The sequence below is a fragment of the Arachis hypogaea genome, chromosome 13 (assembly GCF_003086295.3).
Source record: "Arachis hypogaea cultivar Tifrunner chromosome 13, arahy.Tifrunner.gnm2.J5K5, whole genome shotgun sequence".
NCBI lineage: Eukaryota > Viridiplantae > Streptophyta > Magnoliopsida > Fabales > Fabaceae > Arachis > Arachis hypogaea.
Window position 1 is genome coordinate 114,112,571 of NC_092048.1, and position 70,973 is coordinate 114,183,543.

A 70,973-nucleotide genomic window follows, 5' to 3' on the forward strand; every position below is an offset into this window, starting at 1 on the left:
CGACAATATTTTTGCTTTACGAGTAGGCTGCTATGAAGAGAACGTTGTCTAATTTGATACGAACTGTTAATAAATTATTAATTTGATACTATTATGCTTATATAATTTGGCTCAAGAAAATGACAAGGATGAGGTTGTTGGTAATATTATGTGATTAAGTTATTTTGTTAATTGAATTAGTTCATAATTTAAATATTAATAACAAAAAAATTTTATTGAATAAAAAAATTTAATTGAACTTAATTATAAAATAATTTATTCACTTAACATTATTTTTAATTTATTATGTTTCGTGATTAAAGTGGGGTTTCTAAAGTATTTGTTTAGATGTTATTAAGTTGATAGAAAAAGATAAATTTTTTTTTAGTGTGTGGCAAAATTTTAATAGTAAAAATAAAAATATTAAAAAAATAAAAAATATCTTTTTTTAAAAGTTATCATTTATATTTTTTTAAATTTTTTTAATTTAAAATGCTTAAAAAATATTTTTAACATAATAAATAAATAAAAATATTTTTATATTTTATACTTAAATATAATTATTAAATAAAAGATATTTTTACATAAAATATTAAATATAAAATTATTTTTATTTTTTTAAAAAAAATTTTAAAAAAATTATTTAAAAATTTTTTCTCATAGAAAACCACCCAAACAAACTCTCTCGACTTGCAGCTAATAATGATATATATCACTTTTGAGATGTTTAGTGCCTTGGTGGCTCAAGAAGAAAGTTTATCAATTGTCATGCATGACATTACTTCCATCAGAATTAATAATGTCGATAGACGATACAAATAGGTTAAAGTTTATCAATTGTCATGCATGACATTACTTCCATCAGAATTAATAATGTCGATACAAATAGGTTATTATATACGTATTACAATTCTGAATAAAATCTAAAGACAATTTGCTCCTTTCACTGTTATAATTAATTATTTTTTAATTTATTTTCTTCTTCCAAGAGTGCGTTTGGCTATGATTAGGAAAATTTAAGAGAAAAAGTTTTTTATTAACACATCATTTGTATCATCAAATGATAATTGTTAGAAGGGGCACTCTACTGTACAGATTGAAGTGGTATAGAGAGAATATAATTCCTTTTATAGTTATTTTTTATTATTTTATTATTATTTAAAATGTGAGTCCTACTTTTATTAATCTCTCTTTCATTCTATTAAAAGAAAAATCTGTAAACTTACATCTTTACTATATAACTCACCTTGTTAGAAAGAAAAGAGAGAGCAATAAGAAAAATATTTGTGAGCCTAATGATATAATATAGAAGAGTATTTATACGCGTGTTAAGAAAATCAAATTAATAAAGATATAATATCCTATAATAAATATTTAGATATGTTAAATAATGCTAATTGATCTAATTGATCCTAATTATACTCTAACATCCTTCCTCAAACTCAAGTGACAACTTGAGTTTGAAACAACTAAATAAAAAAAAAATGCATAAACTGATAGAACGAGTGTAGATGGAATTGCCTGAAGAAAGTGCAGACGGAACTGCCACAAGGAAATGCAGATAGAATTGCTGGAAGAAAGTGTAGACGGAACTGTTGAAAGTAGGGGTGTCCATGGATCGGATCGTATCCGCAGATCCGCGGTAAATATACGCATCCGATCTGAAAATTGCGGATACGACCCGATCCGCAAATTGATCGGATCGGATCCGATCCGATCCGCACCCTTTGCGGATCGGATCGCAGATATCTGCTCTACATCCGCGGATCCGCAGATCCGCACTATAATAATTAATAAATAAATAAATAAATATATGTTTGGTATTATATTTACTTGTTTGTATGTTTTAGTTAGTAATTATTATTCATATATTGTATTATTTTATTTTTGTTATTTAGAGAGAGTTTGATTAAAAATATTTTAGGAATAAATAAGTTTAAAAGTATGAAAGAAATATTTTTATCGAATTCTTTTACATAGAAATATGATTAAAAAGAGAAGGTTTAATTATGCGGATATATCCGATATCCGATATCCGATCCGATCGGATCCGGCACTAAAAAGTGCGGATATCATATCCGATCCGATCCGATAAAAATTGTGTGGATCGGATCGAATTTTCGGCCATATCCGATCCAATCCGATCCGCGGACACCCCTAGTTGAAAGGTAACGCATACGGAATTGTCAGAAGAAAACACAGACGAAACTGCCGAAAGAGTGGTCAACTGCCGAAAAACTGCTGAAAAGATGGCAAACTGTCGAAAACTGTTGAAAAGTGACAAAATGCGAAGAGATGACAAACTATCGGAAGGTGACGAAAAACATATAGTTTCTCCGTGAGAATAAGTAAGTAGTGAATGAGCTAATCGGTGAGGTTAGAAAAGCATCAAAGTATTGACAAAAGATAAGAAAAAAAAAAACACTGAAAAAAAGTATGAAAAGTATGGTGATTTCATCCGAAGAAAATTAACTTATCCTCCTCAAGAATGATATAATAACTCTGATACAAGGAAAAAGAGAATAATAAAAAAATGTTTGTGAGTATTCAAGTTGTATAAAATAATCGTAATTATACTATAAAATTAACTTTTTTTTTTAATTTTCCAATTATCACCATTTAAAATAAAATAACAAATAAATTCCTAAAAATTTAGATTTAGATAGATTAATTTAAAAAAAAACATACTAATAAAATTTTTTAAAATAACAAACATAAATAAATTAATTTAAATTAAGACATTTTATTCTAATTACAAAAATAAATTTAAAAATAATATATTCACATCTATCATTTTAACAAACTTTGTTGATATTTTTTTTTAAAATTAATTTACCCAAAATATAAATTCTCATAAATTTATTTATCGCTCAATCCTACAATTTACAAACAATGGATGATTCCCATATTTATATTTTCGTACACAATAATACTACCTTATATATTTAATTGCTATTTTATCAGTGCAGCTTGTATCAAGTAACAAAACACAAGCTTTTCAGTTCAGAATTCACGAGCTGCAACACACAAAGACCCTTTTTCGCTTATTCCTTTATTCTTCTTCTTCTTCTTCTTCTTCCTCTTCCATTTGCTTCTACTCTGTTTCCACTTTACCACACAACACAAACGCCAATCCACAGAACCCTAATTCCCTTCAAACAATAACATAAAGTAATTACCTCCTTCTCACCTCTGATTTATATGTATTCCATCCATTTCGTAATCCGTTAATTTCCAATTCCGATTCCTATCCTCGCACTCTTTATATTTTTTCTGCTTCAACAGAGGTAGCACAATGGTTTTTGTTTCGCGAGCTGCTACACCGTCATACTGTATTCGCCATGACACCATATTTCGGCACAGCTTCGATGGGTCCAATGTTAGGAGGAGACCTTGCTTTGCTGTCTCTCCTTCTTCCTGGGATTCTGCTAAGAAGGCTTGGCGTGGTCGTAGTATGATTGTTGCAGCTAGCCCTCCCACCGAAGATGCCGTGGTTGCTGCGGAGCCACTCACAAAGAAGGATCTTGTGGATTATCTTGCCTCTGGTTGCAAGACCAAGGATAAATGGAGGTGCCAATTTTTATTTGTATTCATGTGGAATTGAATTTGAATTCATTTTCATTTCTCGAAGATGTTGTGAACAATCATTACTTAATTTTTTCCCGTGTTAGTGTATATTTGTACTTGTTCGGGCTTTTTTTTTTTTTAAATTTAAAATCTTGTTTTGTTTTTTGAGTAGCCATATTAGGTAGTTCTTTTTTTCTCTGTGGACTGTGGTTGTAGAGGGTTAGTGCTATGGTAAGTTTGCCGCATTGTGGCCGGAATGTCGCATGTTCAAATCATGAAAATAGCCTCTTCGCTTGTAGGGATTAGGAGGCTGAGTCCCAACTGGTCATTTTGCAATTTTTATGGCACCTTATTAAGTTTCTTTAGTTCTTGAAGTTACCAAACGTGAACTGTATGTTACAGCCTTATGGGATAAGTGGTTTGTGTTTTTATCGGAGATAATTTATTTGTGTAGTCTTGCAGGATAGGTACTGAACATGAGAAGTTCGGCTTTGAGTTTGGAAACTTGCGTCCAATGAAGTACGAGCAAATAGCAGAGTTGTTGAACGGCATTGCTGAGAGATTTGAGTGGGATAAAATAATGGAAGGTGATAAAATTATTGGACTCAAACAGGTAAGCTATTATTTGAGCGAATGAGAATGTTAAACTTCTATCTTCTTTTTTTTCCTCTTTGGGAGATTTAAAATGTCATTTGTTTGTTAACATGGCTATCCATTCAAGCATCCAACCCAATGTTTTTCTTTACTGTTGGAGACTTGATGCTATGCTTTGGTTTGCTGTTTGTGAATCAGGGGAAGCAGAGCATATCATTGGAGCCAGGTGGTCAGTTTGAGCTTAGTGGAGCCCCTCTTGAAACCTTGCATCAGACTTGTGCTGAAGTTAATTCACACCTCTATCAGGTTAATTGTGCATTCTTGTTATGGGATACATCTAAAGTAATCTGCTGTTATTTTCATTGGAGAAATTGGCCTGATATTTTTTTGGCTGTTGTCATCTTAACTATGCATAGTTTTTATTGTAACATAATTGACAGCCACATGTTTTGTTTAGTTCATTGTGTTTGATTTTCTTGTAATCAGGCAAGTGACCTTGATATTTCTTTCAGGTCTGTTAATTATTTCTGAAAACTTGTATGTCTAGGTTAAAGCTGTTGCGGAGGAAATGGGCATTGGATTTTTGGGGATTGGCTTCCAGCCAAAGTGGGGAATCAAAGACATACCTATAATGCCAAAGGTAGTTTCTCTTTCTCCCCATCTTTTTAAGTGCATGAACTGGCTGAAAATGCAAAACTTTCTCAGCTTTCTCTAGAATGAAAACCTTCCTGTGATGACATTTTTTGAGCACATGAACGACCCAGCTAATTTATGTAATGGAATGGCCTGGGGTCTGTCATAGTCAACTTGTCACTGAGTTTGGTAGGGTTTATTCATTTTAGTAATTAGTATATAATAGCTGTCGTATTTTGCAGCTGCATATATTCATTAGCTTATTGAGCAATGAAATTACTGAAACAACCTTAATTCATGTAGACTCGAATATGTAAACTGCTATTTTTGTTCAGGGGAATTTGCCCACATGGCTTCATAACTTAATTTGCACATGGTTTTTTTTCTTTTTCTTTTTTGTGTGTGTTGAGGGGCAGGGGCCAGAGAGAGGGCGGGGGGGGGGGGGGGGGGGGGGGTTGTTGTTGGTTGGGTGAGTGGATTTGGAAATGTATATACTTGTTCCACCATAACCTCACATTGTGTAACATGCTAGAATGACTTTTACCTTGCTAGTTCAAGTTTCAGGGCATATAAGCTTTTATTCCTGAAATATCTTTATACAAGAGATTACTAATTGATTCCTTAATCACCATTGATAACCAGCCTTTTCTTCATAGCTTAGCAACTCATATTAAGGGAGGCAAAATAGTTGGGCCTATTTGATATAGTAATTGAACAGTGACCATGCTTCTTTCTTATGTTTAGTGCTTTAATTACTTGCTTTTTGACTGGATCTTGATGGCTTAGGGAAGATATGATATCATGAGGAATTACATGCCCAAAGTTGGTTCCCTTGGTCTTGACATGATGTTCAGAACATGTACTGTACAGGTGAGATGTGTGACGATCATTGAGCTGATTTATCCTTGAGCAATGCTGATTTGAACATGGTGAAATGAATATCTTCTGAAAGAAAATTAATCAGTTCAATTCATGACAAATAAAGCTCTTGTATTGGTAGTAATAATTTTGAACTTTTGCTCTTATAGGTCAATCTGGACTTCAGTTCTGAAGCTGATATGATCAGGAAATTTCGCGCTGGCCTAGCTTTGCAGCCCGTAAGAATTAAGAGATATTGACATATAATCTTTTCCCCTTTGGGAAAAAATTCAGTGCTATGGAATATAATATCTTTTCTTGTTACAACAGATAGCAACAGCTCTTTTTGCAAATTCACCCTTCACAGAAGGAAAGCCGAATGGTTTTGTCAGTATGAGAAGGTACTCGAAAGTTGAAACTTTTTGTGAAGTTATCTCTTTTTGCACTTTGCAATGTTAAGGTAACCTATTTGGTTTTCATGTGCTTTCAACAGCCAAATTTGGACCGATACTGATAAGGATCGCACAGGCATGCTCCCCTTTGTTTTTGATGACTCGTTCGGGTAAGAGTGTTTTTGAATTATGAAGGTTTAAGTGATAATCTGTTATACCTGAGTATTCTGACTCTCCCTTTATGGTTTCTTTTAATTCAAAAGGAGGCATTAATATTAAAGTACTGTTATTTCATTCACTGATTTATTTATTTCTCCCACCACTTGTTTCTCTCCTACTCTATGGTTTCAGGTTTGAGCAGTACGTCGATTATGCTCTTGATGTTCCAATGTATTTTGTCTATCGGAAAAAGAAATATGTCGACTGCACTGGAATGACCTTTAGGGTTCCCATCTATCTTTATTTTTCTTGTCATTTATGCCCTGCCATCATTTATTTTGGAACGTGTGTAGAGAATCAATTATTGTATTATTGCAGGACTTTTTGGCTGGAAAACTTCCTTGTCTTCCTGGTGAATTACCAACCCTCAATGATTGGGAGAATCACTTGACGACTATATTTCCTGAGGTTTGTTCTTAACTAATTTTTGATTTCTCTATTTAGTTGGTACTGTTGCTTTTGCAGTGGTTTTAAAGCATTTTCTAGTTATGCTACTGTTTTTACCATTATTCCTTTCAGGTCAGGCTGAAGAGGTATTTGGAGATGAGAGGTGCTGATGGAGGGCCATGGAGAAGGTTATGTGCCTTACCAGCACTTTGGGTGAGTGGCATTAAACATACTACTCCAATTATCTATACAAAAATATTTTAAGCATTAGCTTAGACAAGCAGGAATCATGTTTTTAATATATTGCCATAAAGCTTTTTAACGTGTTTATTTAGATATTCAAGCCTTTTCTGTTTGCCTGCAGAATGTATTTCTTCACTTATAAGTTATAATTTGCTTTTCTGTATCATAAGCTCATTGTAATTTTCCTGATGGTGCCAGGTAGGGCTATTATACGATGAGGTTTCTCTACAAAACATTTTAGATATGACAGCAGATTGGACTCCGGAAGAAAGGCAAATGCTAAGGAACAAGGTAATTATCCTATGTACTATTCAAACCCAAAACTTAAGTTGTTAGATACAGTGTCAAAAATGACGTTTCTTTCCATTTAATTGGCAACTAGCTCCCTCAAGGAGAGAGAGGATTGAATTCAAACCACACTTTCAAAGTGGCTCTGAATTCCTCAAGTAATAGTTCATCATTTCTGCATCTGTTATAAGTTAGGTGCAAACCTTGAACGAAGGATCAAAGAGGGCAATATTTTTTCTTATGTCCTCATGCTCTGCTAGTTGATTCTCGAGACATTATTTGGGATCTGGAAAAAGAAATATCTGTTTCTGTTACACTGGTACCTGCACTTAACTGGAACTTACAGCAGCAATGAATAACAATGAAGTAGATCAGAATGATCTCCCCTGTACTCTATTATTGTAACAGAAACACAAATAGGTAGAAATAGAAAATGACAATGGTTGTTATGGTAGAGTCAGTCTTTCTCCTAAATCCAAATATAGATTCTCACCAATTTTCTACCTCACTCTCTCCCTCTTTGCTACTTATATATCCTCTCCTCTTCTCTCTCCAATCATGTGAAATCACTCCTCTGCACCCCTAGGGTCATGTCCCTCACACTCTGCCGGGTGGAGAGTTAGTTACGAGAATCTTCTTGCAGCTACCCTTTCCCATTCTACCCTCGGCTCTAGTCCTTTTACTATAGTGAAAAGGCAGTGGGTAAATCTTCACCCTCCTAGGAATAGAATTGGAAGTTCCGCACCCTTGTAATGCACAGACAGACATTACACAAGCAAATATACAGTATAATCATGATAGGATTTCAGTCTGTGAGATACTGAGATGTTCTCTTCTGTTTTCCTCCTAAGGATTATACTTATACGTGCCATAGACCCAGTAGGATATGTTAGTTTACTGACTATTATAGGCTCTATTTTGCAGGTTCCCATAACTGGCCTAAAGACACCATTTAGAGACGGTCTGCTGAAGCATGTTGCTGAAGAAGTTCTACAGTTAGCAAGGGTAAGTTGGCTGCTATTATCTTTTCTTTCTAAATTTCTATTGATATTATCATCAAATCAAAGTTGCTTAGAGCATGCTGTCTTGCAGGATGGCTTGGAAAGAAGAGGCTTTAAAGAAACAGGATTTTTGAACGAGGTAGCCGAGGTGGTTAGAACAGGTACTTGATTTATGGGTTCTATCACAAAGCAAATGGCAATAAGTTAATCTAGTAACAAATACAGTACTATCTGAAAATTATGCATGGCTTTTGTAATAATTCATTAATAAATTTCTAATGATTTTTTGTGATGGTAGGTATCACTCCAGCTGAGAAGCTTCTGGAATTGTATCATGGAAAGTGGGGGCAATCTGTAGATCATGTGTTTGAGGAATTGCTTTATTGAGCTGTATTCACATAAATACTTGCTTCTCTTTCACTTTTTAAGTGGAGGTTACTTGTGTGTAAAACCTTTGGTTGTATTCCTGGTAATCTTTGTTGTCCTCTGCTTTTAGATATAGGAAATAATTTCTGATATAATTTTTTTGCCTCGAGGCTTCTCATGTACTCTTCTGTGGAAACGTGATGTGACCAAGCTGGTCTTTAATTCATGTCACAAATTTGAGAATCTCATCTACGTAATCAATTTAACAGAAGAGGCAATCGAGGTTTTTCCCTCTAGTTCTAGGCTCGAAGTGATATAAATTGCTTCATAAGATGAGGATTATTTTTAGAGAGTAAAAATAAAAAATTTTCCCATGTTATCCATGTTATATTAGAAATAGAAAGTAACGTTAATATTTTGGAGAGAGGGGTGACATCTTAACCAACCGAGACATTAACTTCATTTGATTTTTGAGTTAGTTGATATTACAACTCAGTGGTATATTCTTTGTTCAAGCAATTTTTCACTTATTGAAATGTTATAGAGACAGATCGCGAACCATTTCATGTGGATTTTGAATGCGAACGTGAACATCTTTAATGCAACTGGTTGGATAGGCTTGAGAGAGGTGGGTGGTTGCCATGGATAGAACATTCTATCTCAAGCTTGTTCTTACTAAATTAGAATTGATGTTGGACCTTATTTACTCCATACACTGACTTGAAAACTATCATGTAACATGAGTTAATTACCTCCTTAAACCTATGTTCCTCTTCTATAGCTAACACCTAACAAATATCTATCCACCAGCATCACTCATCGTATGGTAGCTAGCTGAAATGAAATTATGTGATATGATATGATATAATACATTTGCAACTGCTTTCATGATTTTTCTACACTTTTATATTTTGTCTCGTTCTATTAAGTATCTAGACATATATTAATATTTTTATGTAGAAACCACATGCGACCAAATCTCTTTGCTACTAAATTAAGACTTGTTCATTTGTGTATACAGCTCTTTTCTTCTGTATAAACACCAACCAAAGAAAATTAAAGTTTTTCATGGGAACAAAGAGATGTTACTAGTTAATTAATTTCTTTGAAGGAACCCGAGGAGGATTCCCTCACCAATAGCCAACTACCGCTTTAGTTAGTATTGTGATAATAGTTGTCTTGAGAAGGATACAGGTTGCAGGGGAACTATGATACCCTTAATAATTGATTCAAATTCGCTAGGGTCTTTGGCCTTACATGAGAAAGTACATAATAACTACTGAATGTTAGTATTTGAGTTTAAGGATAGGGTTGTAATGCTTGTCAAAAACACAAACAAAAAGCGTGTAAACATGTGATATTAACCTCCAAACCATTAAGAATAGTGCCAAAATTTGATTTATTCATTGGCATCTACTCTTTATCCCAAACTATTACAGTATCAGTATGTCCCATGATTCATGGTTGAAACAGCAAAATAAGGTGAAAATTCGTTGTGTTAATGACTGCGTGGTGAGTGGTGACCAAATGAAAAACTAGAAGTGGACAAGTTGGGAAATGGGAACCATATTGACAGATGGGATATCAAGTGGTAGTGGTAGGAAGGACTGATATTCAGATAGCTTTCTATCATATGGCCAAAAAGAACAATCATACATCTCTTCTTGTCACCTTCCATATCCAGCTCATTACTCATTAGTCCCCCCTCTTTGGCTGAGTTTGACATGGCCCCCTCCCCCAACAAACCCACATGAACCTATTAATTGAACACTAACATTAATTTTATATAATATGACTCATTTTATATTTGAGTTTAATTTTGATGCACTAACAGTTGTGCAATCACATACTATTTTACACTTACATTGAAAGTGCATTAAAATAAAATTCTTTTATATTTATTTTTATTTAATCAACATGGGCATTTTTACTAACGTGCCATCGTTTTTAAAACTTCTGGCACAATGTCACACTAATAAACGAAAGTAATAGTAGAATTTTGATAAATTTTTTTAAAAAGATGACACATTGGTAAAAATACTCACTCTTAAGATAGGTTTAATATTTCTCTTCGTTTAATAACACTTGTAATGAAAGTAACTTTTTGTAGTTAGATATTGTCATAAAAATCTGTAAAAAACAAAAATAATTTTACACAGGTTTCTAGTTGATATGGTTTTTTACCTAATAATTATGATTTTATATATGGAGAAAAAGAGAGTGAAATACCAATTTTACAAGTCTTATCATATAATATCCCCTCTGCATTTATTTCTTCTACAAAAGGCCATCCATTTCTCTCCTCCTCTTCAGTGCATCATATACTTGATCTTTCTCAAGTGTTTCAGCAATCCTTTTGAGTATTTTCCCATTGAGAAATCTGTTCTCTCACTTGTTGAAAAATGAGAGAAATCTTGCACATTCAAGCTGGTCAATGTGGGAACCAAATTGGAGGAAAGTTTTGGGAGGTTATGTGTGACGAACATGGGATAGATGCCACTGGAAATTATGTTGGAAAGTCTCATCTTCAACTTGAAAGGGTGAACGTGTACTACAATGAAGCGAGTGGGGGACGCTATGTCCCTCGAGCGGTGCTCATGGACCTTGAGCCAGGAACCATGGACAGCTTGCGTTCTGGTCCTTTTGGAAAGATCTTTAGGCCTGATAACTTCGTGTTTGGTCAGAACGGTGCTGGTAACAACTGGGCTAAAGGCCATTACACAGAGGGAGCAGAGCTTATTGATTCTGTTCTTGATGTTGTTCGCAAAGAAGCTGAGAATTGCGATTGCTTGCAAGGTATGTGTTTATCTGTTGTTGATATATATTGCTTCAATAATTAAACTGAAATTGTTTGACTTTGATGATGATGACAGGGTTCCAAGTGTGTCATTCGCTGGGAGGAGGAACGGGATCAGGAATGGGGACGTTGCTGATATCGAAGATCAGAGAAGAGTACCCTGATCGGATGATGTTGACATTCTCTGTGTTCCCATCTCCAAAGGTTTCAGACACGGTGGTTGAACCCTACAACGCCACACTCTCCGTTCATCAATTGGTTGAGAATGCCGACGAGTGTATGGTCCTTGATAATGAGGCACTCTATGATATCTGCTTCCGCACCCTCAAGCTCACTAACCCTAGCTGTAAGTGTATTCATATTGATTCACTTATTTGTTTATTTATTAATTAAACACGCGTGATATGAATCGGTGCAGTTGGCGATCTGAACCATTTGATCTCAACAACGATGAGCGGAGTGACATGCTGCCTCCGGTTCCCAGGTCAACTCAACTCCGATCTGCGAAAACTGGCGGTGAACCTCATCCCGTTCCCGCGGCTCCACTTCTTCATGGTTGGTTTCGCGCCTTTGACGTCGCGAGGGTCGCAGCAGTACAGAGCACTCACCATACCGGAGTTGACTCAGCAAATGTGGGACGCAAGAAACATGATGTGTGCCGCAGATCCCAGACATGGAAGGTACCTAACGGCGTCCGCCATGTTCCGCGGCAAGATGAGCACTAAAGAAGTGGATGAACAAATGATCAATGTGCAGAACAAGAACTCCTCCTACTTTGTCGAGTGGATACCAAACAATGTCAAGTCCAGTGTGTGTGACATCCCTCCTACTGGTTTGTCAATGTCCTCAACGTTCATGGGGAATTCCACTTCCATTCAAGAGATGTTTAGGCGCGTCTCGGAGCAGTTTACGGTCATGTTCAAGAGGAAGGCTTTCTTGCATTGGTACACTGGTGAGGGCATGGATGAGATGGAGTTCACCGAGGCTGAGAGCAATATGAATGATTTGGTTGCTGAGTATCAGCAGTATCAAGATGCAGCAGCTATGGATGATGAGGAAGAGGAGTTTGATGAAGATGAAGGACTAGCTGCATGAGAAGAATGAGGTCATGAAGGCTCATTAATTTGTCATGGTAATTTATAGTATACTCTCTATATGGTTATGCTTATGGTTATGGCATGGTGAAAATTAGGAGGAAGTGGTGGTGGTGTTATGTGTATTTATTATATCGCTGCTGGGGTTGGCATTCATAAAGTTGAAAGGTACATATGATTTGGACCATGTATTTGTTATAAATGTGAGTGGTTTCCTAGTTTATGTGAATTTCCTTCCCAGGAAGGGTTCAAGTTCAACTCGATGTGGCTTTTTCAGTTTGGTATTTATGCAGATTTCTTGAATTTGCTGTGGGTTTTGTTTGCTTTATAAATTGGTAATGAACACTTGCCTTTTTCCCTCTCCATCTTGCATCTATTTTTTCCACTTTAATTTTTTTTTTTCGTCTTTTTTTCCCCTTACTCGACGTTAATACCCAATAATAGATATAAGCGAAAATTTAAATCTAAATTTTGATCTTTATTGTTGTTACGGTGGGTAACCGGAGATTAATGGGCTGGATGGCGTTGGTTGGCCCAAACGTATGAAGGAGGTGGCTTTCGAGTGAATCCGTTACTCGGTGTTCCTCCGTCCGACTTGTTCGTGTGAATGAATGGGGGTGGTACCTGCAAAGACACTCCGATGCCTAAGTTAGCAAGAGTGTGAGCAGGTTAGAGAGTATTGGAACTTAGAGATACCTGAATGGTGTCAGTGTATTTATAGTGGTGAACCAATAACCACCGCTGAAGTAGTGCCACCTTTTTAGGTGGATAACCGTTCCCATATCTTAGGGAGGTTAAGATATGGCTCTATGAAGTGATTAGAGAGTTTCTAGGGGCAGTTACTCATTCGAATGAGTGTTATCTGCCAGCTAACCCTCGTATCCGACTTCTTTGGAGCAGGTCGTGTTCAGTACCGACTTCTTGGGATGAAGGCTGATACTGGGTGAGGGCCAACCCTTTGAGTTGGGCTTCTTTGCTTGGATCCTGGGCCTTTATTATTGGGTCAGGGTATGAACAGTGCCCCTACTCGAGCCCAATTTCTTTTTAAGATTTGGGTTCGAGTATTCTACTCGGGGTCGTAGCCGATTTGTAAGAGGACCGACGTGATGGTTTGAAACCGACGTGACCTTTCGTGACCTTTTGGTTCTGACAGTTACGTCTAATCAAGCATCGTGTCCGTTAGGGGTGTGCGTAGGGATTCAATAGCCTTGGTAACGGTGCATCTTCATTAATGACTGCCCCTATTTTACCATTATGCCCCTAACGTTCTTATAAATACTTTCCCTCTCTTTCATTGTTTCGTTTCTGCGATCTTTCAAATTTCCCTTGCATTCGTTCGTACTGCATTCTTGTGCTTTCGAAGGCTTTTGCTTCCAACCCTTATTTCCAGATAAAGGTTAGTTCTTTAATATGCATTTGTAGATAAATTTGATTTGCAGACTTTAGTTTCGCATCTCCCTCCCTTTAGAGACCGTGTTGGTGATTTTTCTTTTCCCCTTGTAGGTTTTGTCACCCCTTTTTTAGAAAAAGAAATGGCTTCTGTAGATGCTCTCTCTCACTGGGTTGATGTCACAGTCCTAGGGGAGGAACCCTCAGTCGATTCTGAGTTTATCACCCATCTTCGTACTCGCCACAGAATTTGTTCTTCTGAGGAGGACGAGCCGAAGTATGAGTTAGTGGCCCCGGGTCCAGAAGACCGGATTTGCTTTGGGAGGGTTAATGAGGCGGCCTCCTATTTTTTCTTTATGTATGAGTGTATGATCACTCGTTTGGGTGTTTTTCTTCCTTTTTCAGACTTTGAGATGTCTGTTTTACGTCATTGCCGAGTCGCTCCTACCCAGCTTCACCCCAACTCTTGGGGTTTTTTGAAAATTTATCAATTCATCAGCCAGGCTTTAGAGTTCCCGACTTCTTTAAAGATTTTTTTCCATCTTTTTCATATGACAAAACCCTTTAGTGGGCTAAACAATAAACAACAGTGGGTATCGTTTCGAGCCATACAAGGTAGGAGAATTTTCACCCTTTTTGACGAATCCTTCCACGACTTCAAAAACTATTTTTTCAAAGTGCAAGCTGTAGAGGGTCACCACCCCTTTTTCCTGGATGATAACTCTTCCCCCCACTTTCCTTTATACTGGTTGGAGGCCTCCCCTTGTGAAAAATATGGTCTTGACGACCTGGATGATGTGGAGGCAGCCATTGTGGGGTTCCTCCGAGAAGCTTGGGGGAGGTCTCCATACTTGGACACGAAAAAGTTTCTCCAGGGGTCTCCGAGTTTTATCCAGGCGCAAATAGGTAGCTTTCATTTGGTTTTCCGACTTGTCTGATTAATTCTTCCGACTTGTCTAATCTATCAATTGTTGCTTTTTTCAGAGATGGCAAAAACAAATGCCCAGGAGTCTTACCAAAGAGTTCAGGAGGCCAAGGCGAGGTCTCGTGCCAGGTCTGGTGGTGCTAGGGCGGTTGCCTCTCCTCCTCCTCCTCCTCGGAACGTCGGGACTCCCTCCCAACCTATTGTGATTTCCTCTTCTGCTTCCTCTCTGCCACCCCCCTCCGTCCGACCTACTCCTGAACCAGAGAAGAGGAAGCGTAAGACCTTAGAGTCTGGCGCTTCTGGTGAGGCGGACGCTCTTGCGTTCGTCCGAAAGAACATTTATCCCATGCTCGTATGAGCATGGATGATGTTTCTGTTCGGCACTACCTCACTGCTGTGGTTGAGGAGAGTCTCAAGACGGCGGGAGTTTGTGGCAAACTCTTAGATATATTTGAGAAGACTCCTCTCAGCTCTTTAGGGATGACCTCGAGGGTCGAGGAGCTGGAAGGCAGGCTTCGCATATATCAGGAGCACGAGAGGGAGTTGGAGGGGAAAGTCGCCAAGCTGAAGGAGGAGAGGGATAGCCTCCGGGAGAAGGAGAAGAAGTTGCAAGCCCAATGCAACATGGAGGTGGATTTGAGGAAGGCAGCGCAAGCCAGCTACAACAGTTTATTTGATGATCTTGTGTCTGTAAAGAATGACTTGCTGAATGCCCGGAAGGCCTATACCGAGTTGGAGGATTCTATTGCGGATGGTGCTAATGAGGCTTGGAGGGTTTTTAAGGAGCAGGTCGGAGTCATTGTTCCTGACTTGGACCTTTCTCCTTTAGACCCTGATAAGATTGTTATTGATGGTGCCATCGTGGATCCTCCTGTCCCCGTGGTGGAGTCCGAGTCCGATTTGAAGACTCGGGGGCAGAGGATCATAGAGTCCCCTTCTCGCTCTAAGGACGCTCCGAGCTCTTCTACCGCTCCTCCGGCTTTCTCTCCAACTCCTGGTCCTGGTGGTGGTGATCCTTCTACTCCTCTTGCAAAGAAGTAATTTGTTGGCTATTGGGGGTCCGGCCTGTGGCCCCCCTTTTTTAAACTCTTTATATTTATTTGTTGATGTTTGAACAATTTTTGGCCTTTTAAGGCCGTAAACAAAATAGTTTTATCATACCCTTTTTGATAAGGGTTTAATTTTAACGATTAAATAAATACCCTTTTTTTTTTGGATAAGGGTTTTGAGTTACCTTGTGCGCGCATGCTTTTCTATTCGTAGTTCTTTTTGACTTTTGATCTTTTCTGGAAAAAACCTTTTCTTTGGGCTTGTCTGCTTTTCTGAATCTTTTTAATCTTCAGGGCAGCCTTATAATCTTTTCTTAGTTTTTTCCTATCTTTTTTTGTTATTCCTAGTACTCAATTTCGTTTCATTGAGCTTTTCGTGACTTAGGCTACTTTTGCAATTCATTTTAGTTTTACTCGGTTTCGCATTCCGACTTATGAGTCGGACTGCTCCCGAGTTTATCATGATCGACTTCCATAGCCTCTTTACGCCGACTTATACCTCGTCGTTTTATCCTGACGACCATCTAGGTCGGTTCATGGGATTTTCACGTTTTGTCGAGCTTAAATCGGCGCGTTTCGTAGAAAGAGAATAAAAAAAGGGAATTTTAAAAGAGATATTAAAATGAAAGAGATCTTTATTAATTGAGGAGGTACCTTATTGCTACTAAGGGCTTTTGACAATCTATTTTCCCTTAGCCCCTACTGTGATGCCTCGTTAAAAACCCTTCTCAGAAAAAACCCTTTGATTTTGGGAAAAAATCATGAAGTTAGGAAAAGAGTACATCAGGGAGTAGGGTTCGCTTTTTAGTTGTAGTACCTTTTCATATTACAAGCATGCCATGATCTTGGTAACTCGTTGCCGTCAAAGTCGGTTACCCTATAATAGCCTTTTCCTAAGACCTCGTTGATCTTGTATGGTCCTTTCCAGTTAGCAGCGAGCTTTCCTTCCCCAGATTTGTTGACTCCAATGTCGTTTCTGATTAGGACCAAGTCATCTGGGGTGAAACTCCTTCGAATGACTTTTTTGTTGTATCTTGCGGTCATCCTTTGCTTCAACACTGCTTCTCATATCTGGGCTTCTTCTCGGACTTCGGAGAGCAAGTCGAGCTCCTCTTTGTGCCCCTGTATATTCCCGATCTCGTCGTGGAAGATTACTCTTGGGCTTTGCTCATTGACCTCTATTGGGATCATGACTTCTACGCCATAAACTAGTCGGAAAGGTGTTTCTCCAGTGGCGGATTGGGGGGTTGTTCTGTAAGCCCATAGTACTTGTGGGAGCTCTTCAGCCCAAGCTCCTTTCGCATCTTGTAATCTTTTCTTCAACCCTGCCAGTATGACTTTGTTGGCTGCTTCGGCTTGCCCATTGGCTTGTGGGTGTTCCACCGAGGTGAACTGGTGTTTGATGTTCATACCGGCTACTAGGCTTCTAAAGGTGGAGTCAGTGAACTGGGTTCCATTGTCTGTGGTAATGGAATAAGGTATCCCATACCTTGTGATGATATTTTTGTAAAGGAACCTCCGACTTCTTTGTGCAGTGATAGTGGCCAGTGGTTCTGCTTCTATCCACTTTGTGAAATAATCTATTCCCACTATTAGGTACCTGACTTGTCCTGGCGCCTGAGGGAAAGGACCTAACAAATCCATTCCCCATTTTGCAAAGGGCCACGGAGAAGTGATGCTAATGAGCTCCTCTGGAGGAGCCACGTGGAAATTTGCGTGCATTTGACATGGTTGGCACTTTTTCACAAACTCTGTGGCATCTTTCTGCAAGGTCGGCCAATAGAATCCAGCTCGGATTACTTTCCTAGCTAATGACCTTGCTCCGAGATGGTTTTCGCAGATTCCACTATGTAGTTCCTCTAATACCTCGGTGGTTCTGGAGGTCGGTACACATTTTAATAATGGCGTTGATATCCCTCTTCTGTAGAGGATATTTCTTGCCAAGGTGTAGTATTGTGCTTCCCTTCGAATTTTCTTGGCCTCCTTTTCCTCCTTGGGGAGGATGTCGAATTTCAGGTATTCGACTAAGGGGTTCATCCATCCGAGGTTTAATCCGACCACTTCGAAGACTTCTTGTTTGTCTTCTATTTTTACCACTGAAGGGTCCTGGAGAGTCTCTTGAATCAGGCTTCTATTATTTCCTCCTGGCTTGGTACTTGCTAACTTGGATAGGGCATCTGCTCTGCTGTTTAGATCCCGAGTTATGTGTTTCACCTCGGTTTCTGCAAAGCGCCCAAGGTGCTCCAAAGTTTTTTCCAAGTACCTCTTCATGTTTGGGTCCTTTGCCTGATATTTTCCACTTATTTGGGAGGTCACCACTTGGGAGTCGCTGTATATCATCACCTTTGTAGCACCGACTTCTTCTGCCAGCTTCAGTCCTGCGATCAAGGCTTCATACTCTGCCTGATTATTTGAAGCTGGGAATTCGAACTTAAGGGAAACCTCTATCTGGGTTCCCCTTTCATCTACCAATATTATGCCTGCACCACTTCCTGTTTTGTTGGAGGATCCATCTGCATAGAGTTCCCATGTAGTTGGTTTATCCTCTTGATCTCCTGCGTATTCTGCAATGAAGTCGGTGAGGTACTGGGCTTTAATCGCCGTCCGAGTTTCATACTTCAAGTCGAACTCGGAGAGCTCTATTGCCCATTGAACCATTCTTCCTGCAACATCCGTCTTTTGGAGGATTTGCTTCATGGGTTGGTTCGTGCGGACTCTTATTGTGTGAGCTTGAAAGTAAGGCCGTAATCTTCGTGAGGCTACCACTAAGGAGTAGGCAAATTTCTCTAGTTTGTGGTATCTTAGCTCAGGGCCCTGTAGAACTTTACTGATGAAATAGATTGGGTGTTGACCGTCCTCGTCTTCTCTTATCAAGGCTGCTGAGACAGCCTTGTCTGCCACGGATAGGTATAGGACGAGGTCTTTTCCGGCTACAGGTCGGGTCAAAATAGGAGGTTGGCTCAAAAACTTTTTGAACTCCTTGAACGCCTCCTCGCATTCGGGAGTCCATTCAAACTGGCGTCCCTTTCTCAATAGGGAGAACAGTGGAAAGGATCTTAGTGCTGATCCTCCCAAAAACCTGGAGAGAGCTGCAAGTCGGCCGTTAAGTTGTTGGACTTCTCTTAAACAAGTCGGACTTCTCATTTCCAGGATAGCTCTACACTTATCGGGATTGGCTTCAATCCCCCTTTGCGTTAGCATGAATCCCAGAAATTTTCCTGCCCCCACCGCGAAGGCGCACTTTGCAGGATTTAGTCTCATCCCGTGCGACCTTATGGTGTCAAAGACTTGTGAAAGGTCAGGCAAGAGGTCGACTTCTTTCTTGGTCTTTACCAGCCTATCGTCGACCTACACTTCCATTAAGCTCCCTAGGTGAGAGGCAAACACCTTATTCATCAACCTCTGGTAGGTGGCTCCTGCATTTTTTAATCCGAATGGCATGACCACGTAGCAAAAGTTGGCTCTGGGTGTGATGAATGATGTCTTCTCTTGTTCTGGCTCGTACATCGGGATTTGGTTATACCCCGAGTAGGCGTCCATGAACGACAAGTATTGATACCCCGAGCTAGAGTCTACTAGGGCATCGATGTTTGGTAGTGGATAAGGGTCCTTGGGACATGCCTTATTTAAGTCGGTATAGTCGACGCACATCCTCCATTTGCCATTTTGTTTTTTGACTAGCACTACATTGGCTAGCCATGTTGGGTATTTGACTTCTCTGATGAAGCCAGCTTCCAGGAGCGCCTGTACTTGCTCTTCCACTACTAGGGCTCGCTCTGGGCCGAGCTTGTGTCTTCTTTGTTGCACAGGTCGGGACCCCGAGTAGACCGAGAGTTTGTGGGACATGAGCTCGGGATCTATCCCAGGCATGTCGGAGGCCTTCCAGGCGAAGAGATCGGAATTATCTCTTAGGAGCTTAGTCAACCCTTGTCTTAGGGTTTCCCCTAGGTTGGCTCCTATGTGGGTGGTTTTTCCTTCCTCTTCGCCGACCTGAATCTCCTCGGTTTTTCCCCCGGGCTGTGGTCGCAACTCTTCTTTAATCCTTGCTCCACCGAGCTCTATTGTGTGGATTTCTTTGTTCTTTCCTCTCAGGTTTAGGCTTTCATTGTAGCATTTCCTTGCCAACTTCTGATCTCCCCTCACCGTTGCTATCCCCGCTGAGGTCGGGAATTTCATGCAGAGGTGGGGCGTCGATACCACCGCTCCGAGTCGATTAAGGGTAGCTCTGCCAATCAAAGCATTATAGGCTGACCCCACGTCGATGACTATGAAGTCTACGCTCAGAGTCTTTGATTTTTCCCCTTTTCCAAAGGTGGTGTGGAGGGGCAAAAATCCTAGTGGCTTTATTGGCGTGTCGCCTAATCCGTACAAGGTGTCGGGGTAGGCTCTTAAATCTTTCTCATCCAATCCCAGTTTGTCGAAAGCGGGCTTAAAGAGGATGTCCGCTGAACTTCCTTGGTCTACTAGTGTTTTGTGGAGATGGGCATTTGCCAGGATCATGGTAATTACCACTGGGTCATCGTGCCCCGGGATTATTCCTTGCCCATCCTCCTTTGTGAATGAAATGGTAGGGAGGTCGGATGACTCCTCTCTGACCTGGTAAACTCTCTTGAGATGTCTTTTACGAGAAGATTTTGTGAGTCCCCCTCCCGCAAACCCTCCTGAGATCATATGGATATGTCTCTCCAGAGTTTGTGGTGGTGGGTCTCTTTTATCCATATCATCTCGCTTTCTTTTTCCATGAATGTCCGACCTTTCTATGAGATATCTGTCAAGCCGACCTTCTCTGGCCAGCTTTTCTATCACATTTTTAAGGTCGTAACAGTCGTTTGTGGAGTGCCCATATATCTTATGGTACTCACAGTAATCACCGCGGCTCCCCCCTCTTTTATTTTTAATGGGCCTGGGGGGAGGCAGCCTTTCAGTATTGCAAATTTCTCTGTATACATCCACTACAGGAACTTTTAGAGGAGTATAAGAGTGATATTTTCTTGGCCTATCGAGGCCGAGTTCTTCCTTCTTCTTGGCTTCCCTCTTCCTCTCTTTTGTCGAGGGAGGATGACCAGGTCGCCCACTCAGGTCTCTTAGCTTAGCATTTTCTTCCATATTGATGTACTTTTCAGCTCTTTCCTGTACATCACTTAAAGAGGCGGGGTGTCTTTTTGATATGGACTGTGAGAAGGGACCTTCTCTAAGACCATTGACTAGCCCCATGATGACTGCCTCGGTGGGCAGGTCTTGAATCTCCAAACATGCTTTGTTGAACCTTTCCATATAGGCTCGTAAGGACTCCCCGACCTCCTGTTTTATTCCTAGGAGACTCGGTGCGTGTTTTACTTTGTCTTTCTGGATGGAGAACCTCATCAAGAACTTCCTTGAGAGGTCTTCAAAACTGGTAATCGACCTCGGAGGGAGGCTGTCGAACCACTTCATCGCTGCTTTTGACAAGGTTGTCGGAAAAGCTTTGCATCACGTAGCATCAGAAGCGTCAGCCAGATACATCCGACTTTTAAAGTTGCTCAGATGATGCTTTGGATCAGTGGTTCCGTCGTAGAGGTCCATATCGGGGCTTCTAAAGTTTCTCGGAACTTTTGCCCTCATTATGTCCTCACTAAAAGGATCTTCCTCCCCTAAGGGCGAATCTTCTCTACCGTCGTGGGAGTTCTGACCTTTGAGGGAGGATTCTAACTTTAAGAGTTTTCTTTCTAACTCTTTTCGTCGCTCCATCTCCTCTTTTAGGTTCTTTTCTGTTTTCTTTTGTCGCTCCCGTTCCTGTTCTAGCTGCTCGAGGCGACTGTGGACTAATCCCATGAGCTCAATTGCGTGGGATGGTCCTTCTTTTTCTGATTCGCGCCCCTCCGAAGAATTTACCTTCGGGTTTTTGATTCCGGAGGTGCCTTCCCTGTGTTGATCATTGGCTTCCTGGTGAAGGGTCTGGTCTGCCTCATTGTTTCCAGTGTTCAGATTCTCTTGTTCAGAATCTGTCTCCACATGACCCTCTTCAGGGGATCTATCCGCCATCATTGGTTGATCTCTCGGGTCCCCGGCAACGGCGCCAATGTTACGATGGGTAACCGGAGATTAATGGGCTGGATGGCGTTGGTTGGCCCAAACGTATGAAGGAGGTGGCTTTTGAGTGAATCCGTTACTCGGTGTTCCTCCGTCCGACTTGTTCGTGTGAATGAATGGGGGGTGGTACCTGCAAAGACACTCCGATGCCTAAGTTAGCAAGAGTGTGAGCAGGTTAGAGAGTATTGGAACTTAGAGATACCTGAATGGTGTAAGTGTATTTATAGTGGTGAACCAATAACCACCGTTGAAGTAGTGCCACCTTTTTAGGTGGATAACCGTTCCCATATCTTAGGGAGGTTAAGATATGGCTCTATGAAGTGGTTAGAGAGTTTCTAGGGGCAGTTACTCATTCGAATGAGTGTTATCTGCCAGCTAACCCTCGTATCCGACTTCTTTGGAGCAGGTCGTGTTCAGTACCGACTTCTTGGGATGAAGGCTGATACTGGGTGAGGGCCAACCCTTTGGGTTGAGCTTCTTTGCTTGGATCCTGGGCCTTTATTATTGGGGCAGGGTATGAACAATTGTTATTTTATAAATATTATTTTAATAATATAGTTATAAACTATAGTTAGTCGAAAAAATATTATTCTTTCTCTTCCTTTTAAATAAATAAAAAAGGATTATTACTATGATTTGTTTAATTAGTAACTCAAAATAATTTATGATAGAGTAGCATTTAAAATTATTAGACATTTAATTAAATTTTCAATTTCTTATATATTGAAACATTTAATTGATTACGTTTAATGGTACTCACATAGTAGTGAATTGAAAACATATATCAAAAAACAAGAATTTAAAATAATATGGGTTCTTAGCTCAGTGGTAGAGCATTTGACTGCAGATCAAGAGGTCACCGGTTCGAACCCGGTAGGGCCCTTTTAAATTGCTCACTTTCCGGTTCGAACCCGGTAGGGCCCTTTTAAATTGCTCACTTTCCTTCTACATTTTACGTGGCCCCTATTTTCATTCTCCAGTTAACAGGTGCTACCATAAATAGAAAAGAACTAATGCCTTCAGCACAAGTGTTCCTTCAAAATCAGCCTAATAGATATTGTATCGCTATCATGACGATCCTTTATTCACATTTAATAATGCACGTTCAATAAAATAAGGAAGAAGCAAAGTATGAGATTCTCTAAGATAAGAAAGGTGCTATCATAGAGTTTATAAAGTAGAAACAAAGACAGTACTAATTTCTGATTAAATGTAACCGAATAAAGATTCAAAGAATATCTATATGCATATATTAGATACAAAAAGAGAGCCTATTTCATGTTGACACGATAGCCATGACCAATTGTTCTGTACATTAAATTACAAAAAAGCATATCAAATAGCATTTGCCAGTTACCCAACAAATGCCGACATAACTCACAGAGTTACTTCTAACCATGACTCTTTATAAACACCAAAATAACCCTAAAATGCAAATAGACACTATAATTCTGTGGTGACCCTTAAGCCTGTCTGTGCAAAAGAATGACGAACCAGTCATGTCATGTTGCCCAAACATTGAGAAACCAGCATGTGTACTATATGTAAGGAACCTATCATCAGTCACAGGGAAAACAACGGTTTTTAAGGGAACATTGTAAACTAGTTTGTGTTCTTTTTGGTTTCAATTGAAGAGGCCTCTTTAAGGGCTACTCGAGCCTCCGCTTCCCTGCCCAGCGCAAAGAGACAAGCAGCTTGTAGATAGGATGCTATGTGCCAAACAGGAGATATTGATTGTGCCTGTGATGCATCTTTAAGCGCCTCCTCCGGCATGCTGCTAATGAGATAGCACAGACTACGTCGTGCATAGACCGTTGGGGAAACCATGGTTCCAACATCAATGAACTGCATTACAGAACCAAACCATCAGCTTCTAATCTTAATTGCTCCAATGTGTATACATAGAGAGAATATTTAAAATATCCATACATCAATATATAAAATACATATTCTTCAGTGTAATAAACTTCAGAACCAAGCAACTTACTAACCTGTGTATAGCTATCAATTGCGGTTCTAAAATCCTTTTGCCGAAAAGCAGCATCACCCTTCTTCTTTGAGTTCAATGTTTCCTGCATCTGGTTGGTCCACATTTGAAACGAAAGCTAGTTGATAGAAAAACAAAATTAAGTTAGTGATGGAGAAAGTTGGAAAGTGGGCAACTCAGTCAATCAATCTAGCATCAAAAGTTAGATCAAGCACAATACATACGTGAAAAGCATAATGAAAACCAATACATTTCAAAGACCAGAAATGACGAGAATTGAATATCAAAAGACCAAAAGCTATACCTCAGTTGCTGCACCCTCGTCATCTTTATACCCAAGTTTCTCCAACACCTCATGTATGGCAGTCAGATCCATTCGCTGACATGCTTCACCAAGTGGAGTAAGGGGAAAGGCAGCAGCACCATCTGGTATGCCCATCAGCGCAAGAGAAGAAACCTAAAAAAATAAAAAAAAATCCAGGGCCAATTTCAGCTTACTAGAATAGGATCTCAGTTCTAAGTGCTGGAAAGGGGAAAAAAAGGCTTCTAAGACAATTGTCAACTTACCTCGGAATCTTTCTGTAGAGGTATTAAAGCAGCAACCAATGACTTTGGATTAGGTCGCTCTCGCGGTTCAGCTTGTAAACATCGAGAGGCTAGACGCACTAATTCCGTCCCCTCATCAGTTGAAAATTGTCCCACTAGACAAGAGTCTGTTAGTGTCGTAACATTCCGGTCCCTAATCAGATCAAGAGCCTGCAAAATTTAAAAAAAATTTGATGAACAAAAAATATCATAATCTATACTCACTGCTTCAGACTTTTGCAACATAAGAAACTTACATGGCTTGGAGGAATATGTTTTCCACTAAGAAGGTCAAGTAAAAGGGTCCCAAAGCTATAAGTTACACTCTCTGGAGTAACTCTACCTGTATAATCAAGGAAGCAGAAGGCAGACACAAAGTGAATACAATGACTGACAATGAATACTCTCTATTATATACATCGGTCATACTAAGCTAGATGATAAAACCGATAGGGTCATGACTATTAGTACCACCCAACAAGGTCACAGACATGATCAACATCCTGAAAAGTAGCATATTTTGTCAAAGAAAGTACCTGTCCTCAGATACTCAGGCGGCGTAAATGCCAAATTCGTACTATAACTTTTCCCATCTCGACTGTTTTTCATCAGACCAAAGCATGAAAGTTTAGGATTGTATTCCTGAAAAAGGGAAAAAAAAAAGGAACGTCAACAGAATTCATACTATTCTGGCTCGGAGAAAAGGGTTTTGGTCAGTTCCTTCCATCTTCCAGTTGTATACTTTATATATACTCTATATTGTATAAAAATAAAGCTTTAAATAGGATTACATTAATATGTGCATCTTTTAAGCACCATCCCCAACATCCCCTTAGCAATACCAATTGCAACACAAACAAAGGAAAATAAACTTACATCATCAAAAAGAACTCTGTAAGCATTTAGGTCATGATATAGTGCACGTCCCCTGCTGGTACAGTACTCCAAAGCTTGGGCAAGGTGAAAGGCAACTCTCAGTCGCATTGCCCATTTCATCGGCTGAGTTTCCCCTACATACATGCACAAACAATTGTCAAAAGAAAACTAGTTGCTTTTAGGTCACTACTTGGATGAGAATTGCATTTAGAATATAACCTAGGGCATGCTAAAGCTAATCCAGGCAAAAGTGAGTTGGTTGCTAGACAGTTACGTACAATGAAACAAGTGCTTTGCCAAAGTCTCATTGGGCATAAATTCTGCGACAAGCAACCTTTCATCACCGTCACAGCAACATCCAAGGAGATTTACCAATCTATGGTTCCTTAGCTGACCTACAGCTCTGGCCTCCCCCTGAAGGATATAAAGAAGGTTCTTTAGCAAACAAATAATTGAAAGCGCATTTCAGAAGGGGGAAAAACACATCATTCACCATGTGAAAAATATAAGTTTCGAACGCAAAATCTCTGGACAGGTTAATTTTGTTATTTTGATAGATCTTGTCTGTCACACAGGTCACATATAAAGTGTCTATGACAAATGAAAAATCACATGCATGCAAAAAAAAAAGTTTCATGGATGATAATTGTGGCACTGATTCATGTCTTATATTTATTTATCCAAGATAAAGAAACATTCCTAAGCAAAGACAACAAAAGCCTGTGTAGAAAGCAAACTAACAATTACCACCATTCTGCTGAAACCAGAAAGAGAAAATGTAACTTCGTTAAAATGCAAAAGGGTATCACTTATAACAATAACTTATTAAAAATCACACTTATTAAAAATCACATAGTGTAAGCACATAAAAGGACAGATTACCATAAATTGCTGTGCATCTGGCCAGGCTAATTTGTTGAACCGTTTGACAGCTATTCGCATTTGGTTTTCAAGTTTCCCTTTATAGACCACATTTGGTGCCTTTTCTCCATGCTCAGAAACTATATTTTCTACTGCAAATCCGGATGTAGCCTTCCTGAGCTGATCAATTGTGTACTCTCGAAACTGCGGCAAGTCACTGCCCTCAATTCTATCTTCATTTTCTGAGCAGGAAATACAAACTCAGAAATTACAATCACTCCTAAGAATAGCAAGAACGTTAAAAAGCAGAGACAAATGTAGATCACTTACGAACAATTTGTGCCTCTGGAACTTGATCATCTCGGGCGCCCCAGCAGCATGCTTTCGATATTTCACAGCCCATCCCAACCCTACAGCTCTTTAGCAAACATAATTAGCATCGACGAAGTCGAAGTTATCCTAAAATCCCCCATAACTCCATGAATTACAAATAAAAAGTAAAAACAGGTTTGCAGGGATTCAGTTACCAAAAGTATAATTTTTCAATACCCAATGAACCTTCACACCAATAAAACAAAATCCAATCAAAGTTAGGTTCCTGAAGATTCTCAGCAAGGCTTCACAAAATTGAACGCCCCTTGGAAGCTTGTTTCAGCTTGGTGGGAGCAAAACCATAGCAACCACGGAATAAAGCAATTACCGGAAATAAGAACTAATAATCAGCATTAACAGAACAACAAGACCAAACCTTTATTCAATTTTCTTTAATTTCAGTATTGAATCTGTGCAAGTGCTGGGTCAAACAACTTCAACGGTGCTTGCTGAATTGGTAAAACCAAGCAATCAAATCAGCTCCAAAACATTCATTCGCCCTCAAAAATTCAAGAATGCATCAAAATCAACAAGCAGAACCAACTCAACTGCAAAATCAACTAATCCAGGATCAGAAATAAAAGGAACAAGGGGAAGAGGAAGTGAATTGAGAAGGGAATAGGGAAGAAAGGGGAAGAGAAGGCATTGAAGAAGACCTGAAGAAGCGCAGGGAATGGTCGTCGTCGTCCTCGTAAACAGTCAAAACTCAAAAGGCACACCACACGGTTTGGAAAGTGAAAGGACTTTGGTTTCTTGTTCTGATTTTTCTTCCTTCCTTGCCTTATTATGTTCGATTTATACGCTATTATTTTAATATTAAATTAATCATATGTTAAGATGTAATAATAATAATAATAGAGTAACAAGATGAAAAATTAAATGAAAGTCGCATATGGGAAAACGGAAGTTACAAAATTGAGGGCTGGTTCAATTTCAATGGTCATCGCCTTCTAGTGCTTCCATGCCGAACCAGAAAATTTAAGCCTTTTAAAAATTATTAAAAATAATAATAAAGATGACATCTTACCAGGACACAATCTGTGTAATGTAATAATCTTCCAAGGTTGTATTAAAAATTTTAATTTAATCTGATTAAATAATCTGTGTTTTCATTTTTGCATTAATTATAGATTTGTAGTAATCAAATGAAATTTAATTGAAACACCAATGCCAAGGGTAATAATTAAAAGGGCTTTTTCTCACATGTGTCATAAGATTACCAAACCTCTATTTGAAAGCTGTAAAAATAATTTTTTTGAGCTATTGATTTATAAAAAATAATAATATTAATATTTAGTATAATTTTTAAAATTAAATTATAATTTTTTAAGAAGTTATTTAAAAGTTTATAGAGAAGTTTAAAAAAATAAATTCTCTCACAATACTATTATTTTTTATTACATTTCTATAAAATAAATACTTTTAGAACTAAAAATTCAAATACAAAATAACTTATTTATAAGCTATTTTTAATATAGTCATTATTGTTTAAGCTATTTTTTAAAAAAGAACTTAATTAAGCTCTTTACCCAAACTGAGCCTAATAATATAAGTTATTAATTTTTTTATCATAAATATAAAATAAATATGTTAAAAATTTAAATTTTTTAAATTTTTAATAAAAATTTTCTTAATTTAATATTACATGTGTCTTCGGAATACAAATTAGATAAACCCTAATTAAAAGCACACATGAAAATAAAGCACAATTTTATACATTTTTAAAAATATTTAGGTTAAAAAAATTTAACTATATTATATTCTAAAGATATAATTTATAAGAAGATAAAATAATTTTTTTTAAGAGAAAAACTTTTAAATGGTCCTTAATAATTATCCTAAAAGAGAACGAAGTCGTCAATAAAAAAATTTTTTTTTAGGTCCTTGATATTTACTCTCGTGAGACTGGTTAGCTTCTCTGTCCTCAGAGCCTTCAACTTTTCTTTCTTTCCCCCTTCTTACTTAATCATGGATTTGTGACTTTTGCTTCTTCAAGATTCTAAACAATTTGTACAAATTTCATAAAGTTTTTCCAGCATAAAATCTCAAACAATTATGTTCAAATGTGATGAGCAAAATAGTTATTTTAGTCTCCCAATACTCTTATAACCATGCTAATTTCTTCTTTCTTTAATCTGTGTTTGTTTTCATTTTTTGTTCATGATTCCTGCTTGCCTTGACTCACAAATTTTAATATAGTAATTATGATGAAATAGCAACATGATACAACTCACAATAAGACTTCTAATGTACTCATACTAGAAAGAAAAATCATACATATATACACTAGAAATAGAAGACAATCATGCATGCAATTGAAAGTAAAGGAAATAAATAAGAGGAAAAAGAACTTAACCACCTTTTGAATTACTCATCATCATTGTTATTGTTATTTTTCTCATTATTTTCTTCTCCAACACTAAACTTAGAATGGTTAATTGTACTCAAGCAACAAATAAAAATAGTGGTGATAAAATTATGATTAATCATGAATGTCTTCAAAAAATGATGTAAGTAATGCATACAGCAGGAAAAATTAAAGACAAAATAACAAAATAAAAGAAATAGATAATGTGATTGCATAAAAAAGTGGGTTGTGCATGCTACATTGCATGAAGAATACGTGACAACACCAAATTTGGTGTAACACTTCCATCTTGAAATTGTGCTAAGTACCTCAGTGAAGATTAAAATTCATATTGTTGTATGACAACACTAAACTTGTTCTATGCAATCATATACCAAATTATTTGAAAGTTAAACAAGTATAGCAAGAGATTCAGTTACCAATTGTTGAGTTACCTCCCAACAAGCGCTCTTCATTAGCTTGGTGGTTGATCCTTACTAAGTTGGGGATGTATCATAATGCTTTACTCGTCCCCTTTTACTGCAAACTTCCATTCAATGTCCTTACTGATGATCTTATCTCCTGGTGAGAAGTCACTTGTAGGAATTGTCTTATCCCTCCAATTTCTGGGCTTCTTTAGATTCTTCTCTGCCTCCTTTGGTGGTGGTTCACATTTAATACCAAACTTTGGCTCAATGTTAGGAGAGCTCTTGTTGGTTGCCAAAAATGGAGGCTTAGGTTGTAAATTCTTGTTAACTCCTTTGGTGCCTTCAACTTTTTGTACCACTTCTATTTCTTCTTTTACTTTCAAACATGGAAGTGGAGTTTCTGGAGATAGTTCATTAGGTGCTTCTTTTAAGTTTGGATCCATGCACTCAACCTTCATGCAATTATTCTTTCCACTTGAATGGTGTATAGTTTTGAAAACATGAAACACTAAGTGTTTCTCATGCACTCTCAACATTAATTCACCCTTCCCACATCAATTGAAGCTCTATTGGTAACTAAGAAGGGTCCCCAAGAATGATGGAGGCATTGTCATCTTTCTTCATATCAAGGATGACAAAATCAGCTGGAAGGAAGAACTTTTCTACTTTTACCAAGACATTATCCACCACTCCTTGTGCATGTTTCACGGATTTATCAGCCAATTGTAGAACTATTTTCGTGGATCTCATCTCATGAATTTGTAACTTCTTCATCATAGAGAGAGGCATTAGATTGATGCTTAACCCTAAATCACACAATGCTCTTTCAAAGATTGTGTGTCCAATGGTGCAGGAAATTTGGAAGCTCCATGGGTTCTTCTTCTTTCTTGGCAAATTCCTTTGAATTATGGCACTACACTCTTTAGTCATAACCATAGTTTGACCTCCCTTCAAGGATCTTTTCTTGGAATAACAATTCCTTCATAAACTTAGCATATATTGGCATTTATTCAAGTGCTTCTATGAATGGAATGTTGATGTGGAGTGTCTTGAATACTTGCAAAAATTTGGAGTATTACTTCTCCTTGATCTCCCCCTTGAGCCTCTGAGGGTATGGGATTCTTGGCTTGTATGCCTCCACTACTTCCTTCTTCATTGGAATTTCACTTAGTACAGAGGTCTCTTGATCTTGCTCTTGCACTTCTAACTCCGCCTTTGTAGCCTTAGTTTAATCTTTAGTCTTCTTGCTAAGCACTCTTCCACTCCTCAAACTTATGGCCTTGCATTCTTCTCTTAAATTGATCTCAGTATCACTTGAGAATGTGTTAGGGGATTTTACTAATTGTTAAGCAATTTGGCTTACTTGCACCTCCAAATTTCTAATTAAAGCCTCTTGATTCTGAAGGTTGGCTCTTGTTTCATCCACGAAATTTTTAGTTTGTTGCATGAAGTCAGAGGTCTGTTTCATAAAGGTATTTGTGTTTTGATAGAGTTGTAGAATTCACAGTGGGGGTGAGGATGCTACTGCCACAATTTTTAGAATTTGGGGTGATATATGAGCCTAGTGTTCTCTTGGCAGGTTGAGCGTTGTTACCACTAACATTGATGTTGTGATTATGATTAGGATCCTCAACCATATTATGTTCAGATTATTCTTCACTTTTCTCAACAATTCTCTTGTTCATGGCTTGTTTTCTTAGCCTACAAAGAGTTTGCTCGATTTCTGGATCGAAGAGGAGAGATTCCTTTTCTCTACTTTCTTGCATAAAAAAAAGGAAGATTGAAATTCCTTCCATCAAAGTGAAAGAAACTTCAAGTGAGGCAATAACACAAACAGTTAAGTGACTAAAGAAAAGAAAGAATTTTAAAAGCAAATGACTAGAACAAGAAAAAAAAGTGTCTAATCTAGGTAATCAATCAACTGGTAGTTTGTTAATCATAATTAATCACCGACAATGGCTCTAAAAACTTGATAGCATGAAGTTAGATTTCTATGCTTAACTCATTGGCAAGTGTACCGAGTCACATCAAGTAATACCACAGTGAGTGAGTTATCGTTCCCACGAGAATTAATGGATTAAGCAAGCAATGATCAATTGATTATTTTAGTTAGACGATTCAAATTTGCATGATGATTAAGAGTAAACTGAAACTTAAATGACTTGATAAAGAAGTAAATGAAAGCAATAAATGACTAGTATGTAAATGACAGGAATGTAAACGACTGAAACTTAAATTGCAAAAATGTAAATAGCTGGAATGTAAATGGCAAGAATTAAAAGCAATAATAAAGTGCAAAGAAAAGAATCAACATAAATACATCAATTAAAAGTAATTCTAAAGCAAGATAAGAAGATAATGATGGGAAGAATGTTGGGGTAGAGAGATGTTGAGTTCTTAGGATCAATATCTCTCATCTCCACTTCAATAATGTAATCATTGATCTCTTGGCAAATCATAAGTAATTGAATCCCAATTCCTTGGTAATTCAATTTCTCTTGACTTGATCAATTGCCAATTCCTTGATCAATTACTCATGAGAAGAGATGAAGCACATTTTCTGACTTAACACCACACCATTTTTCAAGATCTAGATAGGATTGATTCAATATCACATATCAAATCCAAATCCATAATCATGAGAATTGAGAGAAAGAGTTTTCAAGTTTGATTTCATGAATCTACTTTTACAAGTGATTATAAAATCCAATTTGGGTCTGAATTATCTTCCGATATATTTAGATCTTTGATAAAGAACGAATACTCTTTCTAAAGAAACAATTGAAATTAATTAAAGTTGAAGAATTAATCACATTAATCTATTAAAATTCAACAGAGCTCTCTTTTCTCAATGAAAAGAAGATTAGCTACTCATAACTCAATAATTACAAAATGGGTATAGAAAGTGAAGTGAGGAAAAAAAAAATGAGGATGAGCCCTGGTGCACGAAATCGTGATCGTTCATTCCTTGGTAACGGCGCCAAAAACTTGGTACGCACGTTCATAATCTTAGTTCTTTTTCACAACTTCGCACAACTAACTAGCAAGTGCACTGGGTCGTCCAAGTAATAAACCTTACGTGAGTAAGGGTCGATCCCATAGAGATTGTCGGCTTGAAGAAAGCTATGGTCACCTTGTAAATCTCAGTCAGGCGGATTCAATTGGTTATGGAGATTTGATAATTAAAATATAATTAAAATATAAAATAGGATAGAAATACTTATGTAATTCATTGGTGAGAATTTCAGATAAGCGTATGGAGATGCTTTTGTTCCTTCTAAACCTCTGCTTTCCTACTGCTTTCATCCAATCACTCATACTCCTTTCCATGGCAAGCTGTATATTAGGCATCACCGTTGTCAATGTCTACATCCCGTCCTCTCAGTGAAAATGATCCAAATGCACTGTCACTGCACAGCTAATCATCTGTCGGTTCTCGATCATGCTAAAATAGGATTCAGTAATCCTTTTGCATTTGTCACTACGCCCAGTACTCGCGAGTTTGAAGCTCGTCACAGCCATCCCTTTCCAGATCCTACTCGAAATACCATAGACAAGGTTTAGACTTTCCGGATCTCAAGAATGGCTGCCAATAATTCTAGCCTATACCACGAAGACTCTGATCGTAGATCAGGATGCTAAGAGATATGCATTCAAGCTTGCTTTCATGTAGAACGGAAGTGTTTGTCAGGCACGCGTTCATAAGTGAGAATGGTGATGAGCGTCACATAATCATCACATTCATCATGTTCTTGTGTGCGAATGAATATCTTAGAGAAGAAATAGGCTTAAGGTGAATAGAAAAACAATAGCACTTTGCATTAATTCATGAGGAACAGCAGAACTCCACACCTTAATCTATGGTGTGTAGAAACTCTACCATTGAAAATACATAAGAACAAGGTCCAGGCATGGCCGAATGGCCAGCCCCCTAAACATGATCTCAGAACATAAAATTAGTCAAAGACTAACCAGAGATGTAAATACAATAGTAAAAAGTCCTATTTATACTAAACTAGTTACTAGAGTTTACAGAAATAAGTAAATGATGCAGAAATCCACTTTCGGGCCCACTTGGTGTGTGCTTGGGCTGAGCGTTGAAGCTTTCACGTGTAGAGGTCTTCCTTGGAGTTGAACGCCAGTTTGTAACTTGTTTCTGGCGTTTAACTCTGCTTTGCAACTTGTTTCTGACGTTTAACGCCAGAATAGGGCAAAAAGCTGGCGTTGAACGCCAGTTTGCGTCATCTAAACTTGGGCAAAGTATGGACTATTATATATTGCTGGAAAGCTCTGGATGTCTACTGTCCAACAAAATTGAGAGCGCGCCATTTAGGTTTCTGTAGCTCCAGAAAATCTACTTTGAGTGCAGGGAGGTCAGAATCCAATAGCATCTGCAGTCCTTCTTCAGCCTCTGAATCAGATTTTTGCTCAAGTCCCTCAATTTCAGTCAGAAATTACCTGAAGTCACAGAAAAACACACAAACTCCTAGTAAAGTCTAGAAATATGATTTTTAATTAAAAACTAATAAAAATATACTAAAAACTAATCAAATCATACTAAAAACTATGTAAAAACAATGCCAAAAAGCGTATAAATTATCCGCTCATCACAACACCAAACTTAAATTGTTGCTTGTCCCCAAGCAACTGAAAATCAAATAGGATAAAAAGAAGAGAATATACTATAAACTCCAAACATCAATGAAACTTAGCTCCAATTAGATGAGCGGGACTAGTAACTTTTTGCCTCTGAACAGTTTTGGCATCTCACTTTATCCTTTGAAGTTCAGAATGATTGGCATCTATGGGAACTCAGAATTCAGATAGTGTTATTGATTCTCCTAGTTCAGTATGTTGATTCTTGAACACAGCTACTTTATGAGTCTTGGCCGTGGCCCTAAGCACTTTGTTTTCCAGTATTACCACCGGATACATAAATACCACAGACACATAATTGGGTGAACCTTTTCAGATTGTGACTCAGCTTTGCTAAAGTCCCCAATTAGAGGTGCCCAGGGTTCTTAAGCACACTCTCTTTTTGCTTTGAACCTCGACTTTAACCGCTCAGTCTCAAGCTTTTCACTTGACACCTTCATGTCACAAGCACATGGTTAGGGACAGTTTGGTTTAGCCGCTTAGGCCAGGATTTTATTCCTTTTGGCCCTCCTATCCACTGATGCACAAAGCCTTGGATCCCTTTTACCCTTGCCTTTTGGTTTTAAGGGCTATTGGCTTTTTCTGCTTGCTTTTTTCTTTTTCTTTCTTTTTTTTGCCTTCTTTATTTTTACGCAAGCTTTTCTCTATTCACTATTTTTTCTTGCTTCAAAAATCATTTTTATGATTTTTCAGATCATCAAATAACATTTCTCCTTTTTCATCATTCTTTCAAGAGCCAACAATTTTAACATTCATAAACAACAAATTCAAAAGACATATGCACGGTTCAAGCATTCATTCAGAAAATAAAAAGTATTCTCACCACATCAAAATAATTAAACTAGTTTCAAGGATAAATTCAAAATCATGTACTTCTTGTTCTTTTGTGATTAAAAGCATTTTTAATTTAAGAGAGGTGATGGATTCATAGGACATTCATAGCTTTAAGACATAGACACTTAAACACTAATGATCATATAGTAAAGACACAAACATAAATAAAACATAAGGCTCAAGAACCGAAAAACAGGAAAATAAGAACAAGGAGATTAAGGAACGGGTCCACCTTAGTGAGGGTGGCGTCTTCCTCTTCTTGAAGAACCAATGGTGCTCTTGAGCTCCTCTATGTCTCTTCCTTGTCTTTGTTGCTCCTCCCTCATAGCTCTTTGATCTTCTCTAATCTCATGGAGAATGATGGAGTGCTCTTGGTATTCCATCCTTAGTTATCCCATGTTGGAACTTAATTCTCCTAGGGAGGTGTTGATTTGCTCCCAATAGTTTTGTGGAGGAAAGTGCATCCCTTGAGGCATCTTAGGGATTTCATGGTGAGGAGTTTCCTCATGCTCTTGTTGAGGTCTATGATCTCTTGTTTGCTCCATCCTTTTCTTAGTGATGGGCTTGTCCTCATCAATGAGGATATCTCTCTCTATGTCAATTCCAGCCGAATTGTAGAGGTGGCAAATGAGGTGAGGAAAGGCTAACCTTGCCAAAGTGGATGACTTGTCAGCCACCTTGTAGAATTCTTGAGGTATAATCTCATGAACTTCCACTTCCTCCCCAATCATGATACTATGGATCATGATGGCCCGGTCTACAGTATCTTCAGACCGGTTGCTAGTAGGAATAATTGAGTGTTGGATGAACTCCAACCATCCTCTAGCTACAGGCTTAAGGTCCGGTCTTCTCAATTGAACCGGCTTGTCTCTTGAGTCAACTTTCCATTGAGCTCCTTCTACACATATGTCCATGAGGACTTGGTCCAACCTTTGATCAAAGTTGACCCTTCTAGTGTAGGGGTGTGCGTTTTCTTGCATCATTGGCAAGTTGAACGCCAACCTTACATTTTTCGGACTAAAATCTAAGTATTTCCCCCGAACCATTGTAAGCCAATTCTTTGGATTCGGGTTCCTACTTTGATCATGGTTCCTAGTGATCCATGCGTTTGCATAGAACTCTTGAACCATTAAGATCCTCACTTGTTGAATAGGATTAGAGAGAACTTCCCATCCTCTTCTTCTAATCTCTTGTCGGATCTCCGGATATTCGCTCTTTTTGAGCTTAAAAGGGACCTCAGGGATCACCTTTTTCTTGGCTACAACTTCATAGAAGTGGTCTTGATGGACCTTTGAGATGAATCTGTCCATCTTCCATGACTCAGAGGTAGAAGCAATTACCTTCCCTTTCCTCTTTCTTGAGGTTTCTCTGGCCTTAGGTGCCATTAATGGTTATGGAAAAATAAAAAGCAATGCTTTTACCATACCAAACTTAAAAGGTTTGCTCGTCCTCAAGCAAAAGAAGAAAGGAAGTAGTAAAAGAAGAAAAAAATAGAGGAGATGGAGGGAGAAGGTGTATTCGGCCAAGGGGGAGAAGTGGTGGTTGTAATGTGTGAAAATGGAGTAGTGTTGAGGGGTTTATATAGGGGTGGGGTGGAGGGTAGGTTTCGGCCATTAGGGTTGGGTTTGGGAGGGAAAAAATTGAATTTTGGAGGTAGGTGGGGTTTATGGGGAAGAGTGGATGGATGTGAGTGGTTAAGGGTATTTAGGGAAGAGGTATGGAGGTGATTGGTGAAGGGTATTTGGGGAAGAGAGGTATGAAAAAGTGTGAAGAGGAGAGAAGAAGAGGTGGGGTAGGTGGGGATCTTGTGGGATCCACAGATCCAGAGGGGTCAAGAACTTAACATTCCTGCTTCATTTAGGCGTGCAAACGCCCTTAGAATGCATGTCTGGCGTTAAACGCCAGCTTGCTGCTTGTTTCTAGCGTTTAATGCCAATTCCATGCTCTGTTCTGGCGTTAAACGCAAGTCTGGTGCTTGTTTCTGGCATTTAACGCCAGCTTGATGCTTCTTTCTGGTGTTAAACGCCAGTTTGATGCTTCTTACTGGCGTTTAAACGCCAGTAAGCTCTTTCTCTAGGGTGAGCTATTTTTAATGCTGTTTTTCATTCTGTTTTTTATTTTTCAGTAGTTTTTGTGACTTCACATGATCATCAACCTAAAGAAAACATAAAATAGCAATGGAAAATAAATAGATATAATTAAATAACATTGGATTACCTCCCAACAAGTGCTTCTTTAATGTCAATAGCTTGACAGTGAGCTCTCATGGAGCCTCACAGATGTTCAGAGCATTGTTGAGACTTCCCAACACCAAACTTAGAGTTTGAATGTGGGGGTTCAACACCAAACTTAGAGTTTAGTTGTGGCCTCCCAACACCAAACTTAAAGTTTGACTATGGGGACTTTGGTTGACTCTGCAGTGAGAGAAGCTTTTCATGCTTCCTCTCCATGGTTATAGAAGGAGAATCTTGAGTCTTAAATACAAGGTAGTCCTCAGTCAGTTGAAGGACCAACTCTCCTCTGTCCACATCAATCACAGCTTTTGCTGTGGCTAGGAAGGGTCTTCCAAGGATGATGGATTCATCCTCATCCTTCCCAGTGTCTAGGATTATGAAATCAGTAGGGATGTAAAGGCCTTCAACCTTTACTAACAAGTCCTCTACTAATCCATAAGCCTGTTTCATTGATTTGTCTGTCATCTCTAGTGAGATTCTTGCAGCTTGTACCTCATAGATTCTCAGTTTCTCTATTACAGAGAGTGGCATGAGGTATATCCTTGACCCAAGGTCACACAGAGCCTTCTCAAAGGTCATAGTGCCTATGGTACAAGGTATGAAGAACTTTTCGAGATCCGATTTCTTCTGAGGCAATGTCTGCCTTATCAATACACTTAGTTCATTGGTAAACAAGGGGGGTTCATCCTCCCAAGTATCATTACCAAATAAACTGGTGTTCAACTTCATGATGGCTCCTAGATATTTAGCAACCTGCTCTTCAATGATGTCTTCATCCTCTTCAGAGGAAGAATAGTCATCAGAGCTCATGAATGGTAAAAGGAGGTTCAATGGAATCTCTATGGTCTCTAGATGAGCCTCAGATTCCTTTGGTTCCTCAAAGGAAAACTCCTTATTGGTCAGTGAACGTCCCAGGAGGTCTTCCTCACTAGGATTCACGTCCTTCTCCTCCTCTCTGGGTTCGGCCACACCAAGTAAGGTTATGGCCTTGCACTCTCTTTTTGGATTCTCTTCTGTATTGCTTGGGAGAGTACTAGGAGGAGTTTCAGTGACTCTTTTACTCAGCTGGCCCACTTGTGCCTCCAAATTTCTAATGGAGGATCTTGTTTCATTCATGAAGCTTAGAGTGGCCTTAGATAGATCAGAGACTATATTTGCTAAGCTAGATGGATTCTGCTCAGAATTCTCTGTCTGTTGTTGAGAGGATGATGGAAAAGGCTTGCTATTGCTAAACCTATTTTTTTCACCATTATTAAAGCCTTGTTGAGGCTTTTGTTGATCCTTCCATGAGAAATTTGGATGATTTCTCCATAAGGGATTATAGGTGTTTCCATAGGGTTCTCCCATGTAATTCACCTCTACTATTGCAGGGTTTTCAGGATCATAAGCTTCTTCTTCAGAAGATGCTTCTTTAGTATTGTTGGATGCAGCTTGCAATCCATTTAGACTTTGAGAAATTATATTGACTTGCTGAGTCAATATTTTATTCTGATCCAATATGGCATTCAGCGTATCAATTTCAAGAACTCTCTTCCTCTGAGGCGTCCCATTACTCACAGGATTCCTTTCAGAAGTGTACATGAACTGGTTATTTGCAACTATGTCAATGAGTTCCTGAGCTTCTGCAGGCGTTTTCTTTAGGTGAATGGATCCACCTGCAGAATGGTCAAATGACATCTTTGATAATTCAGACAGACCATCATAGAATATATCCAGGATGGTCCATTCTGAAAGCATGTCAGAAGGACACTTTTTGGTCAGTTGCTTGTATCTCTCCCAAGCTTCATAGAGGGATTCACCTTCTTTCTGTTTGGAGTTTGAACATCCACTCTAAGCTTGCTAAGCTTTTGAGGAGGAAAGAACTTGGCTAAGAAAGTCGTGACCAGCTTATCCCAAGAGTTCAGGCTATCTTTAGGTTGAGAGTCCAACCATATTCTAGCTCTGTCTCTTACAGCAAACGGGAAAAGCATAAGCCTATAGACTTCGGAATCAACCCTATTGGTCTTAACAGTATCACAGATTTGCAAGAATTCAGTTAAGAACTAAAAAGAATCTTTTGATGGAAGTCCATGAAACTTGCAATTCTGTTGCATCAGAGAAACTAATTGAGGCTTTAGCTCAAAATTGTTTGCTCCAATGACAGGGATTGAGATGCTTCTTCCATGTAAATTAAAATTTGGTGCAGTAAAGTCACCAAGCATCTTCCTTGCATCTCCACCATTGGTATTATTTTCGGCCATGTCTCATTCATTTTCAAAAATTTCTGTCAGATTTTCTCCAGAGAGTTGTGCTTTAGCTTCCTCTTCAGAGTCCTTTCAGGTTTAGGATCGGCTTCAACAAGAATGTTTTTATCCTTGTTCCTGCTCATATGAAAAAGAAGAGAACAGAAAAAAATATGGAATCCTCTATGTCATAGTATAGAGATTCCTTATATGAGTATAAGAAGAGAAGAATGGAAGAAGGAAAAGATAAGAATTCGAACATAGAGGAGAAGAGTGGGTTCGAATTTTTGAGTTAAAAAGGGGTGTTAGTAGATAAATAAATAAATAGAAGGAGATGAGAGAGGGGGGGGGGGAGAAAATTCGAATTTAATTTAAACTAAAAGGAAAATATTTTTGTTTTTATTTTAAAATTTAGTTAGAATTCAAAAATTAAAAAGAGAAATAAAATTAAAATTAAAATTTGAAACAATTAGTTAATTAAAAAGAATTTTGAAAAAGTGGATAGGAGTTTTCAAAAATTAGAGAGAGAAAATTAGTTAGGTGGTTTTGAAAAAGATATGATTGAAATAGAAAACTTTTAAAAATAAACCAAAAAGTCAAGTAGTTAATTGAAAAAGATTTGAAAATCAAATTTGAAAGGGTGAGAAGTTAGAAAAGATTTTGAAATTGATTTTAAAAAAGTTATGATTGAAATTGAAAAAGATTTGAATTGGAAATTAAAAAGATTTGATTTTGAAAATTGAAATTGATTACTTGACTAACAAGAAACTAAAAGATATGATTCTAAAATTTAAAGATTGAATCTTTCTTAATAGACAAGTAACAAACTCAAATTTTTTTTGAATCAATCACATTAATTGTTAGTAAAGATTTTGAAAAATATGGAATAAAATAAGAAAAATATTTTTGAAAATCAATTTGAATTTTCGAAAATATGAAAGAAAAATGAAAAAGATTTGATTTTTAAAAAAAGATTTGAAAAAGATAGAATTTTTAAATTGAAAATTTGATTTGACTCATAAAAAACAACTAAATTTTGAAAATTTTTTGAAAAAGTCAACTCAAATATTCGAAATTTATGAGAAGAAAAAGGGAAAGATATTTTTTTATTTTTGAAATTTTAATGAGGAGAGAGAAAAACATAAAAATGATGCAAAACATAAAAATTCAAGATCAAAACACATGATGCATGCAAGAACACTTTGAATGTCAAGATGAACACCAAGAACACTTTGGAGATCAAGATGAACATCAAGACTTATTTTTGAAAATTTTTAAGAAAAGAAAAACGTGCAAGACACCAAACTTAGGAATTTTTAATGTTTAGACACTAACAAATTAAAAATGCATATGAAAAACAAGAAAAGACACAAAACATGAAAATGCAAAGATCAAACAAAGAAGATCATCAAGAATAACTTGAAGATCATGAAGAACACCATGCATGAGTTTCGAAAATTTTTAGGAAATTAAAAAAAATGCAATTGACACCAAACTTACAATTTGACACTAGACTCAAACAATAAACACAAAATTATTTTTGGTTTTATGATTTTATTAATTTTTTTTATTTTTCGAAAATTAATTGGAAAAAGAAAAATAAGGATTTCAAAATTTCTAATGAGAATTCCAGGAATCATGCGATGTTAGTCTAAAACTCCGGTCCAGGAATTAGACATGACTTACTAGTCAGCCAAGCTTTCAGTGAAAGCTCTGGTCCAAAACACTAGACATGGCGAATGGCCAGCCAAGCTTTAGCAAATCATTACATACAAAAGCTAAATTGCTGAGAAAGACAAAGAATCTCTTCTAAGGATAGTTGAAACCTCGGTCCAAAAGATTAGACATGGCTTAACAGCCAGCCATGATTCAACATATCTCATGAAACTCTAGAATTCATTCTTAAAAATTTTGAAGAACATGGGATAATTTATTTATTTTTTTTTGAAAATTTCTCAAAAATAAAAATAACAAAAACAAAAAGCTTAAAATTAAAATAAAATTACCTAATCTGAGCAACAAGATAAACCGTCAGTTGTCCAAACTCGAACAATCCCCGGCAACGGTGCCAAAAACTTGGTGCAAGAAATCGTGATCGTTCATTCCTTGGTAACAGCGCCAAAAACTTGGTACGCACGTTCATAATCTTAGTTCTTTTTCACAACTTCGCACAACTAACCAGTAAGTGCACTGGGTCGTCCAAGTAATAAACCTTACGTGAGTAAGGGTCAATCCCACGGAGATTGTCGGCTTGAAGCAAGCTATGGTCACCTTGTAAATCTCAGTCAGGCGGATTCAATTGGTTATGGAGATTTGATAATTAAAATATAATTAAATATAAAATAGGATAAAAATACTTATGTAATTCATTGGTGAGAATTTCAGATAAGCGTATGGAGATGCTTTTGTTCCTTCTGAACATCTGCTTTCCTACTGCTTTCATCCAATCACTCATACTCCTTTCCATGGCAAGCTGTATATTGGGCATCACCGTTGTCAATGGCTACATCCCGTCCTCTCAGTGAAAATGGTCCAAATGCGTTGTCACCGCAAGGCTAATCATCTGTCGGTTCTCGATCATGCTAGAATAGGATTCAGTAATCCTTTTGCATTTGTCACTACGCCCAGCACTCGCGAGTTTGAAGCTCGTCACAGCCATCCCTTCCTAGATCCAACTCGAAATACCACAGACAAGGTTTAGACTTTCCGGATCTCAAGAATGGCCGCCAATAATTCTAGCCTATACCACGAAGACTCTGATCATAGATCAGGATGCTAAGAGATATGCATTCAAGCTTGCTTTCATGTAAAACGGAAGTGTTTGTCAGGCACGCATTCATAAGTGAGAATGGTGATGAGCGTCACATAATTATCACATTCATCATGTTCTTGTGTGCGAATGAATATCTTAGAGAAGAAATAGACTTAAGTTGAATAGAAAAATAATAGTACTTTGTATTAATTCATGAGGAACAGCAGAGCTCTACACCTTAATCTATGGTGTATAGAAACTCTACCGTTGAAAATATATAAGAAGAAGGTCCAGGCATGGCTGAATGGCCAGCCCCCTAAACATGATCTCAGAACATAAAATTAGTCAAAGACTAACCAGAGATGTAAATACAATAGTAAAAAGTCCTATTTATACTAAACTAGTTATTAGGGTTTACAGAAATGAGTAAATGATGCAGAAATCCACTTTCGGGCCCACCTGGTGTGTGCTTGGACTGAACGTTGAAGCTTTCACATGTAGAGGTCTTTCTTGGAGTTGAACGCCAGTTTGTAACTTGTTTCTAGCATTTAACTCTGCTTTGCAACTTGTTTTTGGTGTTTAACGCCATAATAGGGCAGAAAGCTTGCTTTGAATGCCAGTTTGGGTCATTTAAACTTGGGCAAAGTATGAACTATTATATATTGCTGGAAAGTCCTGGATGTCTACTGTCCAACACAATTGAGAGCGTACTATTTAGGTTTCTGTAGCTCCATAAAATCCACTTTGAGTGCAGGGAGGTCAGAATCCAATAGCATCTACAGTCCTTCTTCAGCCTCTGAATCAGATTTTTGCTCAAGTCCCTCAATTTCAGTCAGAAATTACCTGAAATCACAGAAAAATACACAAACTCTTAGTAAAGTCCAGAAATGTGATTTTTAATTAAAAACTAATAAAAATATACTAAAAACTAATCAAATCATACTAAAAACTATGTAAAAACAATGCCAAAAAGCGTATAAATTATCCGCTCATCAAGCCCCCTTAAAGGTTCCCTGTATCTCTATTTATAAGCTATCATAAATTACAAATTCAAATAAAATTCAAATTGCACTTTCTAACTAACTATCATTGGTGATCTTCCTTGCTCTCTTTGGATCCTGAGCCTTGTGAGTTTGATGGTTGTGGGCTTGATTAGTTGGGTTTGAGGAGCATTAGATGTGCTCAATGATTTGTCAATTTCAAGCACCAATTGTGGCATGCCATATGCTTTACCAAAGGCCAAAATAAAACTCAAAGTGTGGCCTTCGAAGTATGCTTTAAGGGTGGAATGTGAGGCTCCATTTCAAGCCTTATTTTAGCTGAAACTTTGAAGGTGTACATGAAGGGAAATAGCTTCAATATGGTGTCTAAGACGCCACATTGTTGGTCCTTGGGAGTGTAATTTCATGGCATTGGAGATGCCATTCTTCCCCATGAAAAGTGGCATTGGAGACACCGCTATCCCTCCATGTAAGGTGGCATTGGAGACACCACAAATGAAGCCTCTAAAGTGGCATTGGAGAAGCCATACATAGAGCTTCCAAGAGGTGCTTGAAGTGCTTCTTCTATTAGTACTTTTGTTGCTTCTTTTTCTACATTTTCTACAAATTTATTAACTCAAAACAATCAAAGTAGTATTCAAATTAAGCACTAGAACACTTTATAAATGAGCATAGTTCATTGACTTTCTATATGAAATAACCAAGAAAAACAACTCATGATGCACATGCATCATATATCTTGGGAACCCAAACGCTAGCACAACGATGATGAAAGGAGATGCCGAAGAGATTCCAAACGAAGAAAGAGAGAACACATGATAATGGGAGCTGCCCCTTTCACTAAGAGGATCCTAAAATCCAAGCTACCAAAGGGTTTTGACAAACAAAGTACGACAGCACCAAAGATCCACAGGAACACCTAATTGCCTTTGAGGCCAGGATAAACTAGAAGGAGCGGCCGACACAGTTCGGTGTAGGGCTTTCCCGGTAACCCTAGCCTATCCAGAAATTAAGTGCTTTAATGCCCTGCCAAATGGTTCTGTGTCTTGTTTTGATGATATCTCCAAGAAATTCATGGCATAATTCACTACCAGGATTGCAAAGGCAAAGCATCCAATTACCCTACTCGAAATTACACAATGACTAGATGAACCCACAAGGAAGTACTTCGATAGGTTTAACGACAAATGCCTAATGGTCGATGGGCTCATAAACTCTGTGGCCAGTCTGTGCTTGACCAATGGGCTCATGAATGAAGATTTACGTAAGCATCTTACAACCAAACCAGTCTGGACTATGCATGAAATCCAGAACATTACAAGGGAGTACATAAACGACGAGGAAGTGAGCCAAGTTATGGTAGCTAATAAATGGCACCACGGCACCTCAAAGCAACCCATCGCCCAAAGAAACCCTAAAAGAGCATTTTAAATCTACCACCCCCAACCGGCCGCTTAGGGTGGAGAAGTTCACGAACTACACCCCCTACCAGCTTTGATCACAGAGATCTATCACCAGATAGCATATCAAGGCACTCTCTCGAAGGCCAGACAATTGAAGAACGAACAGGTGATAGCAAAAGCCTGTACTGCAACTATCACAGAGGATACGAACATAAAACTTAAGACTGCTTCGAGGATGCTCTCGAACAAGCCATTCGAGAAGACAAACTCCTTGAGTTTGCCAAAATTATTCGAGAGCCTAGAAAAGTCGAATGGGAGAGATCGCTAGAGCGGGAAGGACAAAATCCTAGAATGATGAGACAGGCACACCAGGAGAGCTCGAAAACTGGCCCAACAATCATAGTAAATGTCATCACCAGGAAAGATGTGCCCGAAAATCCAAATCGGCATTAAAAAAGGATCTTTGGGTGGTAGTCGTAAAAGTTGAAAAAAGAACCTCTTCCCTTCCAACAACGATAACATTCTCCCCTGATGATTGCCAAAATGGCACTTCGGCGGAAGACACCCCCTTCGTCATCTCGGTCAGGGTCAGAACCGGTTTAGTAAAATGTATACTAGTAAACACCGGAGCCAATGCCAACATCCTCTTCAAAGGAGCCTTCAACAAGCTAGGATTTCGAAATGGAAACGTACAAAGTCACCGTAATAGAGTAATTGGACTCAGAGACAAATTTCTCAAACCGGAGGATTCCATAGTGTTACCTGTCACCATTGAAACCAGAAGCCAAAAGAAAACTATACTCTATGAGTTTGTGGTTCTAAAGGACTCTATGACCTATAACATCATCCTGGGTAGAAAGACAATTAAGGACCTTTCCATTGCCATATTTTCCAAGTTCCTAATCATGAAGTGACAAGCAGACGACGGGACCATAAGAACAATACATGGTGACCAGGAGGTCGCAGTGGGGTGCGACAACGCTAGCCTAGCCCTCCGAAAGTGGTCCCGGAATGTGGCAGAAATCTTCCTAGCCGACCTGGGCACATGACAAGACGATCAACCCAGATCAGAGTCAGAAGGAGACATGGAAAAACTACAAATAGAGAAAACCAAGGACGAGTTCAAGTTCATCAACAAAAACTTGCCTTTTAACCTTAAAGGCAAACTTGTGGGACTTCTAAGGAAAATAGAGACTTTTTCGCCTTTACTCCCACCGACATGCCGGGAATAGACCCATACTTGATGTCTCACCGGCTAACTGTAGACCCTAAATCCAGGTCGGTAGCCTAGAGGAGGAGGAAAATGTCTACTGACCGAGCAATCGAAGTTAGGAAGCAAGTCAAAAGCTTGCTCAAAGCCAGTTTTATCTGAGAACTACCTTACACGACTTGGCTAGCCAATGTCATATTGGTAAAAATGGTGAATGTGCATCGACTATACGGACTTGAACAAGGCTTGTCTGAAAAACACATTTCCACTACTGAACATCGATGGACTGGTGGACGCCGTTTTGGGGCTCTAGTACCTCAGTTTCATGGACGTACACTCAAAATATAACCAGATACCCATGCATGGGCTAGATGAGGAGAAAATGGCATTTATGACCCCAAAGGTACATACTGCTACACAGTCATGCCCTTCGAGCTAAAGAACGTCGGGGCCACCTACTAAAGGCTCATCGTGAAGAACTTCAAAGACCTCTCAGGGACCAAGCTAGAGGTTTATATTGATGACATGATAGCCAAAACAAAAATAGGTGACGATCTTATTAATGACCTTAAACTCATATTGAGCACCCTGAGAAAGCACCGAATGCGCCTCAATCCGATGAAATGCGCATTTCGAATAGAGGCTGGAAAATTCCTGGGCTTCATGATCACGCAACAAAGAGTAGAGGCGAATCCAAAAAAATGCAAGGCCATCCTCGAGATGAGTACCCTACAAACCTCAAGGATGTCCAAAGGCTGACTTGGCAACTTGCCGCCCTCTTGCGCTTCCTCGGCGCCTTGGCTCAAAAAGCTATTCCATTCTTCAAGCTCATGAAAAAGGGTATAAGTTTCAAATGGGAACTTGAACGCGAAGAGGCCTTCTAACACTTCAAAAAAGTGTTAACGGAACCTCTCTTACTCTCAAAACTCAGAGCGGGAGAGACTTTGTAGCTTTACTTATCCATAAAGGACGAAGCGCTAGCAACGGCGCTAATCCGAAAAGACGAACAAAAAACACAAGGTCCTGTATACTTCATCAGTAAGGTTCTCCAAAATGCTGAGATGCGGTACTCCAGACTTGAGAAGCTCGCCTATTGTAAAACCCAGTTAAATAATAAATAATAAATTAATTATGAGTGAAAAAAGTTAAAAAATCTAACATTTATAATTAGGAGAGATAAAAATATTTAGAACATGAATTAAAACACTTATCTTAAAGGTTTTGATCTAAGATTGGGCTAAAGAGCCAAAACCACAAATGGCCCCATGTCGGGCCCAAGCCCAAGGCTTATAAGATAGAAGAGAGGAAGGGAGGAAGAGAGTGGTACCCTAAGGTCACTATTCACATTCACACAGATTCTCATAACTTTTAATCCGTAGCTCCAATCGAAGACCTGTTTGTGGCCACGCATCGCCCTTATCACACTCTTCGATTCTATCTTATATGTGGTAAGAAATTTCGAAATTCTTGCCCTATTTTCGATTTCTCTTCATTTTCGCATTTTTTGTTTGGGTGGTGAGAAAATTTCGATTTTTTAATGATTAGGGGAGGTTCAATCTTGAGTTTTGATGGAGTTTCAACCCAAGGTTATGTGAGATAAGGTAAGGAAGCTCAATCCCCACATTATCCCAAATTTTGAGTAAAAACCCTAGTATGAATGTTGAATAAATTATTGTGATTAGATTATATGGATTCACTTAGATTGTTTGGTTGAATTGGTGCAGTTAGAGTACGTGGTGTGATTGTGGTATAATTGGGAGAGGCTTGGAGGAGTTGGTTGAGGCTTGATTCCGAGAGGAGAGGAAATTCAAGTGTTGGGAATACTGTCGTCGATAAGGTACGGGTCTTAGTTTTGAGTAGGCATTATGTAGAGCTATGTAAAAATCTAGGTAATTATACCTAGGATAGGAATGAAAGAAATTGATTATTGTGATAATTATTTGGTTGGAGGATAGCTTGAATTATGATGTAAATATGTGTGTGTGTGTGTGTGTGTGTGTGTGTGTGTGTGTGTGTGTGATGGAAATGGTAATTGATATGAAAATTGTACCAGAGGCCGTGATAGGATGAGGAATTCCCTATTTAGTAAGTTGAGGTGAGTGGTGTGAATTGTTATATGAGAATGAGATGATTGATGTTTGGTTGGTTGTGAATTTGGATGTGTGAGTGTTGTGTGTTGTTGTTGTGAATGGATATAGTTGATGAGAGGTGCTAAATGAGTTAGAATTGGGTTGGTTAGGCTTGAAATATTTGGGAATTGATGAATGAGTTTTTGAAATATTTAGAAATGGTATTGGAGTGGTTTGAACTAAATTGGATTGAGAATTGGTGAAAATAGGCAATAGTGTGGATTTGGGTTAAAACAGAATTTTAACCAACTTTGACGGACCATAACTTGGTGCTCGGAATTTAATGAAATTTGTCTTAAATTAAAGATAATGATGAGCGCTTTAAAATGGTTTAAGAATGAATGAAAACGAAATTTTATAGAGGAAATTATGAATGATTGAAAATTGATGTTTTAAACTAAATTCTGAGATTGCAGAAAAACTAGAGTTGTGGCTTGTGTGCACATGTACGGGGTTGTGTGCATGCACTAGTCAGGACAAGTGTGAATACTCATGCATATGCATGAGGCTGATGCGTACGCACGGGAGGGAGTTTTCAAGTTGTGCGTACGCAAACTGGTCATGCGTAAGCACAAGTTGGGAAGCATTTCTGATTGGTGCGTATGCACAAGGATAATGCATACGCACAGGGCCTGTTTTCTCAAAATTTCTCTGTTTTTGACTATTTAACTTTTCCGACAAGCTTGTAAATCCCTGTATATGGTCAGATAACTAGTTTTAGACTTCAGAATGAGTGTGGGGATATGGAATGGATTAAATTGGTATAATGAATGGGATTGTGGATTAAAGGATCGGTGATATTGATGAAAGCTTATGGTTAATGAACCTACTGAGTATAACACTGATTAAAGGCTTTATTGTGAATTGTTTGAGATATGAATTACTGCAATGGAAGGATTGTGGTAAATTTTGCTTGCGCATTGATTGATCTCTATTCCTGACAAGGAAGTTGGTTAATCCCACTTGTTCCAAGTACCCGGTAAGGACTTTGGTTAATCACGCTTACTCATGGAATAATTTGGATGGCAAGGACGGTGATAAATCCCGCTTGTATAGTTGATGAACATTCCGGAAAAGGACAGTTTGGTAAATTTTGCTTGCTTTTATGGAACCTAAGGGTAAGGACAATTGGTTAATCCTGCTTACCCGAGTCAGGTCTGACAACATAACCAACATGTGAGCTCATGGCCAGTAAGACAGGCATGCATTATGTGCATCTATGTGTAATTGCTTGAGTGTGTATCTTTTGTTTGGTTTGCCTAAGTGAATATATCTGTTTAACTACTAATTACTATATATGATGTGATTGCTTTTGATTATGTTTGCACCTTATTACTAGTGTTTGCTACTGCTTAATAAGCTACTGAACCATATACTGATATGATGTGATACTAAGAAGGAAGTTGTTAAGATGTGTTATGAAGGATGGAGGATAAGGACCACTGAGACAGATGAGGACTTAATATGTTTACCCTGCTTGGTTTAATAAACCCTAGGCTTGAATCTTGGGTGTTGAAGTTTAGGATTGTCTAGTGGGTTCGTGTATTTTTACATCATCTCCATTTAAAACTGTTACCCTACTAGGAATCTTCGAATTCTCACCCATTATGGATTTTGTTATTTTTTAGATACAGGACGTGACGCACCTCGCTGAGTATACTGGATCCTCTTGGACAGCGAAGACTCCCTTATATTTTTTATTTTGTGCTTAGAGTTGTTTATTTCTCCGCTTTTGTATATATGTTTGTATATCCCTTTTAGAGGTTGATTTTCAGAGAAACTGGATTATGTTTTGATTACACTTCTGATTCTGTAATATACTTTCTAGCTTGTCTTTTTTTCGCAAGTCGAAACTAGTATTTGCTATGTATATGTATATGTCTTTCGTTTCTGTATATCGACGCTTTTACCTTTAATGCTACATGTGCGATAATGATTTCTCGCTTTTGTTTTATTCTTCCTTTACAGGCTCTGAATTAAATTATATTCTTTCAAATACTATATATGTACTTTTTCGTTTTAGAGGTCATAATACCTCACCACCTCTGATTTACGACTATAGCATAAGGCTTTGTGTGATAGGGTATTACATTATGGTATCAGAGTAGTTCATTCTTGTAGAGCCTAAGGGACGGACAGACTATGCTTCTGAGCATTCTCTGGATTGTGTTTATATGCTATTTAGGATGTTTGTCTGACAAGTATAGCATAATTATTCATGAGCATGCTTTTGAAATTTTGAAGCACTAGACTTGAGATATTGAGACTGATCACCTTAATATCGATTTTTTGGTATGGACAGGACCCAAATGGCATCTCGTGGACATAGACAAGGTCGAGGACAAGGATGGAGAGGTAATAAGAAAACCGTACCGGTAAGTAGTATGACTGAATTCATAGGTGCAATGGAGACTATGGCTACGACTATTAATGATGCTACTACTGCGACCAACCGAGCGGTGGATAGGATAGAATAACAAGCTGGAAGTGGCAATGAAGGTGGTAATGGACATGGTCGTGGAGGTGATATTCTGAGTATCGTAGTACCAATGGAGATAGGGATCTTTTTGGAGTTGGTCAACAAGAGTCAAGTGGCAGAAGAGTGCTCGAGGAAGACTACTTTGGCTAAAAGTGATAGCCAAGAATCTTACAAAAAGAGGCAAGGTAGGAGCTTTACACCAAGAAGCCAGAATTTTAAATGGAATGGCTACGTCCCTCCACATCCTCAGGGTCAGAACAATTATCGAAGGAAGGACAACCATCGCGAAAATGAAAAAGGAAAGTAGGAGATGACATATTCAGATGAGTTAAGGTGTTTCAAGTGCGGGTTACCAGGGCATAAGGCTATAGATTGTCCTCATAGGAGGGCTCAAGATACCGGTCAAGCTCAACAATAGGACTAAGTTAATGCTGCTAGATCCGACTCTCGGATTCAAGGTATTGGTGAATTGATGAAATAACTGGTTCTTATTAGATGTTGAGGATTTTGGAATACCTGGTATGATATATTGGTTAGATTCGAGGAAAATTTTAGTGGTGGTTAAGCCTAATTTTAGGAGAGAATTATGTCAATGAATCTTTGTGACTTGATCTACTTTTTTTTGAAACTTGCATTGAAGTTTTTGTCTTAGATTTCTTCTTGAAAAATGATTTGATCATCTTTCTAATCCTATTCTTTACTCGCATATATCCATGCATGAATCTTGTACCTTTCGAGCTGATACTGAGCTTGTTTTGGTACAATCAAGTGGTCCTTGAATCCTTGAAAACTTGCTGTTAAGTTGAGTTGCCTTCCTTCGCGAACTTGTATTTCATTAAAATCAGCATAGACTTATTTGATTTGATATGCCTTGTTCTCTCTATCTAGGATTCTTGACTTAGATTCCTTTTTTGGGATGCACTTTAATTCTCTTTTTGGTACATTTTGTTGTTTTTCTACAACATCGCTTGATCGCAATACGAGGTATCATTTTGATTTTTTGCGAATACCATTCATGTTGTTTGTTCTCTTTTGAGCTTAGTATCCTTTTGAAATAAATTTGAGCCTATTTCGGCATCGCGTACGATTCCTAGATGTAACCATTGAGACGTTAGTTCCTTAGAACATGACTTATGGACGCGAAAGACGAACTTGTAAGTATGCGACATCATGAGAAGTTGTGAAGCTTTGATTCTCACAAAATGCATTGCTGATGACTAAGTTGACCCGTAAGGATACTCCTTTTGTGTGGACATTTGACTATGAGGAGAGTTTTCCAAACTCTAAAAGAGAGATTACCTATAGCTCCAGTACTTGTGTCGCCTGAATCCCATGAGCCATTTGAGGTTTACTATGATGCTTCATTGAAAGGCATCAAAATGTTGTGGCTTATGCTTCGCGACAGCTAAGGCCCCATGAAGTAAACTATTTGACTCATGACTTGGAACTTGCTGCGGTTGTGTTTGCCTTGAAGGTATGGAGACACTACCTCTATGGAGTGAAATTTCACATTTTCTCTAAACATAAGAGCCTGAAGTACAGAAGAAACTTAATATGTGACAAAAGAGGTGGATGAAGTTGCTGAAAGATTATAATTTCGAGTTGAATTATCACCTAGGTAAAGCTAATGTGGTGGCGGATGCATTGAGCAAAAAATCTCTAAGCGTTGCTTGGATAATGATTAAAGAAGAAGAGTTGTTGAGTAAGTTTGTGGATCTTGGGTGTTGGAGAGGCAGTTGAGGGTGTATGCTTGAACCAGCTGCATATCTCTAGAAACTTCAAGGCTGAAATTCAGAAAGCTCAGTAGGATGATCAGGAGTAGCAAAAAATGCTGCAAGTGATTGGACAGAAGAAGCAACGAGAGGTTGCCCAAGATAGAGAGGAAGTTTGGAGATACAAAGAGAGGATCTGTGTGTTGAATTTAGGAGATCTGAAATAGAAAGTGTTGACAAAGGCTCATAAGAGCTAGTTCTCGATTCACCCTGGAACCACAAAAATGTATCACGACTTGAAAGTGATGTTCTGGTAGCCCGGAATGAAGAACGACATGGAAGAGCACGTATCCAAGTGTTTGACGTGCTAGAAGATGAAGATTGAGCATCAAATGCCATCTAGGATGTTGCAACCTCTTGAGATTCCACAATGGAAGTGGAACAGTGTAAACCCCGAGTAATTAGTGAATAATTAGCCAATAAATTAATTATTAATCTAAGAAATTAAAAAATTTAATTTTATAGTTTATTGAGGTAGAATTAATTAAAACATAAATTTTGACACTAATTTTGAAAGATTTGGCCCAAAGTTGGGTCAAACGGGCCGAACTGAGCGAATCGGACCCAAGGGCCCAACCCAACTATTTTGGAGGTTACCTGAAACATGGATTTGGGCTTGAACGTGAGGTCTAGATCCCTTTGTGTGGCAGCATCTGACTTATTGATACCGAGGTGTCGCCTGTCTGAGTTTCTCGTGAGGAGGTGGGGGGTGGTACCTGCAAGAGACTCTGATGTTTAAGTCAGCAAGGGCTTTAGGCAGGTTATTAGTAGATTAGAATGTGTGTTATACTTGGAGAGTGCCAGTGTATTTATAGTAGAACTGCTAACCACCTTTTATTGGAGTAATCTTATCTTTTATGGTAGATAAGCGTTCCCTTTATCTTGGAAGTTTGTTGAGATTCACCTTTTAGATGCGTTTCCTTTATCGAGTAGGGCTTTTGCCCTAAAGAAGTCGGTGTCAGACCTCCTAAAAGAGATCGGGCTTACCCTGAGGTCCACCTTTATTGGTGGGCCTTTTAGTGTTATTGGGCCCGACTTTCATTTATTGGGGCAGGGTATGAACAGTGCCTCCTGCTTGAGCTCATTTCTTTTATAGGTCGGGCTCGAGCATTCTGTGGCTTCCGTTATGCAAGTCGGGTTTGATCTGTTCGGTATCACCCAACTTATTTTGAATTTTTGAACGTTGAGAGAGCTTTAATGACCGTCGAATGACGTGCAGTAGTTATTCCTGGGGATTTGCGCGTGCTTAAACTAGGGGGAAGAGTCATTTCGACCCCTTTATGCCTTATAAATAGTCCCTTGAGCTCTTTTTCCCTTTATTTGCTTCTGAAAGATTGCTTTACTTTCTTCTTTATTGAAAGTACTCTTTTGTGTCATTTCGAGCATCTCTGTTGCCTCGCGTTTTCCCAATCTTGGCATTTTGGAAAGTCGATTGCTTTTGCCGGCATGAAGGGGATCGTTCGAGTGTTTACCGTTTCTTGTTGTGTTCTTCCCAATCTCCTTCCAGGTTGGTTCTGGCATTCCTTTTCCTCATCTCTCCTTTGAGACTTGCTAGCTTTTTGCTTTGATGTCTTTGCATTTTCCTTTTTGGAAGAAATCTGCTTTCGATTTTCTTGCTGGCTTGGTGTGAAGTGCTGGAGAAGTAGAAAGCGTTTGTCAAGAATTTTGAAAGACTTTTCTTTTTTTCTTTGAAAGAATCTTTGCTTGTGATTTGTGTTGTTGTTGTCTTTTGTACACCGTACTGCCCCTAATGGTGTCGTTTTTGACGTAATGTTGTGTCGAAGAGGCTCCATTTGGTGCTGTGTAAAAGAGATTTTGAGTAGCTTTCTTTTAATTTGGTAGCTGTTACCCAACTTCTTTTTAAAATGACGTCCGACCTGTTTGGTGACAATCTTCTTTTATTTTCGCTTGTAGATGTAGCGTTTATGTCTCGCAAAGTTATCTTGAACATGTCGACTAAGGTTCTCCCAGCTCTTTGGGTTTGGGTAGATAGCACTGTTTTAATGTGTGTCCTGGTAACCGACAAAGAGTATTATGACATGTTTCCTAGATACCATAACATTTGTGAGAATAGGGAGGATGAGAGAAACTATGTTTTAAAATTATCTGATCCTGAGGAGAGAGTCTGCTTTCCTCCTATAGTAGAGTCCGAGCAGCCCTTCTTTTATGCCTATAATTGTTTCTTTACTAGGCTTGGTGTTCGACTTCCTTTTACCGACTTTGGGATGGAGGTCTTGTGATCTTCCAATCTTGCCCCTTCTCACCTGCACCCGAATTCTTGTGCCTTTATGAAAATGTTCCAACTCTTGTGTCGAGGATTGGACATTCAGCCCTTTGAATGTTTTCTTCTACCTTTTTATAGCCCCCAAATCGTACAGTTCAACTAAGAAGTCGGGGTGGATATCCTTCCGAGCTGTACAAGGTCGGAAGGCATTTTCCATGTTTGACGACTCCTTTCATGATTTTAAAAACCACTTCTTTAAGATCAAGGGTGTGGTGGGTGTCCGACCTTTCTTATTGTCCGAGAATCAGGAAAGCTTGTTCCCTTTGTACTGGCTGGACACCCTTGAAATTGTTAAGCGTGATCTCTCTGACTTAGATGATTTAGAGAGGGGGGTAGTAGACTTCATTCTTGGTACCTAGGGCCAAGCTTCTCATTTGGACACAAAGAGGTATTTGGGAGATCCTAGCCTTTTGAAGTCAGACCTTGGTAGTGCTTCTTCCCTTACTCTTTGGTTTATTCTTGTTTATTAAATGTTGATTCGAATTGTATCATGTTTTGTCATTGCAAAGGCTATGGCTCCTAAATCTGCTATGAAGTTTCTTCAGAATACCAAGAAGATGATGGTAGCTCGGAACCTTCAGCGGCAAAAGGAGGTCGGGGAGGGTCTTTCACAGTAGGAGGTCGTTAAGCTTGCCCGATTTTCACCGTGAAAGAGGTCGGGATTGGATCCTTCTGATATGAAAGTTGTTATCCTAACTCCCCTCTCCCGACTTATCTCTTCAGACTCTGCACCTTCGTCTCCTTCATCCACTTAACCGCCTCCCAAAAAATAGAAACCTGATGAAGAAGAGAGCACGACACCAAGAATTTTGATGCTCTGGCCTAGGGAGAGAAGAACCTTGTCCATCATCATCGCGTGAGTATGGATGATGTAGTGATCTCAACTTTCTAGAATCATCTGCAGACTCTGGCTCATGGGGTCTTCGTCTTGTTGGGGTGTGCTCTCAACTTTCTAGGAAGCTGAAGAGTTCTCCTATTCAAGCTACTGCTGGGGCTTTGGTGGCTACTGGAGTCGATGCGGAGAGGCTGAGTGAGATTAAGGTGGAGTTGGAGAAAGAGAGGGACACCTTGAAGGCCGACTCGGAAAGATCTCGGGAGAGGACGAACAAGTCGGAAGTGACTGCAGCCCTGGCTGAGGAGAAGGCCAAGAAATACCAGGAGAGCTATACTAGAGTCTTCGGGGAAAGGCTAGCTTGCGAGGAAGAGCTGGAGAAATTGAAGGAGGAGTTGGCTGGGTTCCAGGAAATAGCTGCCCTAGGCATGGACAAGATGTTTGAGAACCTGGAAGCTCAGGTTAAGGTCTTGGCTCCTGACCTTGATTTGTCTCTCTTTAGTATGGACAATATAGTTTTGGATAGGAAGATTGTTAATTTCCTTTGATAGGCTGGACTTTACGTAGTCGGTCTTTACTGAGTTACTCTTGCAACTCCATTTTTGTTCTGACTTGTTTTGTGGTTGCTTCGTACGAGTTGCTTATATAACTTCTTACATTAACCTGTACCTCGTTGCTTTATCTTGCTGGCCACTTTTGGATCGGGTAATGATTTTTGTGGTTTATTGAGCTTAAGTCAATGCGTTTGAGATGGGAAACTTAAAAAGAAATTAAAAAAAAAAATAGTCCAAGAGTCTTTTATTAATGTTTAAGAAATTCCCTTACATAGCTATCTACTAAAGGCTTGGGTGCCTCTAGCCCTTGTACTGTGCCTCATTAAAAAAACCCTTTCTTTTTGAAAAAAAGAGTGCACATAGGTACAAGACTTTTAGCTGTAGTATCTTTTTAGGTTACAAGCGTGCCAAGACCTTGGGAGCTCCCGTCCTTGGAGGTCGGACACCTTACAAGAACCTTTACTTAGAACCTCTATTATCTTATAGGGTCCTTTCTAGTTGGTAGCTAGCTTTCCTCCACTCGACTTCTGTGTTCTGATGCCATTCTCAATCAGGACGAGGTAGGTGGTGGTGAAGTTTCTATGGGAATTATTGCTTCCATTCTGTATGAAGTCAGAAGGGTGACTCTCCCGTCGTGGAATGTGGAGTGGTTCGGTAAGCCCAAGCTCCTTTTTCATCCTGCAATCGGTGCTTTAGTCCGACTAATATGACTTTGTTTGCAGCTTCAGCCTATCCATTGGCCTGGGGGGTGATGCCAGGGCATCTTGGCCAGTTTTACTGACCTTTTCTTTACTATTTTTAGGGTAGTTTCATGCATTTCTTTAGGAAATAAGCTAGTTTTGGGTAGATATTCACCTACACCTTGATTCAAGCATACATTGTGCATTTTACATTATTTCATGAGGATTTTGCATGAATTTAGTGACAAATTGTATGCTGCATTATCCATGACTTGGACTAGAACTTTGATGCACTCTGTTGCTTGATTTCAGGACCAAAGGAAGCAAGGAAAGGGAGGTAACTTGCAAGGTTAATGAGAAAAGTGATTGCCAATAACACTCTCAAAGCCATCATTGCCCACGTTAAGAGTCACGTTAACTAAGTTAACGTGAACTCTAACGTGGAGAAGGGAAGTTGAGCCAACGTTAGTGACACTTAACATTGTCACTAACGTTGGTAAACACTCATGAGTGGCCACGTTAGAGCCCACGTTAACCTAGTTAACGTGGCCTCTAACGATAAAGGGGGGAAGAGAAGCCAACGTTAGTGACATTCAACATTGTCACTAACGTTGGCCTAAGGATGCAACACACCACGTTAACTCCCACGTTAACTTGGTTAACGTGGGAGCTAACGTAAGAGGTGAGAGTTGTCGACAACGTTAGTGACACTCAACATAGTCACTAACGTTGGAAGCAACCACACAACCCCCCAAGGAGCCACGTTAACTTCCACGTTAACTTAGTTAACGTGGAAGCTAACGATGAGGAATGAATGATGAGCCAACGTTAGTGACACTCAACATTGTCACTAACGTTGGGATGGATAAGAATGGCCACGTTAGAAGCCACGTTAACCTAGTTAACATGGACTCTAACGTGAGATCCAGGGGCACATTGGAACGTTAGTGACAATGTTGAGTGTCACTAACGTTCTTGAAGAGTGGCAAGGCCACGTTAGAAGCCACGTTAACCTAGTTAACGTGGGCTTTAATGTGAAGCAAAAAGGGGCACACTGGAACGTTAGTGACAATGTTGAGTGTCACTAACGTTTTCGAAGGTTGGCAAGGCCACGCTAGAAGCCACGTTAACCTAGTTAACGTGGGCTCTAACGTGAGGCAAAGGGGTACATTGGAACGTTAGTGAAAATGTTAAGTGTCACTAATGTTCTCAAACTTATACTTTCACTAAATGTTAACACCCCTAACGCCCTGAGCTAAAGTCTCTGCCCACTTAGCACTTTCTCTCTGCAAGTAAAGCCAAGCCCAAATGAAGAAAAGAACTGCTTCAAACTCAAGATCCAAAGGCCCAAGACTTGAAGAGCCAACTAGAAGCTGAGAGAAGTAGTATATATAGGAGTAGCTTTGAATTGAGAAAGGAGTTCTGGAGGCTAGAAAAAGGAGAACTACTCTCTGTATTTTACTTTCTTTGCATTTTCTAGTTTTATGATGTATTCTCCATCTTTGTTTTCATTTTCAAGAGCTATGAACAACTAAACCCCTTTCATTGGGTTAGGGAGATCTGTTGTAATTTGATGGATCAATACTAATTTTCATTATTCTTCTTCTATCTTTTCTCTTGATTTTACTTGAAAGCTTTCGATCTTCATCCAATTGAGTAGTTATATTGGAAGAGAAGCTATTCAAACTTGGATCTCTTTTGAACCTTGAAAGAGGAATGAAGAGATCAAGCTAGAAATGCTTTCTCATGCTGGACCAAATTGGGTTTGGATGGGTATGTGACTATAACCCTCTCAATATTTGATTTGGGAAATGCATGTGGTATAATCAGTGACCATACTTCATCTCTTCTCATGAGCAATTGACCAAGGAATTGGCTATTGATCAAGATTTGAGAGATTGAATTGCAAGAAATTGTAATTCAATCACTTAAGATTGCCAATGAGATCAATGAGTGCATTGATTGAGGAAGAGATGAAAATGAACTTGATCCGGAGAATTGCAACATCTCCTAAGCCCAATGAACTCCCCATCTCTGATCTTACCCATTCTCTTTAATTTCTGCCATTTACTTTTATGAGCAAATCCCTCATTCCCATTTACAATTCTGCAATTTATTTTCAGTCATTTACTTCCAGTCCTTTAATTCTAGCAATTACTTTTCTGTTATTTACATTCCCGCCATTTTATTTTCTGCAACTCTCAACCCAAATTCTGGATTCGCTCAACTAGAACATTCTTCTAATTAAAGTTGCTTGATCAATCAATCCTTGTGGGATTCGACCTCACTCTATTGTGATTTTTTACTTGACGACAAATTCGGTACACTTGCCGAAGGGAGATTTATTGAGAGACAAGTTTTTCGCGCATCAGGGGGCAGTCCGTCAAACCATTTCATGGAAGCTTTTGTTAAAGTGGTCGGGAAGGCTTTGCAACAAGTTGCGTTAGAAGTGTCAGCCAGATACGTTCTGCTTCTGAAATTGCTGAGATGGTGACTCAGATTGGACATTCTGTCGTAGAGATCCATGTCAGGTGATTTGAAGTTCTGAGGAACCCTAGCCCTCATGATCTCTTCTATGAACAGGTCGCGTCCTCCCAACGGACTATCGTTACGCTCCGTCCGATTAGTCCTTCTTTGTACGCCAGCTTCTAACTTCTGTAACTTGTCTTCTAATTCCTTTCGTTGCCTTACTTCCTTTTGCAGTTCCCGTTCTGCCTCCCGCTATCATTTGGCCTCGTGTTCGAGCTACTGGAGCCGATTTCCTTAACCGTGAATGAGGTCCAGGATCTTAATCGCATAAGGTGGATCCTATGCCTCGAGATGATGAACCTCAGACAGAATCCTCCTGTTTGAGGATTCCCAGAGGTCCCTTTCCTGTGGGGGCCATGATGTGATGGCAGAGGAGGAAGGAAGAGGGTTTGATCTTCTAGCTGGTCTTCTAGTTCAGATTCAGATGCCATATAGCCGTCTCTGAGCTTGTGGTCCACCATTGGTCAGAGGGTGAATTCTAGGTCCCCGACAATGGCACCAATATTACGGGGGTTACCTGAAACGTAGATTTGGGCCTGAACGTGAGGTCTAGATCCCTTTGTGTGGCAGCGTCCGACTTATTGATGCTGAGGTACTGTCTGTCCGAGTTCTTCATGAGGAGGTAGCGGGTGGTATCTGCAAGAGACTCCGATGCTTAAATCAGCAAGGACTTTAGGCAGGTTTTTAGTAGATTAGAACGTGTGTTATACCTAGGGGGTGCTAGTGTATTTATACTAGAACTGCTAACCACCTTTTGTTGGAGTAATCTTATCTTTTCTGGTAGATAAGCGTTCCTTTTATCTTGGGAGTTTGTTAAGATTCACCTTCTAGATACAGTGGAGGTTTTAGGGAGCAGTTTATCTGCTTTGAGTGAGTAGGGCTTTCGCCCTTAAGAAGTCGGTGTCCGACCTTGATAAACCACTATTTTATGGTTTATCTTGTGCTAATTTGAGTGGTTTTTTATCAATTCTTTACTCACTTATTCATATAATTTGCATGGTTTTACAATTCCTTCCTAATTCTGTGATATAGTTGAAAACATGTTTCCTGGGCCTTTAAACTATCAATTTTAATTATCTTTTATTACCATTCGATGCCGTGATCTGTGTGTTGAGTACTTTCAGGATTTATAGGGCAGGAATGGCTTAGAGGATAGAAAGGAAACGTGCAAAAGTGGAAGGAACGCGAAAAATGAAGTTTTGAGAAGCTGGCAGCGACGCGCACGCATGAGTGACGCGTACGCGTGACTAGCGCAAAAGACAAGCGACGCGTACGCGTGACTGACGTGTATGCGTGACAAGAAATTTCGCCAAACGATGCATATGCGTGACCTACGCATACGCGTGATATGCGCCACGTGCAGAAAGTTGCAGAAAGCTATGGGGGCGATTTCTAGGCTCCTTTTTGGCCCAATTCCAAGCCCGAGAACACAGAATAGATGCTGCAAAATGGGGGAATCATGAGAGGAATCATTCATTCATTCATTCATCAATTCACAAAAATTTAGGTTTTTAGATGTAGTTTCTAGAGAGAGAGGCTCTCTCCTCTCTCTAGGTTTTAGGATTTCTCTTAGTTTTAGGTTTATTTCTTCTCAATTCCAGGTTCAATGTTCCTTTAATTTAATTCTCTTCTACTCTTGATTGTTCTAGTCCTTTAGTTTATCTATTTCTCTTGTTGATTCATTTATTTTCCTAATTTAGTTTATGAATTCCCATGTTAGACGTGATTTTCTATTTAATGCAATTTGAGGTATTTCAGATTTATGATTGCTTTCTTCAATTTATGTTATTGATGCTTACAATTGGTTGTTTAGATTTTATTGTCTCTTATTGCTTTTCTATATTTTTATGTTATGCCTTCCAAGTGTTTGGTAAAATACTTGGGAGGGCCTTAAGTTAGATTGTTATGATTCTTGGCTTTGGTTGAATAATTGGAGACGCTCGAGTTATCAAACTCCTTTGTTGATTGATGATTGAAAGTTGCTGGTTGATTTGGATCCCTCTAAAGCTAGTCTTTCCTTAGGAGTTAACTAGGACTTGAGGAATCAAATTGATTAGTCCACTTGACTTTCCTCCATAGTTAGAGGTTAACTAAGTGGGAGCAATGAACAATTCTCATCACAATTGATAAGGATAACTATGATAGGACGTCCAGTTCTCATACCTTGCCAAGAGTTTTCTTAGTTATTAATTTAATTTCTTGCGATTTTATTTCCTTACTCCTTATTTCAAAAACCCAAAAAGATACTTTTCCACAACCAATAATAACCACACCTCCCTGCAATTCCTTGAGAGATGACCCGAGATTTAAATACTTCGGTTTAATTTATTGGGTTTGCTTTAGTGACAAACAAGTTTTTGTATGAAAGAATTCTTTGTTGGTATAGAAACTATACTAGCAACGAGAACTTATTTGTGAATTCTCTACTAGCAAAGATCCGTTCGTCAGACCTCCTAAAATAGGTCGGGCTTACCTTGAGGTCTATCTTTATTGGTAGGGCTTTTAGTGTTATTGAGTTCGGCTTTCATTTATTGGGCTAGGGTATGAACACCAGCGAATACTATATGAAGAGCATTAGCTCTTCTCCTTCTCCAAGCAATGAAACACATTGCTGGTTGCATGAGGAGAAGGAAGAAAACTCCATAACTCTAACCTCTCATTTAAATCCCTATAACTTTCGATTCGGAACTTTGATTGGCGAGTCGTCAGTCGTCACGCATTCGTCTCGGAATCCTCTACAAGACCACTAACAATTTGTTAAGAAATCTGAGTTTTCACACCCAGATCTTCTCATCTCAGTTTCAAAAATTTGGAGTTTTGGGTATTGAAGAATTGAATAATTTTGATGATTTAGGTGAACTCTGGCAATGGAAAATTATTGGATTTTACTCAATATCTCGTGGGTAATGGTAAAGAACTCATAACCCTTGTGAATCCTTTAATTATATGAGATTGGATAGTAAAATTAGTGGTTGTGTATGTAATTGTGTGAAATTATGTTGTGTAAATGTGAATTGAAACAATAATGATAATGTTGGAGGCTTGGAAACATATTCAGAGCTTGAAACTCACTTGGTGAAGGTTTGGAGCTTGTGTATCGAGGGCTTGCGGTGCCTTGTGACTTAGGGAGAAATCGGCCAAGATATGGTTTCGGTTTCTCGTAACTAAAATATAATGTGTCATGAAAACTTAGGTTTGTTAACCGTAAGATAGGATTTAATTGTTGATGTTGTTGATCATTGATATTTGTTGGTTATTGAATTAAATTGTTGATTGGAATGTGTTGAGGATAATTATTGAATTGGTGTTATGGAGTTGTTTAAGTGAATTATGAGGTGTTGAATGTTAAGTTTGTCTATGAGAATGCATTGCTTGTCTATGAGTTTGTCTATGGATAATTTTTGACTATTTAGTAAAAGTGAATTTTTGACCAACTTCGACAAGTCATAACTCGGCTTCCGGGCCCCCAATTTGTGTCAAACTTGTTTCAAACAAAAATTGGATCCGTAAAGTTTATGCCGTTCGAAGAACGGATGAAACTATTTTTGGGCTTGACTGGCAAGGATTATGGTGGTTTACCGCTTGTCCAATGTCGACATGTCTGTGGGGATCGTGGTGATTTACCGCCTACGGGTTATAAAATTGTGATTCATGCACCTGACAAGGATTGTGGTAGTGTACCACTTGTCAAGGATTGCAGTTGAGGTAGGGATCGTGGTTATTTACCACCCACAGGTTGTTCCTTTCCAATTGAAAAATGTCTGTGGTAATCAAGGTGGTTTACCATTTGCAGATAGTGAGAATCATGGTGGTTTATCGTTCACGAGGTGAGGATCGTGGTACTATATCGCTCACCAGTTTTCAAGAGGACGATGCCCAGGTTAGTTACCGGACATGTCGGGTTGGCTTTGTAACTGACAGATGAGGCTCATCAACCATATGGCATGCATGCATCATGGACATTTGTATGTTTTATTTGAGTGGGTATTGTCTTGGCTTGCTTAATTGTTTATTCATGTTAATTACTAATTGTCTACTTGTTATATGTGCTTTCTTTGTCTGTTTTGCTTGTGTTTACAACTGAGAGATCTCTCATACTGGCAGAGGAGATGCTGATGACGGTTCCACTGGCAATGGGGAGGTTAGAAGGAATCAGAAAGGATTTAGTTAGTTTAAAATGAGAATCCTTTAGTTAGTTGCTATGTTTTTCAGGTTTAAGTTATGAATTTAAGTTAAATTTAAATACTGGAAGTTCTAAGGTTGCCTCTGCTTTTTCCGAGACCTTATATGTTAGTTATGTGGGCACCATTACCATACTGAGAATCTTTGGTTCTCATTCTATACAAATGTTGTTGTTTTCAGATGCAGGTCGAGAGGCACCTCGCTGAGCGTCTGATGTTTCTAAGGAAGCAAAGTCTAGCTTTTGGGATGTTATATTTTGAGCTGTTGTTCTATATTTATGTTTATAGACTCTTCTATGTATTTATATAACTTATGTTTTGTCCCTCTTAGAGGTTGACTGGGAGAAACAAGTGTTATAAACGGTCTTTTTGGGTTCTTGGGGGGTACTTATGTATATATATATATATGCTCTGACTGGCCTTCCCTTCGCAGGCCATCTTTTTCGCGCGATCTTATCTACCTTTCTGCGTTTATGCGCTCATGAGTAATGCGCTTTTCTTTTCGCGGTTTTTGCTTAAACCTTTCTTCAAGGCTCCTAGTTACAAATTTCTTCAAGTATATCTGTGTATAATTTTATTTTTAGGGGTCGTAATACCTCACCACATCTGTTTTACGACTTAAGTGTAAAGTTCTGTGTGATAGGGTATTACAAACGGTATTGCTATGGACTTTGTGTCAGGATTGCCAAGGAGTAGAGTAGGATTTGATGCAGTGTGGATGATTGTTGATCGATTGACGAAATTCGCTCATTTCTTGCCTATCTGTATGACTTATTCTTTTGAGAAATCGGTGAGGTTGTACATTAAGGAGATTGTAAGATTGCCTAGTGTGTCTACAACTGATAAGCGGATAATTTATACGCTTTTTGGCATTGTTTTTAGTATGTTTTTAGTATATTTTAGTTAGTTTTTATTATATTTTTATTAGTTTTTATTTAAAATTCACTTTTTTGGACTTTACTATGAGTTTGTGTATTTTTCTGTGATTTCAGGTATTTTCTGGCTGAAATTGAGGGACTTGAGCAAAAATCTGATTCAGAGGCTGAAAAAGGATTGCAGATACTGTTGGATTCTGACCTCCCAACACTCGAAGTGGATTTTCTGGAGCTATAAAAGCCCAATTGGTGCGCTCTCAATTACGTTGGAAAGTAGACATCCTGAACTTTCCAAAAATATATAATAGTCCATACTTTGCCCAATATTTGATGGCCCAAACCGGCATTTCAAGTCAGCATAGAAATTATGGCGTCAAAACGCCAGAACTGGCATAAAAGCTGGAGTTAAACGCCCAAACTGGCACAAAAGCTAGCGTTTAACTCCAAGAAAAGTCTCTACACATGGAAGCTTCAATGCTCCGTCCAAGCACACACCAAGTGGGCCCGGAAGAAGATTTCTGCATTAATTACCTATTTCTGTAACCCTAGGCTACTAGTTTTCTATAAATAGGACCTTTTGCTATTGTATTTAGAGACTTTTACACACAGACTTTCATATACCTTTTGATCTTTATGTTTGGGGAGGCTGGCCATTCGGCCATGCCTAGACCCTGTACTTATGTATTTTCAACGGTGGAGTTTCTACACACCATAGATTAAGGTGTGGAGCTCTGCTGTTCTTCATGAATTAATACAATTACTATTATTTTTCTATTCAATTCATGCCTACTTCTTCTCTAAGATATTCATTCGTTCTTCAACTTGATGAATGTGATGATCTGTGACACTCATCATCATTCTCACCTATGAGCATGTGCCTGACAACCACCTCTGTTCTACTAGCAATGGCTTGAATGCGTATCTCTTGGGTTTCTAATCTAAGATTGGAACCTTCGTGGTATAGGCTAGAATCAATTGGCGGCCATTCCTGAGATCCGAAAAGTCTAAACCTTGTCTGTGGTATTCCGAGTAGGATCTGGGAAGCGATGACTGTGACGAGCTTCAAACTCGCGAGTGTTGGGCGTGTGACAGACGCAAAAGGATCAATGGATCCTATTCCAACATGATCGAGAACCGACAGATGATTAGCCGTGCGGTGACAGCGCATTTAGAACATTTTCACTGAGAGGACGGAAAGTAGCCATTGACAACGGTGATGCCCAACATAAAGCTTGCCATGGAAGGGAGTATGAATGATTGGAAGAAGGCAATAGGAAAGCAGAGGTTCAGAAGGAACAAAGCATCTTCATACGCTTATTTGAAATTCCTACCAATGAATTACATAAGTATTTTTATCTTTATTTTATGTTTTATTTATCTTTTAATTATCAATTCTCCATAACCATTTGAATCCACCTGACTGAGATTTACAAGATGACCATAGCTTGCTTCAAGCCGACAGTCTCCGTGGGATCGACCCTTACTCACGTAAGGTATTACTTGGACGACCCAGTGCACTTGCTGGTTAGTTGTGCGGAATTGTGACAAAGTGTGATTCATGTTTGAGAGCTCCAAGTCTTTGGCGCCATTGTTGATGATCACAATTTCGTACACCAACAACCATAGTGTTAGATAGAGATCATTGATTCACTTTAAAATTTTGGGGAGCTTTCTAGAAAGTATTCAGAACTTAATTGTGCTTAAGCACGGTGTACCATCCTCAAACCAATGGCTAATCAAAGAAAACGATTCAGACTCTAGAAGATTCATTGAGAGTATATGTGTTGGACCAACTGGCGAGTTGGGATCGCTATATGTCGTTGGTGGAGTTTACGTACAATAACAATTACCATGCAAGCATCGAAATGGCTTCGTATGAGGCTCTGTATGGGAGAAAGTGTCGATGTCCATTATGTTAGTATGGGCCAGAGAGGAACGTTTGTTGGGGTCTGAATTGGTGGCTAAGACGACTGAACATATTAAGAGGATTCGAGCCAGAATTCTTATTGCTCAGAGTCGTCAGAAAAACTATGCTGATCGAAGATGGAAGCCTTTGGAATTTGAAGAGGGAGATCATGTATTCTAAAATATTACTCCGACTATGGGAGTGGGTAGAGCAATAAAAATGAAGAAGTTGGATCCCTATTACATTGGTCCATTTCAAATTCTTAAGAGGTTTGGGCCAGTGGCATATCAAATGGCTTCACTGCCATATCTTTCAAACCTGCACGACGTATTTCATGTTTCTCAGTTTTGGAAGTACACATCTGATGTAACACACATGTTAGTGCTCGAATTGGTTCAGCTGAAGGAAAATCTTACATTTCAAGTGGCTCCGGTGAGAATTGATGATGTCAGCATCAAGAAACTACGCGAAAAAGAAGTTCTATTGGTGAAGGTTACTTGGAGTCGAGTGGGAATGGAAGAGCATACATGGGAGCTCGAATATGACATGCGGAAGAATTACCCTCACATATTTGAAGGTAATTGTAATTAAATTTTGAGAGCAAAATTTATAATTAGGTGGGTAGGATGTAAAACACAATTAAATAATAAATAATAAATTAATTATGAGTGAAGAAGGTTAAAAATCTAACAATTATAATTGGGAGAGATAAATAATTTAGAATATGAATTAAAACACTTATCTTAAAGGTTTTGGCCCAAGGTTGGGCCAAACAAGACAAAAACCACAAACAGACTCATGTTAGGCCTAAGCCCATAGCTTATAAGCCTTTCTCCCTTCATATTTTAGCACTCTCCCCCTCATTAACACAAACACATTTAGCATAAAGAGAGAAGAGAGGAAGAGAGTGGTGCTCTAAGGTCATTATTCACACTCACACAAAAATCCTCATAACTTTCAATCCGAAGCTCCGATCGAAGATCCGTTTGTGATCATACGTCGCTCTCACCATGTTCTTCGATTCTATCTAAGTATTTTCCATTTCTCTTCAATTTCTCATTTTTGGTTTGGGTGTTGAGAAAATTTTGATTTTTCAATGATTAGGGGAGGTTTAATCTTGAGTTTTGATGGAGTTTCAACCCAAGGTTACGTGAGATAAAGTAAGGAAGCTTAATTTTCTGAATTTTACATTTTGAGTAAAAACCCTAGTATGAATATTGAATAAATTATTGTGATTAGATTATATGGATTAGCTTGTCTTGTTTGGTTGAATTGGTGCGGTTGGAGTACGTGGTATGATTTTGGAACAATTGGCAGAGGCTTGGAGGAGTTGGTTGAGGCTTGATTCAGGTAGGGAAGGAAATTCAAGTGTTGGAAAAATCATCATCGGTAAGGTACGGGTCTAAGTTTTAAGTAGGCATTATATAAACTATGTGAAAACCTAGGCTAATTGTCCCTAGGATAGGATTGAATAAAATTGATTGTTGTGGTGATTATTTGGTTTTATAATAGCTTGAATTATGATGTGAATATATGTGTGTGAGTGTGTGTGTGTGTGTGTGTGTGTGTGTGTGTGTGTGATGGAAATAGTAATTGATAAGAAAATTGGGCCAGAGGCTGTGATAGGGTGAAGAATTTCCTATTTGGTAAGTTGAGGTAAGTGGTGTAGATTTTTATATGACAATGAGAAGACTGATGTTTAGTTGGTTGTGAATTTGGATGTATGAATGTTGTGTATTGTTGTGAATGGATATAGTTGATGAGACATGCTAAATGAGTTAGTATTGAGTTGGTTAGGCTTGAAATAGTTGAAAATTGATGAATGAGTGTTTGGAATATTTAGAAATGGTATTGGAGTAGTTTGAACTAAATTGCGTTGAGAATTAGTGAAAATAGGCAATAGTGTGGATTTGGGTAAAAATAGAATTTTAACCAACTTAAACGGGTCATAACTTGGCGCTCGGAGTTTGAAATTTAATGAAATTTGTCTTAAATTAATAGTAATGATGAGAGCTTTAAAATGATTTAAGAATGAATGAAAACAAAATTTTGTAGGGAAAGTTATGAACAATTGAAAATGATATTTTAAACTAAATTATGAGATGTTGCAGAAAAATTAGAGTTTTGGGCTATGTGCGCACGCACAGGGTTATGTGCAATGTAACACCCTAATTAGCATAAGCTTTACCTCGCGTCGTAAAGCAAAGATTAATCAGAGATTACGACAGTTCTAAGCTCATACATAATATATATATATATATATATATATATATATATATATATATATATATATATATATATATATATATATATATATATATATATATATATATATATATATAGAAAGAATAGTATAATCTAGAAGCCCGATGAATGATATTGCTCAAAAACCCGATTTAAAAAGCGCAAAACGTACTAACGGGGCTTCTAACTTAAAACACAAGGTACAGATAAGATATATCAAAAGGTAGTATAATATCATAAGAATCTAGCCACGGCTCGTGGAGTTTAAGCCGGCTAGCCATATACAGACTATGCAGAAACCAGACAGTAAAAAAATAGCTTATACAAGTTTTGTTCTCTCAATACATGCCTTTAGGCTAAAACAAAATACAAAAATGAGAGATGTATAACAAAATAAACAAAAGACTCCAAAAGGTATCCAGATCCTCCGCTTCTGTCACCATCCAAGCAACTCACCAAGGTGGTTGCGACCTGCATCTGAAAAACACAACAGAAATATGGTATGAGAACCGGAGGTTCTCAGTATGGTAACAGTATCCAATGATGTAGGATATAAGACCCCGGGACGCCAAAGGCAATCCTAGACTTCATATCCATTATAAGATTCATCTTAGGCATACTAACACAATAAAGCATAATAATATAAATCTTAACATAAATAAACAGGGTACTCTATCTTAGGGGATTTCTAATCTAACCAACACCGTTGTCCCACAGCCTTCACCAACCTATCCTCCATGCAATCCCATCGCCACGGCCTTCCGAACCTCCTCAATCCCAGCAGAAATCACAAATAATTGCAATGCAAATAAATCACAAGTATAAGCATATAAGAAGAGTAGTCAAGTAAGCAAATAGGCATGTTATTCAATTAGGCATACAATTTTAAGTCGACAAAGCAAACAAACATATAGAAAATGCACATGATGAATGCCTGCCTTACTGGCTGTGATATCACATTGTCGGTTCAACTGCCAACCCGACACATCTCCATGGAGATGTCGCCCTTCGGAATCATCGTTGGGAACCCCCGAGATATAGTGCTCGGATCACTGTCCAGGGTTTTGAGCATGCACGCTCTATGGATCTGAAGGGATGTGAGTGGGATACTCTTGCCTCAGACCTCACATCTCAATGTAAGCGAGATTAACCACCGTCCTTACGATATCCTCACTGTCCTTAGCATCTCATAATCTCAGTACGAATCAGTACTTCAGTGGTCTTTCAGAAAATATTTTCAGTATACATGGATCCATCATCTCATTTAGAGTCCTCGACTCATCTTAACCACCATAAATTCACATTTCAGTTCCGAACTCAATAGTTCCTCATTTCTCATCTCATATACCAATCATCCTTCACATACCATCAAACCATCCTCAGTACACCCGAGACCTAATCCTTCATTCTCTAATTTTTCATAAAAATAATCAACTAAAACCCTTAGATTATTTCCCATGTTTTCATACTCAAAATTAAGCCCAAAAATCTCAAAATGGTGTCATAAAAGCTTACAATCATGTTGAGAAGGTGAAATAGTTGAAAACAAAATTAAATTTGAGAAATAGGGCGTGTGCGTCCGCACAGGGGTGTGCGTGCGCACGCCCAGAAAGATTTTTAAAAGTGTGTGTACGCACAGAGTAGGGCTGGAAATGAGCCGAGCTGAGCCGAGCTAGACCAAGCTCAAGCTCAGCTCACAAAAATTGAGCTTGGGTCACGACTCGACTCATTAACAATCGAGCTTATTTTTTAAGCTCAAGCTCGGCTCACCAAAAGCTCACGAGCTGGCTCAAATAAGAGAAACATAGATACATAATCTATAATTTTATATCAATAAATTATAACTTATATATTTTTAAAAATATTTGAAAAGATCAATTTTATATATTGTTTATCTATCAATAAATTATAAATTTTTTATTTATGTCCTATATTAAAATTATATGTAAAAAATAAATATAAATATTAAATAATTAAGATTGTTATAATATATATATATATATATATAATCGAGTCAGCTCACGAGCTAATGAGCTGAGCTTATCCAAGCTCAAACTCGACTCATTTAATTTATGAGCTCAATTTCAGGCTCAAACTTGGCTCACCAGCTCACGAGCTTAGCTTATCGAGCTGTTAACGAGTCGAGCTCGAGCTGGCTCATGAGCTGGCTCATGAGCTTCCAGCCCTAGCACAGGGGGTGCGTACGCACAGGTACGAAAATTTTCAAGTCTGTTCACCCGCACAAGCTGTGCTAGCGCCCCCAACAGACTGACCTTCCCAACATGTGCGTGCGCACAGAGCCGTGCATACGCACAGGTTGTAATTTCTTATTCGTGTGTGCGTGCACAAGCTGTACTAGCACTGCAACCAGGGAGCCTTCCCCTGCTTGTGCGGACGCACAGGTCTGTGCGTGTGCACATGTTAAAATGTTCGCAGGGCTGTGCGTGCGCACATACCAGAAATCATAAAATTCTATAACTTAGCAGAATTTCAGATTTTTACACCAATCTTTGAATAATCATAACTTCCTCTACGAAAACCCAAATTTTACAAACTTTATATCTATTTGAACGGTTTTTAATAAGCTTTAATCTCCAACAAATTTCAATAAATTTTGAAAACCGAGGCAAAAATTATGATCAGACAAATTTTACCAAAAACCCATTTTTACCAAATTTCACCATTTTCACAATTGTTGAAAAAAACACAACCAAAACCATACCAAACCATTCCAAACTTTATTTTCATCAAAATCTATCCTTTGTATCATATTACACCATAGTATCACATTTTCCTTCACATTTCATTATTCTCAACCTCAATTATCACATATACAACATATTCACCAATCATCATTATATCACTATCAATTCTCATCGTCAACTCAACC

At 38.6% G+C, this 70,973-nt stretch overlaps 4 protein-coding genes and 2 non-coding genes across 8 annotated transcripts; 5 read left to right on the plus strand and 1 right to left on the minus strand.

Moving 5' to 3' along the window:
- The first annotated feature begins 2,917 nt into the window (after nt 1-2,917).
- On the plus strand, nt 2,918-8,770 carry LOC112732760 (glutamate--cysteine ligase, chloroplastic). Of its 2 annotated transcripts, XM_025781540.3 has the most exons (16): nt 2,919-3,150; nt 3,265-3,549; nt 4,009-4,159; nt 4,339-4,446; nt 4,688-4,780; nt 5,560-5,643; nt 5,802-5,870; nt 5,962-6,032; nt 6,125-6,193; nt 6,375-6,468; nt 6,561-6,650; nt 6,762-6,842; nt 7,071-7,163; nt 8,085-8,165; nt 8,253-8,322; nt 8,460-8,770. In XM_025781540.3, exons 2-16 carry the CDS (start codon nt 3,275-3,277, stop codon nt 8,546-8,548), a joined length of 1,518 nt encoding a protein of 505 aa, XP_025637325.1. In that variant the 5' UTR covers nt 2,919-3,150; nt 3,265-3,274; the 3' UTR covers nt 8,549-8,770. The 2 variants fall into 2 exon arrangements, with proteins under 2 accessions (XP_025637324.1, XP_025637325.1); XM_025781539.3 differs by having other exon boundaries at nt 2,918-3,549.
- Nucleotides 8,771-10,315: 1,545 nt separating this feature from the next.
- On the plus strand, nt 10,316-12,781 carry LOC112732762 (tubulin beta-1 chain). The gene is made up of 3 exons (XM_025781542.3): nt 10,316-11,323; nt 11,401-11,670; nt 11,743-12,781. Exons 1-3 carry the CDS (start codon nt 10,930-10,932, stop codon nt 12,417-12,419), a joined length of 1,341 nt encoding a protein of 446 aa, XP_025637327.1. The 5' UTR covers nt 10,316-10,929; the 3' UTR covers nt 12,420-12,781.
- A 9,880-nt stretch (nt 12,782-22,661) lies between these two features.
- Nucleotides 22,662-22,733, plus strand: TRNAC-GCA (transfer RNA cysteine (anticodon GCA)). The gene has a single exon. It is a non-coding gene; the product is annotated as a tRNA-Cys (tRNA).
- A 295-nt stretch (nt 22,734-23,028) lies between these two features.
- Nucleotides 23,029-27,335, minus strand: LOC112732761 (serine/threonine-protein kinase BSK7). 2 transcript variants are annotated; one of them, XM_029291677.2, is made up of 12 exons: nt 27,188-27,335; nt 26,908-27,079; nt 26,490-26,569; nt 26,181-26,401; nt 25,577-25,712; nt 25,299-25,432; nt 24,959-25,064; nt 24,680-24,765; nt 24,405-24,593; nt 24,142-24,294; nt 23,842-23,955; nt 23,029-23,695 (listed from the first exon to the last, which is right to left on the minus strand). In XM_029291677.2, the coding sequence occupies exons 3-12, from the start codon at nt 26,560-26,562 to the stop codon at nt 23,453-23,455; spliced, it is 1,455 nt and encodes a 484-aa protein (XP_029147510.1). In that variant the 5' UTR covers nt 26,563-26,569; nt 26,908-27,079; nt 27,188-27,335; the 3' UTR covers nt 23,029-23,452. The 2 variants fall into 2 exon arrangements, with proteins under 2 accessions (XP_029147510.1, XP_025637326.1); XM_025781541.3 differs by having other exon boundaries at nt 26,490-26,577.
- Nucleotides 27,336-38,761: 11,426 nt separating this feature from the next.
- Nucleotides 38,762-38,868, plus strand: LOC112738972 (small nucleolar RNA R71). Its single transcript, XR_003169916.1, has one exon. It is a non-coding gene; the product is annotated as a small nucleolar RNA R71 (small nucleolar RNA).
- Nucleotides 38,869-66,034: 27,166 nt separating this feature from the next.
- On the plus strand, nt 66,035-67,184 carry LOC112735257 (uncharacterized). The gene is made up of 2 exons (XM_025784817.1): nt 66,035-66,416; nt 67,093-67,184. The coding sequence occupies exons 1-2, from the start codon at nt 66,035-66,037 to the stop codon at nt 67,182-67,184; spliced, it is 474 nt and encodes a 157-aa protein (XP_025640602.1).
- Nucleotides 67,185-70,973: the final 3,789 nt, after the last annotated feature.

Excerpts from the sequence above, each read along its gene's own strand:
- LOC112732762 (XM_025781542.3), top strand. The coding sequence starts at position 10,930 with ATGAGAGAAATCTTGCACATTCAAGCTGGTCAATGTGGGAACCAAATT. Across the intron at positions 11,324-11,400 it reads GAATTGCGATTGCTTGCAAG|GGTTCCAAGTGTGTCATTCG; the intron begins GTATGTGTTTAT and ends TGATGATGACAG. Across the intron at positions 11,671-11,742 it reads CAAGCTCACTAACCCTAGCT|TTGGCGATCTGAACCATTTG; the intron begins GTAAGTGTATTC and ends GAATCGGTGCAG.
- LOC112732760 (XM_025781539.3), top strand. The coding sequence starts at position 3,275 with ATGGTTTTTGTTTCGCGAGCTGCTACACCGTCATACTGTATTCGCCAT. Across the intron at positions 4,160-4,338 it reads AAATTATTGGACTCAAACAG|GGGAAGCAGAGCATATCATT; the intron begins GTAAGCTATTAT and ends TTTGTGAATCAG. Across the intron at positions 6,469-6,560 it reads GCACTGGAATGACCTTTAGG|GACTTTTTGGCTGGAAAACT; the intron begins GTTCCCATCTAT and ends GTATTATTGCAG.
- LOC112732761 (XM_029291677.2), bottom strand. The coding sequence starts at position 26,562 with ATGGGCTGTGAAATATCGAAAGCATGCTGCTGGGGCGCCCGAGATGAT. Across the intron at positions 24,594-24,679 it reads AACATATTCCTCCAAGCCAT|GCTCTTGATCTGATTAGGGA; the intron begins GTAAGTTTCTTA and ends TAAATTTTGCAG. Across the intron at positions 23,696-23,841 it reads CAATTGATAGCTATACACAG|TTCATTGATGTTGGAACCAT; the intron begins GTTAGTAAGTTG and ends TCTGTAATGCAG.
- LOC112735257 (XM_025784817.1), top strand. The coding sequence starts at position 66,035 with ATGGGAGTGGGTAGAGCAATAAAAATGAAGAAGTTGGATCCCTATTAC. Across the intron at positions 66,417-67,092 it reads TTACCCTCACATATTTGAAG|CTTGTCTTGTTTGGTTGAAT; the intron begins GTAATTGTAATT and ends TATATGGATTAG.